At 38.6% G+C, this 72,089-nt stretch overlaps 1 protein-coding gene across 2 annotated transcripts; it reads right to left on the bottom strand.

Moving 5' to 3' along the window:
• Nucleotides 1-14,496: 14,496 nt before the first annotated feature.
• IL33 (interleukin 33) lies at nt 14,497-67,218 on the bottom strand. 2 transcript variants are annotated; one of them, XM_058565770.1, is made up of 10 exons: nt 67,104-67,218; nt 56,613-56,666; nt 29,507-29,615; nt 26,850-26,957; nt 21,283-21,408; nt 20,616-20,720; nt 19,155-19,262; nt 18,051-18,101; nt 17,076-17,173; nt 14,497-15,692 (listed from the first exon to the last, which is right to left on the bottom strand). In XM_058565770.1, the coding sequence occupies exons 4-10, from the start codon at nt 26,944-26,946 to the stop codon at nt 15,495-15,497; spliced, it is 783 nt and encodes a 260-aa protein (XP_058421753.1). In that variant the 5' UTR covers nt 26,947-26,957; nt 29,507-29,615; nt 56,613-56,666; nt 67,104-67,218; the 3' UTR covers nt 14,497-15,494. The 2 variants fall into 2 exon arrangements, with proteins under 2 accessions (XP_058421753.1, XP_058421754.1); XM_058565771.1 differs by lacking the exon at nt 56,613-56,666.
• Nucleotides 67,219-72,089: the final 4,871 nt, after the last annotated feature.

Genomic DNA, 72,089 nt, shown 5'->3' with positions numbered 1-72,089 from the left:
CAAAGCACCATTGCACGTTCATCTCTCTCTAAAAATACCAGAAGGTTTCACTCACAGGCTAGTAGACCAATTCCACACCACATGGCATCAGGCCAGACTGCTGTTTGACTTTATTTTTTAGTCAGCTTTATTGAGGGATAATTTTCATACACTAAATCTCACCCATATTGTGTATAGTTTGATGAGTTTTGACAAAGTATACAGATGTATAATCACCACCTCAATCAAGATATGAACATTTCCATCATTGCGAAAAGTTCCCCCATGCCCTTCTGTAATCTATCCCTGCCCTAGGCAACCACAAATCTGATTTCTGTCTATATAGTGGCTGACTTTTCAGAACGTCATATAAATAGAATCATACAGTATGTGCTCTTTTACGCATGGCTTCTTTCACTTAACATGATGTTGAGATTCATCCGTGTTGTTGCATGTATTGGTAGTTTGTTCCTTTTTATTGCAGAGTAGTATTCTGTTGTACAGATATGTCACATTTTGTTTATCCATTGACTAGTTGGTAGACTTTCGGGTGTTTCCAGTTTTTGGCTATTACCAGTAAAGCTACTATGAGCATTTACATGCCAGTCTCTATGTGAAAATATGTTTTATTTCTCTTAGGTAAATACTTAGGAGTGGAGTTTCTGGGTTGTAAAAGGGTATATTTAATTTTATAAGAAACCACCAAACTGTTTTCCAAAGTGGCTGAACAATTTTGCATTCCCTCTAGTGATGTGATAGAATTCTTGTCGCTCTTCATCCTTGACAGCACTTGATATTGCTAGTCTTTTAAATTTTATCTATTATAGGACGTGTATAGTAGTTGACATACCCCTGACTGGTATGTCAGTGTGGTTTTAATTTGCATTTCCCTGGTAACTAATGATATTGGGCATTTTTTCACGTGCTTGTTTGCCATTCATATATCTTCTTTGGTGTCTGTCTAAATCTTTTGTCCATTTTTATTGAGTTATTTGTATTGTGGTTGTGTTGTAAGAATTCTTTATATATTGTTCTGAATACAAGCCTTTTATTAGATAGATGTTTTAGAAATATTTTCTCTCAGTCTGAGGCTTATCTTTTCATTTTCTTAGTGTCGTTTGAAGAGCGAAGGTTTTTAATTTTTATAACATATAATAAGTTTTCTTTTATGGTTTGTGTTTTTTGTGCTCTATCTAAGTGATTTTTGTCTAACTCAAGGTCACAAAGATTTTTTTCCTATATTTTCTTAGAGAAGTTTTGTATTTTTTCTTTCTTTTTTTTTTTGTTGAGGAACATTAGTCCTGAGTTAACGCCTGTTGCCAATCCTCCTCTTTTCGATGAGGAAGATTGGCCCTGGGCTAACATCTGTGCCCATCTTCCTCTACTTTATATGGGATGCCACCACAGCATGGCTTGATAAGCGGTGCGTAGGTCCACGTCTGGGATCTGACCCTGTGAACCCTGGGCCACCAAAAGGGAGTGCGTGAACTTAACCACCACGCCACCAGGCCAGCCCCCAGAAGTTTTGTATTTTTAGCCCTTACATTTAGGTCTATGGTCTTTTCAAATTAATTTTTGTGTATGGTGTGAGATAGGGGCAGAGGTTCATTCTTCTTTCCTTCTTTTCTTCCGCATATGGATGTTCAATTATTCAAGCACCATTTGTTGAAAAACCATCCTTTTTCCATTGGCTTACACTTTTGTCGAAGGCAACTGACCATATATGGTTAAGGCTATTTCTAGACTGTCTATTCTGTTCCATTGATCTATTATGTCTATCTTTAAGCCAGTACTATATTGTCTTGATTACTACAGCTTTCTAGCTAGTCTTGAAATCAAGTAGTGTGAGACTTCCAATCCTTTTTTGAAATTTTTTTGGCTCTTCTAGGTCTTTGCAATTTTTTATAAATTTTAGAACTACCTTGTCAATTTTCAAACAAGCTTCTCAAAACTCTGCTATGGTCTTTTTTTTTTTTTTTAAGATTTTATTTATTTATTTATTTTCCCCCCAAAGCCCCAGTAGATAGTTGTATGTCATAGCTGCACATCCTTCTAGTTGCTGTATGTGGGACGCGGCCTCAGCATGGCCAGAGAAGCAGTGCGTCGGTGCGGGCCCGGGATCTGAACCCGGGTCGCGAGCAGTGGAGCACGCTCACTTAACCGCTAAGCCACAGGGCCGGCCCTGCTATGGTCTTGATAGAGATTGTAATAAACCTCTAGATAAATTTGGCAAGACTTGACATCTTAACAATATTGATTCTTCCTATGTAGAAACAAGGTATATCTCTTCATTTATTTAGGTCTTTTTTTAAAAACTGTTCTCAGCAATATTTTATAGTTTTCAGTGTATATGTCTTGAAATACATTGTTAAATGTATTCGTATTTCGTGTTTTTGATTCTATAGTACATATATACATTGTTTTTCACATTTCAATTTATAACTGTTTTTTTGCTGGTATATAAGAAATAATTTTTTTGATATTGGCCTTGTATCTTGTGACCTTGCTAAATTTACTTATAAGTTCTAATGGTTTTTTGGCTAATTCTTTGTAATTTTCTCTGTATAGGGTCATGTCATCTACAAACAAAGATAGTTTATATCTTATTTTCCAATCTGTATGCCCTTTATTTCTTTTTCTTACCTTTTTGCACTGGTTAGTATCTCCAGTACAATGTTAAATAGAGGCAGCAAGAACAAATGTCCTTGCTGATGTTATTCCTGTCTTAGAGGGAAAGCATTAAGTCTTTCAGAATTAGATATGAGGTTAGTGCAACTATGACATACAACTATCTACTAGGGCTTTGGGGAAAAAAAGGAGGAGGATTGGCAATAGATGTTAGAGCAGAGCCAGTCTTCCTCAGCAAAAAGAGGAGGATTAGCATGGATGTTATCTCAGGGCTGATCTTCCTGACACACACACACACAAAAAATTAGATATGAGGTTAAATCTATGTTTTGTGTAGATATTCTTTATTGGGTTGAGGAAGTTCTCTTCTATCTCTAGTTTGCTGAGAGTTTTCAATCCTGAATGGGTGTTGAATTTTGCTTTTCTGTATCCGTTGAGATTATGATATGATTTTCTTTTTTATTCTGTTTATATAGTAAGTTACATTGATGGATTTTTGAATATGGAACCAACATTGCATACCTGGAGTAAACCTCACTTCATGATATATTATCTTTTTATGTATTACTGATTTAAATTTACCAATATTTTATTAAAGATTTTTGAGTTGAGGATTAAGAGGGATATTTGTTGGTGTATGTATATATACACATATATATATATTTTAAATACGTCTTTGTCTGGTGTTGCTACCGGGGGTAGTTCTGTCATCGTAAAATGAGTTGGTAAGTGTTACCTCCTCTTCGATATTCTGGAAGAGTTTGTGTATAATTGGTATTGTTTCTTCCTTAACTGTTTGGTAGAATTTGCCAGTGCAGCCATCTGGGCCTCGAGGTTTTTTTTGTGGCAATGTTTTTGATTATGAATTTAATTTCTTTAATAGATATATGTCTATTCAGGTTATCTATTTTTCTTAAGTGAGCTTTCGTAATTAAGTTATTTCAAGGAATGTGTCCATTTCATCTAAGCTATCAAATGTATTGGCAAGGGGGCCGGCCCCGTGGCTTAGCGGTTAAGTGTGTGCACTCTGCTACTGGCGGCCTGGGTTCGGATTCCAGGCCCGCACCGACGCACCGCTTGTCTGGCCATGCTGAGGCGGTGTCCCACATACAGCAGCTAGCAGGATGTGCAACTATGACATACAACTATCTACTGGGGCTTTGGGGAGAAAAAGAGGGGAAAAAAAAGGAGGAGGATTGGCAATAGATGTTAGCTTAGGGCTGGTCTTCCTCAGCAAAAAGAGGAGGATTGGCATGGATGTTAGCTCAGGGCTGATCTTCCTCAAAAAAAAAAAAAAATGTATTGGCAAAAAGATGTTCAAAATATTATCTTATAGGCTGTATAACAATGTCCCTTCTTTCATTCCCAATATTAATAATTTGTGTCTTCTTTTTTTTCTTGATCAGTCTGGTGACAGCTTTATAAGTTTTACTGAGCTATTCAAAGAACCAGTTTTTAGTTTCTTTGATTTTTTTCTTTTCTTTTTTTCTATTTCACTGATTTCTCCCCTTTATTATATCTTTTCTCTACATGATTTGGGTTTAATTTGCTTTTGTTTTTCTAGTTTTTAAGACGGTGGCTGAGAGCATTGATTTGAGACTTTTCTAAATAAATATTTAATGTTGTAAATTTCCCTCTAAGCATTGCTTTGGCTGTGTCCCACTAATTTTGATATATTGTGTTTTTCTTTTCATTCAAATAAAATATTTTCTAATTTCCATTGTGATTTCTTATTTATTTAATTTCATATTTATTTAATAGTGTATAATTAATTTCCAAATATTTGGGATTTTCCAGATCTCTTTCTCTTATTGATTTCTAATTTAACTCCAATGTGGTCAGAGAACATACTTAGTTTGGTTTCAATCCTTTTGTATGTCCTTCTAAGTGAATGTACTATGTGCCTCAAAAATAATATATATTCTGCTGTTTGTGATGGAGTGTTTTGTAAATGTCAATTAGGTCAATTTGGTTGAGAGATTTGTCAAAGTTTTCTGTAACCTTAGTGATTTTTTTTGTCTGCTCACTCTGTCAAATACTGAGAGAGCAGTCTTAAAGTTTCCAACTATGATTGTGACCATCCTACATTCTTTCCCAAGTGTGCCTTCCCTGGCTCAGTAGTACCAAGGCAGGGCCTATAATAGAGCAGCCACCAGCCAGGCAATCAAATGTCAGTCTCCTTCTCTGGCTGGCTCCCAAAATTTATCAGTGATTTTATGGGAAATGTCCACTTTTGGTTTCCAAGAGAGGAAGGGAAGGGATTGTTTCTCTTCACAAGCTTAGGATTCCTCAAAAAGATGACATTTCCTCTTTTGCACCGAAGTGGAGAGGCGTGTCATGGGTGAGATGCTTTGCTCAAATAGCTGAATTTCAAACATTGGGTAATTGCTGCTTTTGTTTCCAGCAATGGGGCTTTGATGACAATTCCAGGAAAAATAGAAAAAATCCCGTTAAATAAGTTGTACTTGCATGGAAGGTGAATCACTAAATCAGTTCATACTGTTCTCTGTAAAATTCCTTACTATAATTACTTAAGACTTCTCATTGAGGAAAGACTGTTCAGGCCAAACAGGTGTTATGTCAGCTGAGGCTCATTCCAAAATTCCTAAGTGTTTGCTTAGATAATGTTGCAGAATCATCATTCTCTTAATAGACTCAAAAGCCAGCATTGTGCAAGGCAAATATATCTTGCTATCAGCAGGAAAAAGTAGAAATTGTGAGCTTTAGTTTTAGAAAACATTTAGTTTTCCTCTTGCCTGTGTTTAACTTTACAAAATGCTTCTGCTTGAGGATTCCATTCAACTGCAGTCTTCTGACCTGAGGGAGCATCTGCCAGTTCCTTTGAGTCTAAGCAACACTAAGCCATTTGTTTTCCTTTAGTGTGACTCTTTGAGAAGTAGACCACCCTTGAAGAAAAAACAAAAAGTCCTATTGGGTATTAAATTACAAATGCATGTGGACCAGGAGAAATGGGATTAACTTTGGTTGACCCTAATATGTGCTAGGCACTCTGCTAGGTGCTTCCAATCATTTCCTTATTCCACCTTCTCAAGAGCTCTATCTGGGAAATAGATTAGCCCCATTTTACAGGCAATGGAACTGAGGTGCAGAGCAGTATGAGGTCCCAAAGCCAGCAGAAATTAAGATTAGAACCAGGATCTCTTTAATATCCAAATTCATGCTCTTTGCTGTCCATTATGTTTCCATTAATATGGAGGTCTGACACAAAAGTAACCCACAATCCATGGCTGTTTTTATTGATTAGTTCTGTAGTTTATGGAGTGGTGTTGCCCAACTGTGGTTGGTAGTTGAGTCCATAAAATGCCAGCCTTGTCTTTAGATTCATTATGTTAGGGAAGCTTTGATCATACCATGTACTTTAAACAGAACCTGGATATTTTGGTCTTTGATAAATTTGGCATTATATAATATTGACATCTCTTTGGACTCCAGCCTTTGCATTAGGCTTGGCGTCAGGACTAAACAGAGGGCAGCTTAGGGCTTTGGTCTAGGCAATGAGGAAAGCTCACAATTGTAGCAAGGTTGATTGGCTGGTAGAAATGAGAAAGCTGGCAGGCAGGCAACTATGGTGTCAGAATTCAGGAAGGAATAGATATCAGCAACCCAAAAGGACTTGCTACAGGAGAGAATAACCAAGCAGAGAAGTAATCCAAAGTATAGGTGGTCAGTGGCCGTGCACTTCTATGAGCTGGAACATTGATTCTTAAAGTGTGATCCTCTGACCAGCAGCATTGCCATCACTTATTAGCTTGTTAGAAATATAAATTCATGTGTTCCGCCTTGATCTACTAAATCAGAATCTCTGTGGCTGGGGCCAAGGAAATTGTGTTTTAATAAACTTTCCGGATGATCCTCACGCATGTTAATGTCTCTGAACTAGAGGTAACAGAGCAGCAAGTAGCAGGAGGAAGCAAACCAGAGTCATGAAGCCTTGACTGATTGCTTCATCTATTTAATAAAAAATTACTAAAAGTACCAGGCACTGTGTTAGGTGCTGATAACACAGAGATGAAGAGACAGAGTGTTGGTGATGGGATAGAGGAAAAGAATGCATTTGATTGAGGTTGTGTTGAGTTTGAAGAATCTAAGGCACATCTAAATGGTGGTGTCCTACAGGCAACAGGAAGCACAGTTGGTCTGTAACTCAGGAAAGAGATCTAAAGAATTATTAGTCCACAGAGGAATAGCTAAATCCCTGGGACCTAATTGCCTTGGGTAGGGTGGGGTTGGCTTGGGGTTGGCAACGTGTAGTGAGGAATAAGAGGGTCAAGAGTCTGAGATTTCATGACGCCTTGTTAACCACTCCCTCTGCAATCAGCAGTAGGTTGCCAGCTGTTCTGACCACCTTCTATTTACTCTGTTAGTGAAGGAGGTGATCCCCTGCCCTACATAGTATGAGATGGCTGAACACACAACGCCTGACATGGTCAGATGAGATTGGCAGCAGTTCATTTGTCACAAATACTCACAGCCTGGGGTGGGGAGGACACCACATGCCATGCACCGCCACATGGAGGTTGCCCTTGGGAGCAGAGCAAAGCTACCAAACAGTTAAGGAAGAAATGATACCAATTTTACACAAACTCTTCCAGAATATCGAAGAGGAGTTAACACTTACCAATTCATTTTACGACAGAACTACCCCCAGTAGCAACACCAGACAAAGACATATTTAAAAAAAATATATATATATATATATATGTATATATACACACATCAACCAATATCCCTCTTAAACCTCAACTCAAAATCTTTAATAAAATATTGGTAAATTTAAATCAGTAATATATAAAAATATAATATATCACGAAGAGAGGTTTATTCCAGGTATGCAATGTTGGTTCCATATTCAAAAATCCATCAGTGTAACTTACTATATAAACAGAATAAAAAAGAAAATCATATCATAATCTCAATGGATACAGAAAAGCAAAATTCAACATCCATTCAGGATTGAAAACTTTTGATTATAGACATTCTAGTGGATGTGAAAGAGTTTCTCACTGTGGTTTAGCTTATGTTTCCTTAATGACTTATGATGGTGAGCATCTTTTCATGTGGTTATTTGCCATCTATATATCTTCTTTGGTGAGGTGTTTAATCAAATATTTTGTCCAATTTAAAATGTTGGGTTGTTTGTTTTCTTATTATTGAGTCTTGAGTGTTCTTTAGGTATTCTTGATAAAAGTCTTTTATTAAATATATGTTTTGCAAACATTTTCTCAGTCTGTGGCATGTCTTTTCACTCTCAACAGTGTCTTTCTAAAAGCAGAATTTAAAAATTTTGATGAATTCTAATTTATTGTTTTTTTTCTTTTATGGATCATGTTTTTAATATCATGTATAAGAAATCTTTGCCCAACCCAATGTCACAAAGATTTTCTCCCATGTTTTCTTCTAGAAGATTTATAGTTTTAGGTTTTACTTTTCAGGTGTGTGATCCATCTTGAATTAATTTTTATATATGGTGCGAGGTATGAGTTGAAGTTCAGTTGTTTTGTTTTGCTTTTGTTTTGTTGTTGTTGTTGTTGTTTTGTGAGGAAGATTAGCCCTGAGCTAACATCTGTTGTCAGTCTTCCTCTTTTTTGCTAAGGAAGATTGGCCTTGGGCTAACATCTGTGCACATCCTCCTCCACTTTACATGTGGGACACCTGCCACAGCATGGCTTGATGAGCGGTGTGTAGGTCTGTGTCCAGGACCCAAACCCACGAACCCCAGGCTGCCGAAGCAGGGCATGTGAACCCAACCACTACACCACTGGGCCAGCCCTTGTTTTGGTTTTTTTGCATGTGGATATCCAATTGTTCCAGCACCATTTGTTGAAAAGACTATCTATTTTTTTCCCACTGAATTTCCTTTGCACATTTGTGTATATATGATTAAGTCTATTTCTGAATTCTCTATGCTGTTCCACTGACGTATTTATCTATCTTTATGGAAATACCATACTGTCTATATAAATGTAGCTTTACAGTAAGTCTTGAGAGCAAGTAATAGAGACCTCTAGTATTGTTCTTTTTCAAAATTGTTTTGGCTCTTCTAAGTCCTCCACATTTCCATATAAATTGTAAAATCAGCTTGGGATTTTGATTGGGATTGCACCAAACCTATATATATCAACTTGGGGAGAATGGACATCTTAGGCATATTGGGTCTTGTAAGCCCTGAGCAAAGTATGTCTCTCCATTTAATTAGGTCTTAATTTCTCTCATTTGTGTTTGGTAGTTTTCAGTGTACAGGTCTTACACATCTTTGTCAGATTTATCCTAACTATTTTTAAATTTTTAATTGTTTTATAAATGATATTTTGAAAATTTTAATCTCCAATTATCTTTTGTTATTATACAGAAACACAATTGATTTTTGCATTGATCTTGTAGCATCCTGCATCCTTGCTAAACTCATTTATTAGTGCTATTGGCTTCTTTGTAGATTCCATCAGATTTTCTACATGGATGATCATGCTATTTATAAACAAAGGCAGTTTTACTGTTTCTTTTCCCATCTGGTCATATTTATTTCTTTGTCTTGCCTTATTGCAATGAACCTCCAGTAAAATGTTAAGAAGAGTGGTAAGAGTAGATATCCTTTTATTGTTGATCTTATTCTGTCTTTTTCTATTCAGTCTTTCATTATTAATTATGATGTTAGCTGTAAGTTTGCTTTGGTCTATGCCCTTTATCAGACTGAGGAAGTTCCTTTCTATTCCTAATTTATTGAGTGTTTCTGTTGGGAATGGATAGTAGATTTTGTCAACTGCTTTTTCTGCATCTATTAAGATGATCATATTGTTTTTCTATTTTAGTTTGTTAAAATGATAATTACATTGATTGATTTTTGAACACTAAACCAACCTTGTATTCCTAGGATAAACTCCACTTATTCATGATGTATTTTTATATCCTTTTACTATACATTTCCTTTATATATAGTATATATTCTTTTTCTATATTGTTGGGTTTGATTTGCTAAAATTTTATTTAGAATTTTTGTTTTTATGAAATATAGTGGTGTGTAGTTTTCTTTTCTTGTAATGTCTTTGGTTTTAATATCAGTGTAATGCTTGCCTCAAAGAATGAGTTCAATAGAATTCACTCCTCTTCAATTTTTTTTTTTTTTTTTTTTGGCGAGGAAAATCTGCTCTGAGCTAACATCTGCCAATCCTCCTGTTTTTGCTGAGGAAGACTGGCCCTGAGCTAACATCCATGTCCATCTTCCTCCACTTTATATGGGATGCCACCACAGCACGGCCTGACATGCGGTGTGTCGGTGCGCTCCTGGGATCCGAACCGGCGAACCTCGGGCCGCCACAGCAGAGCGCACGCACTTAACTGCTTGCAGCACTGGGCTGGCCCTCCTCTTCAATGTTTTGATAGAGTTTGTTTAGAATTGGTATTATTTCTTCCTTGAATGTTTGGAAGAATTGACCAGTAAAGACTGGAGTTTTTTTAATGAGATTTTAAACTATATATTCACTTTTTAAAAATGGATATAGGCTATTCATATTGTCTGTTTCTTCTTGAGTGAGCCTGGATAGTTTGTGCCTTTCAAGGAATTTGTCTATTTTTATTAAAATTGCCAAAGTATTTTCCATAATATTCCCTTTTTTATCCCTTTAATATCTTTAGAATCTATAATGATGCCAACTCTCTTATTAGTGACATTGGTAATTTGTATCATCTCTTTTCAACCTGATTAGTCTGGCTAAAGGTTTATTATTTTTATTGATTTTTCTCTAATATACAGCTTTTGTTTTCATTGATTTCTCTATTGTTTTTCTGACGTATTTAATATTAATGAATTATTACATAATTTTTTAGTTATCTCATTCCTATATCTTGGAGCATCTGTATTTTTATCCAATGATCTTTTGAAGGAATATGGGTCATTCTTTAATTTTTACTATATGTTTTTAGATTTATAACGTAATATTTGATACACATGAAAGACTATATGTAACTTATTTGTAGGTTAAGTATAATCAAATAAACATCTATGAACTTGGTGGATTACTTCTATACTTGTCAGATCTCATCCATTCTGATTTTATCTCCCACTTTATCTCTTACAGGATAACTTCCCTTAAAGTATTGGAGGGATTTGATTGTGTTTTTCTATGTTCTCATTGTACCTAAGAAAAACTGTTCTCAGTTAATATGGATCAGGTTTGCCTGTCTTCCTAAGCTAACATTCACTGAGTACTTGCAACGTGCAAGGTAAGTCTTATCAGTGTCCTAAGAAGCAGGTATTACCATCATCTCTTCTATGGATGAAGTTGCTTTAAGCCACATTCAACAGAAACCCAACACTAGCTTAAGCAGACAGGGGTTTATTTTTCTCAACAAGAAAGTCTGGAGTTAATACTACAAGACTAGTATGGTTGTGAAACAATGTCACACATGGCCTGGTCTCTTACAGTAGGTTCCCCAGAAGCAGACTCTGAGTTGGGGATTTATGAGCATCTTATTTACTAAGCAAATGTTCCCAAGAAAAACTGCTAAGGGAGTTGGGCAGGGCAGGAAAGGATAGAAATCTAAGCAAGAATGCAATGTCATGCTGAAGTCCAGCCAAGGGTAGTTTCAGCATGAACCCTGTAGGGGAATTTTGGAGTGAAGTTTAAGGCAGAGTTGTTCCACCCAAGACAAGGGAGCTGGGCTTTCAAAAGCCTTGTGAGGCTCTTGGGAGGAATGCAAACTCACAGAAACTTTCAACTCTGTGCAAGAGGGCAAAGCAGCATCAATATCATAAGGGCAATCCTTGTAAGAAGAGCTACAAGTGCTGGATGTTGAAAGCATACAGAAAAAGGTGGTGGTGGTGTGCGTATGTGGCACACACCAATGTTATCAAAGAATGTTATTAAAGGATCCAGTATAAAGGAATCCAAAGGGATTTGGGCAGAACACCAATATTTTCCACTACACCAGATTTCTTCCATCTTTCCCTCCTGTCATTTTTAATGTGTAGGCCTTTGTCCCCATGCTCATCGCCTCATGGTCAGACGTCGCTGCTCTACAGGCAGCCTCATATCTACGGTCCAGGTAGGAAGAAAGGCAGAGGGTGAAAGACTGAAAAAGGGCATCCCAGTTGAATATGTCCCCTTTAAAAAAGTTTTTGTCAAACCGTTATCCTGCTTATATTGTCCAGAACAATGTCAAATGGTAACCACATCTACTGCACAGAAGTCTGAGAAAGAGTGTATTTTTAGTTGGGCCTATTGATGCCCAGTAGAAAATGAGGTTCTTTTTTCAAGGAAGTAGGGGTGGTGGTGATGGATACTATATGGACAACTATAATATTTGGTACCTCCTCACTTTATAGAGGATAAACAGAGACTGGGAGAGGTTACATAATTTGCTGAAGTTTCACAGCCTGCAGGCAGTAAACCAAGCCTATGTTCTTAATATGATGGGCAGTAATTCATGCATTCTTTTTATAGGAGTGTCCTCTTGGCTAGGGGCTGTAATTGGCCTTGGATGAATGTTTCATCATCTTGGCATCTCAATAGGAAGTAGCTCATTGATTCTATCTCTATCAAATGGCTTTCACTTTGACCTCTTGCATCCATTCCTCAGATTCCTAAGCCCCCTAACCCCAACCCTGACTATCAAGGGGTTTGGAACAACTGAATTTACCCCATTTTACCCGAGAACTGCAGAAGGAACCCAATTAACATGACCTTGAGAATGGATATATGAATAGATCAGAGTGGGTACTAGGGAATGGTGATAGAGAATTCAGTTCTATTTCGTGCCCTAATGAGAAACTCACAATAATCTGTCTCACCTTTGTGCAACTGTGTACTGCAGAATTGGTGTTTTAATACATACTGTATATGTTTTAAGTTCTACAGGGACAAGGAGCATAGTGTAAGTTTGTTTTGTGCTTTCATGGCGCCTAGCAGCGTCCAGTATACACGGCATGTAATTAAGGAGTAACTGCTAGAAGATGAGATTTCTGGACTGTATAGATAATAGTATGAGGGGAGAATGAGTTTTGTCTCACCCCCCACTGGAGTACCCCAGCTTAATATTTCTCTATTCAGCAAGCAATTTCTTAGCATGAGGCACAAAGCTTGAAATTGTGTGTTTTTTTTTTTTTTTGGCTTGTTTTGTTCTGCAGATGTGTGAGTTATGAATCAATCTTTTTAGACTTAAATCAAGCAGTTGCATTCTAAATAATTAGCCATTTTCTTTCCAAATCCCTGGAATCTCAACTCTTACTTAGTTTTCTTTTCCAATTCTAAGTCACTTTACTCATTCGAATAAAATTTTCTTGACAATATTTCAAGGTATCCAATAAATACATAAAATCTAAAAAATATAAATAAAATGAGGGAAAAGTAAGTTTTGACATAATTGTCATTTCTGATACAATGAAAGGGTCAAATTCCTTCCAATAATGTGTGTTATGGACTATTAAAACACAAAACAAAATGCAAATAAGTGACAAAATGCCAGCACACCATTGTATATTTTAATCAAACAATACTGACCACTTCCACTGATGGTGGAAAGTATATTTTAAAAAAAGGAAAATTAAACACGGAAAATGAGATAGCTACGTTGAAAGATATCTAAATAGGGAGTCAGAAGTCTCTGACGTTAACGTTCTGATGAAGGTACACGTTGGCTGTTTGATCTTGGATAAAAGTCACGGAATACTTCCTTTGTGCTGGCCACTACGACGGGCACTGGGGGTACAAAGGTGAAAAAGACACAATCGTTTCTCTGGAAAATCTTACTAGTTTTTTACGGCCCTGGGCTAACGTCGGTGCCTATCTTCCTCCACTTTATATGGGACGCCGCCACAGCATGGCTTACCAAGCAGTGCGTCGGTGCGCGCCCGGGATCCGAACCAGCGAACCCCGGGCCGCCGCAGCGGAGCGCGCGCACTTAACCGCTTGCGCCACCGGGCCGGCCCCTCTTACTTAGTTTTGAATCATCAAAAGTACCAATACTCCAGATACCAACATTGGTGGATTGGGGTATGCTTACTCTCACTCAAGAGTGTCAGAATATTGAGTCCTTTTATAATAAAATCATTATTGCCCCAGAAACTTTTGAAAAATAGTGTTTATTCAAGAATATAAAAAATGTAATGGATATATTTGGTTACTTAATAATAATCATTTTAAGTATATAATACAAATGCACGTGGTCAACATTTAGTGTTTTTCAGAGGAGATGATATACATTCTGCTTTTATTTTTGTCTCTATAGTAAAATTATTGACAAGGTAATTAAACAAAGATATATTGTTCTACAATTGTTCACTTTTATACAGTAATTCTCAGCCTTTTTTATCTTATGTTCCACCAGCAATTATATCCAATAGATCTCAACAAATTAGAAATTTAAAAGCCTACACTTTCAGAAAAAGTCATAAGTATTCTGTTATTATGTTTATCATTTATTATCACTGTTAAGCTTATGAAAAATTGTAGTAGAAATTGTGAAGGCCTGAAAAGAAGCAAAAACTATTCATTTAGTAGTTGAAAAATGTTATTATATGGTTGAATAGAAATTTTACTACCTTAGTAACAGTAAAACACAAAAATGCTTAATAAAAAATATTGCCATCAATAGATTTATGTAAAAATTTTACAACGTCAGGAGACAAAGCAGAATAAAGGTGTTGGCATGCAGAGGTCAGAGGATATGGAAATGAAGCTCAGGGGGTGCAAAAGATATATCAAGGACATAGTTGGTCAAAAGAAATGAAGAAGGAATGGAAGTCAAACGAATATTCCATAGCAAGCAGAGTTGGTTATGGGGAAGCTGGACGACAAAAAGACTTGTGCACGTGGGAAGAAGGGATTAGAAGAAATTTTGTCCAAGGTGATGAGCATATCTCATCTTGATATGAGTATATCAAGTCATAGATCCCTGGAAGCCAGGGTCAGAAGAACATGAGGGATATGCTACAAACACGAGGGACAGCCAGTTATTGACATGTTAATCCTGTGTCCCATCTAGGCTCTAGCAGGTTAGAGGACTTCTGGCTCCACCGTGGGACTGGGATTCTATGGTACTTGGTTGCCCTAACTAATGTATGTTGTGGCTCAGTGCTTTTTACAATTAGTTTGTTAGATATTATTAATGATTTCAGTTATATGTCTTTACTAAAATTTATTTCACTTCCTAATGTAAGAATGCCTCGCTTCAATTTAACTCAGTCGATAAAAATCAGAATTTTAAAAATGAAACAATTAGAGGTGAAATTATTCACTTTATAAATACTGGATTTATTTTTCATAGTGTTTTGATAGTTTTTGCCTTTTCGCGTATTTATATCACCTGCCTAGCCATATAGGCATCTGAAGTTTCGGGCATCTACAAACAAACTTGGTGTTTAGTCCACTTGTGAAATGGGCAACCTATGTACCACCTGGGTGTCTTTTTACCAGCAGCTGTAGTGTTTGAGTCTATTGTTTGGAACCAGGGAAAACTGTGTCCCTATGTAGCACTTTAAAATGGATCCCTGTCTAGAGTGAGACTTGGGCTAAGGCCCTTGCTTCTTCCCACAGGTCTCAGCTCTAAATATGAAGTTCTTTCTGGACTGAAAGTGGAAAAAAGCAAAGATCAGGCTGCATCTCTTCAGAATATTGGCAGATCTCTTTACCAATACTCTTTAATATACCAATACTTGTATTGAATATGCGGTGATACAGAGGGAAATAAAAAACAGAACGGAAAGATTACAAAAAAATATTTTTACACATAACAAGGAAAACATTCCACAGCATGCTAAGCAGGCTCCATTACCCTCAATGTTATCTGCCTCTTTCTTTATCTCTCATCCCTTCTCCAATGGTAGCTATTTGGGCTACACAACCCAAGATCCACAGCTTCCCATCACATTAAGTTTAAGAGAGCTTAAATATGATATTCTCTCTACTTGAACCCTCAGTTTCGTCCTCTACTTTAATTAGAGCAAGGTGGTTGTCCTTTACTCCTATAAACACTCCAGGATCGTTCTTACATTCAAATGAAACACATTTGGAGGACTCCTCATGCAGGAGAAAGAAGGCCTGGTCTGGCAATGGGTTTGCACATTTTTGTAGCTGAGGAAACAAGAGAGAAAGCAACCATTATGTGTGTGGGAGGTCCAGAGTCAACTTCAGCTTCCTGTGTTAGAAACTAATAGGGAATAATCACTTACAACTTGGTATTTCTAGCAAGCCTGCTTACTGAGTAGGAGATGGGAGGGGGGTGAAGGGGAAGGAAGTGAGTAGAGGGCCAAAGCAGGGGGATTTGGTTTGGTTCACTGATAGTATACTTTGAGAGACAGTATGGCTTAGAATGACTGGATCTGGATGCAGCCGTTCCGGATTTGTACCCCTCTTTGGCATGTACTATCTCTGAGACCTGGGCATATTGTTTTACCTCTCAAGCCTCAATTTTTTAGTCTAGCCAGTTTTCTAGACGAGTCAACCCACAACTTACCCACAGACATGTGAGTGATATAAATGATCATTATTTTAAGCCACTGAGTGTTGAAGATGGTTTGTTACACAGCAATACCCGACCAACACAGTAACTCCATCACAGAGTTATTGTGAGAATTAAATGAGACAGTGCTTGTAAAACATTTAACACAGTGCTTGGTATATGATAGAGCTCAGTATGGGTCAGTTTTTATTATTGAGTAGTTATATATGCCAAACAGTTACATACACTTAGGAATGTTTTGTTAAGGGAGATGCTGGTTACCATCCAGTGTTTATTTTAATACCTTACATGGCTGTATTATTTAGCTTTATATTTTTGTGAATTTATATAATTTATCTTCTATATTATACTCTCATGTTTTCTTCCTTTGTCTCCACCTTTGGCTTGTTTGTTCTTTAAGACGTTTATAATTCTTCATCATGACCCATAAGACTGCCATTTACTAACTGAGGAAGACTATGTAGCAAGTCCTATGATTAGAATGTAGGTTGTGATGCTTTCTGTAAGTCTCAGCATATGGAAATGTCTGTGACCCTCCCTTTAGCAGGCTCGGAGTGTAAAACTATTTTTGCATTTGCCTAAGAAAGCAATAATTTACAAAGAAAGACTTCCTGGTAGAACAGTAGTTCCTAAAATCAAAGGGAAAGGATTTGAGATCATCCTGTATAGCAGTGCTTCTCAGACTTTAATGTGCATGTGAATCTCCTGGAGATTTGCTAAAATGATGATTCTGATTCAGTTGTGAGGGAGTCTGAAATTCTGCATCTAACAAGCTCCCAGGTGATGCTGTACTGCTGGCAGAGACTGGACTTTCAGTAGCAAGGCTGTACATGCCATTTCCCTCCATTTCCTACTCCAGAAGCAAGTTATTAGAGGTAACTGATTGTGTTTCGTATACAATAGCACAAACAAAACTCCTTCAAAATACACCAAACACCCAAATCTGCACAAATGAGTGTAGTCAATCATAACAGTTAAGCGCATATTTCTATTACCTCCACGGAGTACTCCTTGTTGTTGGCATGCAGCGAGAAGTCTTTGCATTTTGTAGGACGCAGGTTTACCATTAACTTCTGACCATCAACACTATCATCTTGTGATTTAAAAAATGTAAATTGTAAAGTTAGGAATTGTAACTCATTTTAATTTAAATAAATTTAACACCCAGGAAAAGAATCCAAGATGTCATGTAAAATAATGACTTCATTCACCAACATGTCTCTTAGAAATATTTGCACGCAAATGAAACTAAATAGTCATTAATTAAGTAGGGGATAATGCTAAGCCCCTTGAAGGAGAGGGGTTAGTTTTCTTATATGCTTTCTAATTGTAGAATTATGACTCTAATGGGTATTTCTCTGGGTGTCAGCTCCCTTATCTGTATATAAAGCCACTGATAGTTGTCCCACAAAATCCAACTCCTCTTCTTGTGAAATAATAGGACATTTCCCAGCCTGCCTTCTTGTAGCTAAGTGTAGCAATGTGATTAAATTCTGACGAATGTGAGGTGAGTAGAAGTGTCAGGTGCAACTTCCAGGTTGTCCTTAAAAGGAAAGAGAATTCATGCATCCATCTTCCTCTGTCGTGCTAACTGGACATGCCATGGTGGCAAGTAACCTTGAACAAAGTAAATGTTGGCAAAGCCACTAAAAGAGAAGGAGCTGGGTTCATGGACAAACTATTGAGCAGAACTGCCATTCCAGCCCTGGCTAAGACAGAAATAAAATTTTGTGTAGCTTAACTGCTATTATTCTGGATTTCTGTTAAATGTAGCCAAAGCTTTATCCTAAGTATTAAATTGCAAAATGGATGGGATGGAGTAAATCCTCTAAGAATCTAAGATTTTACGTGAGCTTGGGCTGGAGAGAACCTTCTGAGTCTGCCTTCCTTTCCCGTGGAGCATTTTTAGATTTGTCTTTACCCCAAATTTAAGAATTCAAGCACTACAGCTACCCAGCCCTCCAAATTACCTGTTTGACTTGAGGGGGATCCAGGGTCATAGTAACGGAATAGTACTTGGTCTGAAAGAGAATGCATAAAATCCCTTTGGTGAGACACAATTTTATCAAAAGGTTTCAGTTCCAACATATACATAACATCAGAAAATATCCTCCTCTGGGCCGGCCCCATGGCTTAGCAGTTAAGTGCGCGCACTCCACTACTGGCAGCCTGGGTTCGGATCCCCGGCGCGCACCGACGCACCGCTTCTCCTGCCATGCTGAGGCCGCGCCCCACATACAGCAACTAGAAGGATGTGCAACAATGACATACAACTATCTACTGGGGCTTTGGGGAAAAAAAGGAGGAGGATTGGCAGTGGATGTTAGCTCAGAGCAGGTCTTCCTCACACACATACAAAAAGAATATCCTCCTCTTTTATCACATATCAATAAAAGCAAAACTTTTGTGGTTTTGAGAAAGGTTTCAAAAATGTGTGAATATGTTCTGATGAATTCTCCAACACAGTTGTTATTAAAATATTTAAAATGTTGTACATAGCGCTGATATATTCTTTTACTAGAGGTTGAACTTTAGCAATAACAAATATGTGTGGTCCCTCTTTCCATTTTTCACAATAAAGACCACTTCTCAATATCAGCATTCTTCCCTGATGAACCCTGACTAAGCTTCTGAATCCTCCTCAACACAGTGATATTCAGGCATCCACTGCCAATGCACTGGAGTTAGCACACAGCATGAAATCTGTTTGCCATGTCTGAGTTAATACATTGTATATGGTTTGGTAAATTTATTTATTTATTTTATTCTTTTTTTTGTGAGGAGATTTCAGCCCTTTGCTAACATCTGCCAATCCTCCTCTTTTTTTGCTGAGGAAGACTGGCCGTGGGCTAACATCTGTGCCCATCTTCCTCCACTTTATATGGGACGCCGCCACAGCATGGTTTGCCAAGCAGTGCGTCGGTGCGCGCCCGGGATCCGAACCAGCGAACCCCGGGCCTCTGCAGCAGAGCGCGTGCACTTAACCACTTGCGCCACCAGGCTGGCCTCCTAAATTTATTTTTTTACTTTACTAGTCATCATTATATCATTAGAGACCAAAGGAAACATTCTACCTTTCTCTTGGTTTTTTCTCAGATCTTCAACATAGATCTCATAACTTCCATCCTCAAAAACAAAAGAAATGGATTGATCGTTGTATGTAGTCAGGAAAGCAGACTGTTCTGTAATAAGTGAAAATCTTGTGATTAAGAATTCAAAAAACTTGTTTCTATAAACAATCTTTTAGCAATTTTTTAAAAATGCCTTCTCAACGGTTGTTTTGTTTTGTTTGCAATTTGAGCTGTACTTTGTCCATGACCGTTGCTTAGATGAAAGCCTTTGGTGCACACTTAACATAGCTCAAAGGCTGAGGTGTGCCACCTGAATGGGATTAAAGATGCTTGTCTCCTGCATGAAGGCCATGGGAGCCATGTTAGTGTGCTTACGGGAGGGTTTGGTGGGGAGAAAGGAGCTGGAAGAGTGACAGACATGTCTGAGGAAACCTCCGCTTCCCAGCTCCCCTTGGTCTAGGGGACTGTGACAAAGAGGGGACTGTATTTGACAGACAGAGGTAAATGAATACCTATCTGTAAGGTGTGGGGTGACTCAGAGACTTCCAACAGTCCTGGAGAATGCAGGTATGAACCCCATTCTGTCTTCTGGCCAAATAACAGAGACACTTAGACTGTCAACTTTTTTTTAATGTCCCAGCACACATAGAAAATGATAATATTTCTACGGCTCGCTGGGGTAAACTGGAGCAGATTTAGAGACTCCCTATATGGATCCTGGAGAAAAAAAAATTATTATATTCTCTTTACATTATGGAATTATGCTAAGAAAAATAATATACAAAATATTAAGGAGAATGTTAAATATTGAATTTTTATATGAACTTCTAAAGTAAAATGGTTTAAAAATACTTAATAAATACTTAATGAGAAACTTCAGTCTGCTTCTGGCAACTTAAGACATTTATATCACCAATAATGCTTCAAATGGCAGCATGCAATTCCTGGTCAAGTTTTCTTAATGATCTCTTCATTTCTTGATAGTCAACATCAACTTGGACTTTATTTGCGTAAGTAGGTGATACAATTTAAAAGCATTTTAAAACCATTTAAAATGTTTAAAAGTTGAAATTATATTTAAAAAATATAATAGCTCTTCCTTTTCTTTCATGGTCAAAATGTTGTAATTTGGGGGGATAACGTGTTTTCTCTCCCAAAGGATAATGTATTTTCCTCAGGAATAATGTTTATGGGATTCCAATCCACAACGAGCATTTCAAAATAATGATGGAGTGCTAACTATAGAATGCACATGCATTGTTAGAGCGACTATCCTGCACCTAGTCTGGATACCACTAAATGGCCATGTCAGCAGCAAATGGACAGAAATTTCTGATATACTTGAAGACATAGACTTGGGGCTGCTTCCTGGAGCAGCACTTGCCAGGGTCCTGTGTCTTACCTCTCTCCTCACACCCACACCACCCCTATGCCCAGTCATACCTTGGAAAATTAGAATATTACCTGTTTTAAAATATCTCCGGCCCAGAGGTTTATCAAAGGCGAAGCCCTCCACAGACCGTTCAAGGTTTTCCTGACAGGCAGCGAATACCAGATGTTCCTTTCTATCTGCAGGTCAGGGTTGGGGGTAGGAATGGATTGTTGGTCCCCACTCTACCCAGAGCCCCCCAGCCCCCTGCTTTGAGGATTCCCAGTCAAGGATGCTTGCTGACAGAGGCAACTGATCCCAGGGCTTCAGCCACCCCATGATCTGAAGAGATTAATACCTCCTGGCACACTTGTACCCAGTAGGGCACATTCATTGGAGTCCAGGTGGAAGAAAACTAGTCACCTATGGTCTCAACACCCAAAAGGCAATGATTATTAACTTTTTAGTTTACATTCTTTAAATGAACAAATAATCATTAGAAAAATATTGTAAATATATTTATAATTTTATATCCTGTTTTCATTTAACCTTATAACATAACCATTTCCCCTATGCTATTAAAAACTCTTTATAAGCCCTTTTGAAAGTGGCTAAAAAATAGTTCATCATCCTTATTCTTTTCCAGAAGGAAAATTTGGGTGAGGGGAAAAAAAATTGTCTATCTAGATGTGGTAAGTAAAGGCCAAGAGATGCCCATCACTATATTGAAGAATTACCTGGAAATTTACAGTTTCCCCTTACCTGTTCTTGGTGAAAACCTTCCAGTGGCTCCTTTCCTATAGTCACAGGCCTTCTTTTCTATCAGAAGGCCCGAGCGTAGCTGCATAAAGTATGTCTGGCAAACTTCTGCAGCCTTCTCTTGGGATTCTAAACAATTGAAAAATTTGAAATACTGTTTCATTCCACCATCGTTATCCTTTTACAAACCCTGAGTGTAGCAGACCAAGAAAGCAACTACTTGGTCCACAGTATCTTATCAAAAGCCTTGGGGCCAGTTGTGCTTCAAAATTCAGAGTTTTTCAGACTTTAGAATTGTCACGTAGAGCATATACTGTATATATGTAGCACTCCCAGTAGGGACTAGGGCAGCACCCCATAATCAAAAGTTAATAATTTTATAGGGAAACATAGAAAATTTACATAAGGTGAAATAAATAAACACCTCATGTTGGTTCAGGCCAGGACTTAACTGTCAAATGAGTTTAGGTCATATTTTGCTACCAAATGAGTAATGAAAAACTTTAGGTCTTAAGAAAAAAATTTCGTTCTCAGAATTTCATATAAGAGAGTGTGGATCTGCATCCAATATACATCAATCTTTGCCTGCTGAGGGGGAACTCTTATGATCGTATGAAATCTGTAATCTTTTCTACTTATCTAGAATACACTTTTAATAATTTTGGAGGGATGGCTATAGTCTATAAATGTTATTGATATTAAAAATAGCTGACCCATGTCAAGGAGCTTTTTTCCTACACTTTTTTCCTAGGAGTTTCATGGTTCCAGGTCTTACATTTAAGTCTTTAATGCATTTCACGTTAATTTTTGTGAGTGGTGTAAGATAGGGGTCAGGTTTCATTCTTTTACATGTGAATATCCAATTTTCCCAGCACCATTTATTGTAGAGACTGTCTTTTCTCCATTGAGTATTCTTGGCTCCCCTGTCAAATATTAGCATTGTGCTAATAATTTTACATACTGTTTTGTTTAATCCTTCACAAATAATATTGAAAGGTAGGTATTAATCTCATTTTAAAGATGGTGATGAGGCTCTTAGTAGTCATGACACTTGCCCAAGGGTACAGGTCTGGTGAGAAGTTTTGACTCAAGTGTATCTAATATCAAAGCTACTCTTTCCATCTACCTCTACCTAAGAAAATGCTGCAATGCAATTTTAGGGACTAACAAAATGCAAATTCAAATTAGATCATTCAAAGTAAAAAATTTAATCAATTTTCAGTAATTCTTATTTCATTTTGCCAAAGAAAAATTACAATCTAAAATAAAAAATTAAATTTGTTACTTGGAAATCATAAAAAGCCTTTCAGAGTCAAATAGAAAAGAAAGTTGTAACACTTGAGTCATGGGATCTCAACTTTCAGCATTATAGTAAATGAATTATCAAGCAATTTGTACAATATAGCCAAATTTCAATTATTCACAGTAATTCAGAAAATGAAAATAATTACTTGTGACTCTGGAATCCATTCTATGATCTTTTTTTTATTCTCCAGAAGATTTGCCTTCCTAATATGCTTTTCAAAATCAAGTGGAATAAACTTTCGTTAGCTACTATTTTGAATTATCTATGTCTTGCCGCCAATTCAGTTGGACATCTACCTTTAAGTATCTTCAACTGTCTGAACAGGGCAAGACCACTTAATTATACTCACATCTACCTTGGAACTCCCTAACATTGCTTCACAATTCAGAAATATCAACTACAGTATCTCACATTTATATAGTTCTTTTACAGTTACAAAGATAATTTACAAATCTGTGCCAGAGCCAGCATTGAACTTGGTCTCCTGATGACCAATTTAATATAATACTTTATTAACTGTATCACATTATCTCTTCAGAGCTGAAAGGCATAAGGTGGTACTGTAAGCATGCTCATTCCTCATATGCTTATCTTTATGTTCTAGTCAGCATCCCATAGGGGCATGACAGGCATGTCTAATATTGAGAGTGGACTCTGTGTGGAGCAGGATATGGGTCTTGGGTAGTTGGAAGTGAGGGTCATGATACTGAGGAAGTATTGTAAATGTAGAAGAAGTGAGTTAGGGGCTAAAGATATGGATATAGGGGCTAGCATCTAGTGGGACAAACACTGGGTACAATTCATTGGTTGGGGGCCGACTACATTTGAAGTATTGAAGATACTTTACATTGGGAGAATTTGGAAGAAGGTATACTTTGGTGTTTGGGGCAGCTGAAAGTGGTGTAAGGGTTGTGTTCTTGGGAGGAAAGCACAAAGGTGGCATGGCCATGGGGACTCTGTAGGAGAGTGCTCCTCTGGGGTTGAAGGGCCAGCTCAAGCTTATGTAAGGGCTGGTGTCACTTCCTATGTCTCCATTTTGCCTGATGTCTGAGGGCAGTGTCTTAGTATGGCTTTTGAGGAAATTCTCATAACTAATTTCATCATAGGAACAGTATGATGAAATCCCTCGAGAATTTCTGGTAAGTAAATGGGAAGGGGCCTGGAAATCTTTCTTTAGTTCTGTCACTGAGAAAGCTAGACTAAGGTTGACAGGAACTACAGAAATGAATCACTTCATCTTTCTTTTCTTCCCCAAACGTCTATTTCACCAAGCTCTCTTCTTACTGCTTACTACCCTTGACCTGTCTGTGGCACTGGACTTCAAGGACCACATCCTTCTTTGACCCCTTCTTCCCTCATTGTCAAGTCACCAGTCTTTTTAGGTTCTCCTTGTTTCTTTCTGATCAGTCCATCTCTGTCTCTTTGTTAGTTCTTCCTCCTCTGCCTGCTCCTAAATTGTTGATGTTCCTCAGGATTTTGTCCTTTGCCTTTTCCTCTCACTTTAGACTTTCTAGGCAATCTTGCTTCCTCCAATGACTTCAATCATCTTTTTATATGCTGATGACTCCTCAGGCTGTAACTCTACCTTTGGTCTCTCTCCTGAGCTTTGGATCTTTTGCTCCTTCTCCTCAGGGCATTTTGACTTCAGCTACTTTAAAGCATCTCTATCTCTATAATCCTCCTGAATTATGGACATCTCTACCTGGATGACGTACACCTGTCCCAAATTCAAATATACTCATAAAAAATTTAAAAAAAAATCAACTTCTTTATCTTTCTCCACCCCCAATATGTTCCTCCTGAAGTCCCTTTCTTGAAAAACAGTACCACTATCTACTATTGTCTGCTCAATTCTTAAATCAAAAAGCTGGGATTCATCCATTTTTCCCCCTCTCTCCCTCCCTCAATTTATTCAATCTGTTATTAATTCTTATTGATTTTACCTTCTGAATGCATCTGAAACTCAGTCCTTCCTTTCCATTCTGTTGGCTTAGGTCAGGCCTTCATCATCAGTCCTCTAGATGAATGAAGTAGACCTCTGACCAGTTTCTGTTTCTACTCTTGATCCCTCTCTCTATCTTTACACCACGTTGGTGATCTCTCTAAAATAAAAATATCTTGTTATTCCCCAGTTAAACATTTTCAGTGGTTCCCTGCTGTCCACAGGATAAAGTTGAAGCTCCTTCACTGTAACAGAAGATCTTCCGTGGACAGACTCAAACTAAACGGGGTGATCTCTACTAAGTTCTATCCCCCACTAATGCCATGTAGGGATATGGGCCCAGTTGCTAGATCTTCAGAATTTTTGAGAGAAACGGTACATTCAGATTTTTATGCAAAATCTCCCAATTTTTGAATGTTGCCTCAATCAAAAAACAACAACTACACTGTTCATGCCAAATAAAACACTTCTGCTGGGTGGATCTGTCCCAAGGCTCCCATATTATGACCTCTGGCTGGATCCATAAGGAAGCTGGACTGTCAGGGCGGGGAAATTGTTGATGGATACAAGGAGAGAAAGCAGCAGAGGGGAATGGCCTGGCCTTGAGGAGTAGCTTCCTGGAAACTGGGACAGGGATTAATTTGGGGAGGGGCTTTTCTCTAGGTCATGAAGTCCTGTGCCCTTTTGGCACTAGAGGTGAAATGCCCTGGTGGTGACCATAACTCATATGGGACCTGACTGTATGGATACCTGTGGTGGTTAGATTCTGAGTTTTGTGGCTTTGTGACTATGTCAGATTCTGCTAGCCCAAGGGAGGAGAAGGAATTAAAATGAGCTTTCTTGCTTGGGGACTCAGAACAGTTTATTTAGAAGAATAAGATGTGACATTTCTTGCACCTTGAGTTTTGAGAAGAAGTTCATACCTGTCACACACCTCGTAGCTATCTGTTCAAATTTTGGCCGGGAACATTTAAATAATGACAATTTTAGTAGTAAACTGAGCCACTATTGTTGAAAAGGAAGATCTGCTAAGGGGCAATAGAAGTAATGTGATGCAATCCAAAGCCATATAAATGATTTGGGGAGTATCTTTATCGCTGTTTCTCTAAATGGTGTAACTAAGCTGTTAGGACCATTGCACCCTTAAAGGAGGGGTTACATTTTAATTTTTGCATCAATACCAGAAACTCTGGCATAAACTCCAGCCTGTTCCCTCATTCCAGCATCTATAAAGAGCCCACAACTCTTGGGGTAAAAAGAAAATGCATTTTTCATTAGGGAATTTGGGGACACAGAGTTCCTTCCACTGAGTCACTGTTTCTGCACAGAGTGTTTTGACTCAGACACAAATAAAAGGACTAATTGTGATTAGTCCTTAACTATGATTTCCTGGCCACTCAAAAACCGCAGTCAGATTAGTGTTTTCTGTGGTTACCAAAGAACAGTGTGGGTGGGTCAGAGCCGCAGCAAGGACAGAAATGATATTCTTTAACACTGCTTTCTTTTCTAGCCTTAAAGATGTTCAGGGAAATGGAGAGAAGCATAAAGGACAAAGATATGCCAGTCGTCACCATCATTCCTCATCCTCTATTTTCTCTCCAGTCCAACAGGGCTCTGTTAACTCTCTTTTGTGTTACTGCTCTCATATGAAAAACATGAGTATATATTTGCATAATTCTTTCCTAGGACCTATAATTTCAAGGAACGAGGATGTATCTAGCCCTTTCATCTTAAAGCTATGGCTACTACCTGACTTTATTAACCATTCAACTTATTCCAAACCCTTTGAGTTTGAAACTGGATAGACTTGAGCATCATTTGGTCAATTCTGCTTTATTTGGGGCCTGGATTATCCAAATATCTTTATTTGTTATTCTCTCCTTTATCAGATGTCACAAGTCAAGACCACAAGCTTGATACACCAAAGGTACGAATAAATGTTTGTTGAAGGAAAGTGGATCAGTTTACAATTTTGTTACTTAATCTGAGAAAAAGCTTTTGGGAGGTGGTGGTCCAAGATGTAGGCAGAGAGAAGGGATTGATATGAAATGCTATAATTATGTTTATCACTATTAGCAGGTATAAATTATCTGAGCCATTCCTGTCCTGTGATGTATTGAATAAGCAAAAGTTGGCTATATATAGTCTGTTTAAACCAAAGGCTGCTATATTACACACTTATGAGTTATTCCTTTCAATTTCAGCTCTTGTATTCTTAGTAGCTTTTGGTAAGGTTGCATGTATGAACATTGGACTCATAAAGATTCAATAACAGATAAAAAAATTAGTATGTAAAACAATCGGAAATGCTTAAGTCCTTACTTCTTAACTTGGGAGATTTTACCAAGGCTTTGCCTGATGAGCTGCTTATCTTTGCTGGGGAAATTTTGGTGGTTGAATACTTCACTTTAGGCTTCATTTTTCAGGCTTCTGTTGGATTAAAATATAATATTAGTTCAATTGTCTCAATTTGAAAACAAACAGAAACAACTGTGATTAACTCAGTATAAAGTTGATAACCTCATAGAGAAAATAATTATTTCAGTAAAATTTGAACATAATATTCTGAATATGTATCTATGCTGGAATACAGTCAGAGGACAAAAAGAAGTGCAAAGAAATCTTAAACTTTACTTAGTGGGTTTATTGTTAGCGGTAATATTGGAATTGGAATTCTGAGACTGTTTTGCTATAGTGTAGGATATAGCAAATGAGCAGATGTATTGATGTTACGGGACTTTCACTGCAAGGAAAGGAGATGCAAATATAAAATAAAATAAGTCAAGAGAAAGTCCCTGTAATGTTAACTTTGAGTCAGCAATATCAGTGTGCCCATATCTTAGTTTCTGAATACTTTCTCCACTAAAAGGAGCCAGGACTCTAGATCTAAGCTGGGAAAGTAGAAGTGAACATGGAACATCCTCTTGTGCCAGAAAGCAGTGAGTCATTCAAAAACAAGTGAGGTTGTGTCAAAAGGACACAGGAGCCTCCTTGAAGGGTCTCCAGCTGGCCACATTTGGCACAATATGAGCATCAAAAAGAATAATGATGGTAATTGATATAAAGCATTTAATGAAAAAAGAAACCCACAAGTCCATAGCATTTCTCAAGAATGAATGGATGAGAGATTTATTCATTACGGGAGGAATGATAGAATTAGGAAAATCAGCATCTTGCAGCCCCCCAGTGTAATACTTGATTCAGGCAAGGATCACCAATAGATGCTGTACCTTGATTATCAAGCTGGGTAAAGAATAGGGAGTTCTCTGTCATAAACTGCAGAAAGCTCCATGTTCTTTCAGTAGGGCACTGCACCTGGCTTCATCATCAAGGTAAGGCAGTGGTGCTGTGGTTTGAGGAGGAAACAGGACTTCTTCTCTAGTCTTAAATTCTCTCTGACATTGCCTGAAATTCTACTAATAGTTATTGCTTCTTTTATTAAGCATTGCCCTGTTTTTGCTAGATTTAAAAAAATAAAATCCAAATTATCCCAGGAGTGGTTACCATTTAAATCACTTATAAACTTCGTATGGATCAGCTCTTCCAGCAGTGTAAGAGGGAAGCACTGAGTTCCTGGGTTAGAGAACTCTTTGAAAGACAAACTTCATGCATCCTTATTTTTGTCCCTGGACAACCTCAAATAGGCTGAAATTCCAAATTATCTTGTCTCAATGGAACTTGAATCTTACACGCAGCCACTCTCATAAGCAAAATCCTTCAATGGTAGGGTAGTTGAGGACTCTGTATTCTGCCCCTGGGAGTGAATCTTATCTTTTCTTGGGGAGTGGACATTATCCTCACAGAGCTTGAGGACCTCACATCAATCCTTACCTTCTGCTGATTCTCTCACTTTTATCGGTCAAGAACACTTAGAAGCAGAGAACCTTAGACATCATTTTACTGAGCCCCCAACTGTATAGATGAGAAGGCTAATACTGAAAGATTAAAGGCCTTTCCCAGGATCACAAAAGCAGAACTGGGACCAGAATCTGGTCTCCTGACTTCCATCTTTATGCCAGAGCTTCCCCACCCTGTCTCCTTTCTCTCCTGTCCAAATGTAGGAAGAAGATCATCAGATCTAGGAATTTAACTTCAAATGCTCAGTCCAACTACTTTGAAATAATAAATTCCTGAATATGGTAGTTAATTGGTAATCATAACATGTTGAATAGTGCAGTTAGGTAACCTTATTGTAATTAAATTTGAAATTGTACAGAAAATAGTTCAAGTAGTACCCTACACACAGTAGGTGTTCAGGTAACACATTACTGATAACATGAAAATTGTACTGCTGGTTTTTTTTGTTTGTTTTGTCTTATATTCAATAGGATCCTTATGTCCTAGAAAAAAATTCTCCTGGATGAACATAAATTTGCATATTCAAATAAATCAAGGAAATGTTCCAATCTATATTCTACCTCTTGAGAAGTCAGAACTCACATTAGCATAGTAAAGGTTTGACAGTCCTTCATTGAAGAATTGTGGGTACCTTTGTTTAATTATTTTCAGTAATTATTTGACCTTGTAGCCTCCCCCATCCCCTCTGTTAACACCCCCGTGGACTAGTTTGAGAGAACACACTTGGAGGAACTCTGCTCTTAAATCAACATCAGCTTGCAGAGTTAAACAAGGAAGACAAGAAACTGAAATACCACATTTACTATGGAGTCATGGACACAGAGAATGTTAGCTGCTTTTTAAGAATCACATGATAAGTCAAAAGCATAGTCAGGAAATATTTTCAAATCCTATTCTAAAAAACGAAGCATTTTCTTTAAACATCCTACAAATCATTTACCTTAAAAAATACGATCACTGTTGTCACCATTTTTTCAGATTTAATATTTACTCTTTACTCTCCTATTTTTAAATCAGAAATATTTCAGAATATACGGCAATATAAACATTACCGGTTCTTTTGTGCTGCTTTTTCTAATACCATACGACAAATATTCTTGCACACTGGTGGTGATACTCACCCAAGTTATAAACGTGAAAGGCTGGTCTCAAATGATGAGGTTTCCTGTTGTGAACACTTGGTAGTAGCTGATGCAGTTATATTCCAACTCCACTTATATATACACAGACCTGGATTAAGCAACATTGAATGACAGCGTCTGATGAATGAAGCTATGCAAATAGAGCTAGTTGAACGCATTAGAATGAGTGAGAGCATATCTTATAGTCAGAGCCAAATCCTAAACAGAGCTTTTAGATTGTTTTAGCTATAGCACTTTCAATGAGTTATACTCAGTTAATTATTAATTTCTATAAAACTTCTATGACCTGGACTCTAGGTAGTGTTTATTGCTCAATATAGAGCATACAAGGGCACAGATTGTTTAATTGCCTTTCTCTTTTCCACAGAAAGTTGAAAACTTCTTAAGTAATTTTTTTCTGGTTACAAAAATGATGTATGTGCACTTAGAAAACATGTAAATGACAGGAAAGCACATATGCTGTAGATCCTGACACTCTTTTTTCAATGCAGAAACACTACACCTATCTATCTTTTCTTAAAAAAATAGAATCATACTGCAAATATTATTTTGTAAACTTATTTTTTCATTTTCCAATTAACACTACATTATGAACAATTCCACGTCAGAAACATTTTTTTACAGAAAGTATTATAAATAACATTCGGTCATATAAATATACCATAACCAATCTTTTATTGATTAACACGTTGGCTATTTCCAGTTTTTTCCTTTCTTTTCTTTTTTGCTAATATTAGCAGCATTGCAACTGAAAGCTGTATGTGTCATGATTCTTAGTAAACCTTTGTAAGTTCATTGGTAGCATAAATTCCTAGTAGCAGGATTGCTGGATCAAAGGGTACACGTTTCTTATATTTTGATAGATATTACCCAATTGATTTCCAAAAGTTTGTATTGATTTATAAGTTTTTCAACAATCCAGGTAAGCCCTTTTCTCCATTGCCTTAGCAGCAATGTGTGTCATCGCCTTTAAAATATTTGCCTTTCTAAAGGATGGAAAATATCTCATAGTTTTGAATTTTATTTCTTTAATTATTTAGTGAGATTGAGCATCTTTTTAAAAAACGTATTTGTTGTAAATTATTGATTTACATGAACTCTTTGTAAATTAAGAAATGAAACCCTTGACAATGATACGTGTTGAAAAATTTTCCCTAGTACTACCTATCTTTAGACTTTGTTAATGGCATTTTTTCTTCCGTACAAAAGTCTTCAAATATTATCTGGTAAAGTTAAATCCACGTTTTCTTTTTGAATGTCTGAGTTTTGTGTCCTGCTTCAAAAGATCTCCCCTCCTCTAAGATTATAAATAAATTTATTATGTCATTTTCTAAAACTTTTATTGTTTACTATTTAACATCCAAATCTTCGTTCCACTGTTACTTTTAGAATAAAGAATAAGTTAGCAAGTGTTTTCCCCCAGATGCTTGTCCCGACCACATGTGTAATCCAATTTAGACAAAGTGAAGTTTCATGTGCTCTGTTGGACTAGCATGCAGAGAGCTGTGTGCAACAGTAAGGAGTATGAATTTTATCTTATAGCCAACAGGAATCTTTTGAAAGTTTTTTAAGCCAGTGAGAAATATCATCAAAATTGTGCTTTATGAACGTAATTTTATGGCTGTATAAATGACCATCTGAAGGAAAGAAAGAAGAGAGAGAAAGGAAAGAAGGCCAGTTAGAATGCCAATTAAAATAGCCCAGGCAGAAAGCAGGACAGAGCTAGGGCAATGTTAGTGAGACTAGTAAGGAGGGAATGAAAGTGGTGAGTGCTATAGGCATTTCATAGAGCCCTTGACTAGCAGAGTGAGAAAGGGCCCCAGAGACCCCTGTTCCAGCTCCACAAAGTCACACAGCCCCTTAATGCTCGAGTCAGGATTAGAACCCAAGTTTCACTCCCAGTTCAAGATTGTGTCCACCACAGAGCCTCCACAGCTCCTTTTGGATGTGGGTGTATCAGCTGGAGGAGAAGGGAGATGAGGGAAATGAAGGTGGTGCCAGTGGTTCAGGGTAGGAAACTCAGGTGGGGAGTTCATTGGCAGGGACAGGTAATGAGTGTGATGTGGGGCAAGATGGAGTTTGAGATACTCGAGGAACAATTATACGGAAATTTCAGCAGGGAGCTAGAAACAGACTGTGGGTGGGGGAGGCCAGAATTAGCCACGTGGATTTGCTCTTCATTTGTGAAAGCATGAGAGGTGATGGTGCGGGAACAAATGAGATTGTCTCAGCTGAGTGTGAAGCAGGAAGAGAAAGCTGTGTCTAGATGGAACTATAGGGAATCTTACATTTAAGGGGTAAGAGAAGAAAAGGAGTTAGCAAAGAAGACCAGAAAGACAAGCAGTAAAAGGAAGAGGTCAGATTATGAAGGCTGAGAGAGAAGATCGTCTCAGAAAGGAACATTTGGAGATGAGCACTACAGAGACCCAGCTGGAGATTAGAGACTTTGGAGAGAGTCTTTTAAGCATGGCAGGAATCTCCAAGAAACTGCAATGAACTACACAGTGAGGAGAAGGAGGAAATGAGACTTTTTCAAGAAATATAGTAACGAACAGGAAACAAAGGGAGAATGGTATCTTGTGTGTGTGTGTGTGTGTGTGTGTGTGTGTGTGTGTGTGTGAGGAAAGCTAGCCCTTAGCTAGCATTCATTGCCAATCCTCCTCTTTTTGCTGAGGAAGATTGGCCCTGGGCTAACATCCATGCCCATCTTCCTCTACTTTATATGGGACGCTGCCACAGCATGGCTTGACAAGCAATGCATCAGTCTGTGCCAGGGATCTGAACCTGTCAACCCCAGGCCGCTGAAGCAGAGCTCTCAAACGTAACTGCTATGCCCCCTGCCAGCCCCTAGAATGGTATCTTGACAGAGTAGCATGAAAGTGGGAAGATGCTGCTTACTAGCTAGGTGATATTGGGCAAATTACTGGATGTCTCTAAAGCCTCAGTTTCCCCATTACAATTATTTTCCTAATAATAATTTGACCTCATTGAGTTGTTGTGAGAATTGTATGAGAAGGTATATTTTAAGCACTTAGTACGGTAGCTAGCACATCATAGAAACTTAATACGTGTATTTATTACTATTGCTGTTATTATTTATTTTTTTTTAATTGAGGTGTGGGACTCTTGGGCCAATGAAAGGAGAAAACTGATACAATCAAGTCCCAGAGAAGTCAGAAGTAGAAATGTTCTAATGATAATGGTGGTCAGGATGAGGTTTTGTGGGTGAACCGTGGAAGAGTATTAGAGTCATCAAAACGTCACTGAGGTCACTAAGGATGACAACAGCAGAGGCAACATCAAACAGAAGAGGACGTCGGGGTTCCTAGTGACAGGATGGACAGAAATTAACATAAGTAGTTGGGCCCAGGGTTGGGGTTACCAAGGACAGTGGAAAATGAGAAATTGCCCCTTTCTCTATGAGCCCTGGGAAATGGGCAAGGAAAGAGCGGGGTTTTGAGAATAGTGGTGTCACCAGGGGAAAGCCACATTTTAGGTAAGAAAAGGAAATTGAAGGAGTTTTCTAAGGAAAACGGAGGGAAAGAGTAAGGAGTGTGCATGTGTGTGGGAGGGGAATGTTTCAGAGGAAATGACATACATTTAAATTATGAACAAAAAACTTGAAAGAAGATTTTAATCTATCAAGAAATAGTATCTTAAATAGAAATTCATCAGTTGACAATTCACCTCTGAGTAACAAAAACAAAAATGTGTTATGTATAGTCATTTCCAAAGTTGCAACGTGTGTGGTTGCCTCTTTAGCTGGAGAAGGCTTCCAGAAACCTATATTCAACAGATATTGAGTGCCCATTATCTGCTGGGGACTATATACTCCACCAGCATTAACCCATGGGACACTGCATGAAAATTTGCATGTCACTTTGTCATATTATCTACATCTGATCAAGTGGAAAATCATTTATTTAATCACTAACCTCCTCTTACATGTCAGGCAACGCCTTTTGATTAGCTTTTTCTCTCTTAAAATACCGATAGCCTTAAGAACGTCAAGTTGGCTGTTGGTCCTTCTTTCTTTATTGTGAATTTTACTTTTAAAATAAATTCATTTAATTTTAAAATAAATTTGATTTCCTGTGAAGAGTCTTGTTGTTAAAATGCAGAGCTCACAAGAAATTTTTATTAAAAATACATGTTCACGATGGAAAATTTGGATGATAGAAAATAGAAAGTTCAACCTTTGATGTCCTAGAAAGTAGTTAAATGCTGTGGAAAGAAACATGACTAATAATCATTGTAAGGAAATCTTAACCTCCTTGAGCTCCCGAGGTCACAAACGATGCTGGATTTGTATCTCTTTGTACTACAGCACAGAGTGCTGCCTAATAATAACAATAGTAATAAATCAAACACTTGTCTAGTGCTGGGCTGGCTGCTGGGGATACATTAGTGAACAAGTCAAACTCTTGCCTGCCTTCCTAGAATTTACTCTCTTGTGGAGAGATAGATGTTGAGCAAAATTATCATACAAATAAATGATTTATGAACAGTGATAAATGAGAATTAGGCTAGCAAAGGAGATAAAGAAGTACAGTGGTACTAAGGTAGTGTGGTCAGAGAAAGTAGCATTTAAGCTGTACCCAAAGGGTATGAATTACATAAGGAGGGAGGGGACAGAGCATGCCTTCTGGGTAGAGGAAACCCCAGGAGCAAAGGCCCTGACAGAAACTGTAGGGTCCAGGGAACTGAGAGGGCCAGTGTGGCTAGACTAGAGTAGGCAATGGGGAGACTATAACGTAATGGGGTTGGGGATGGAAGAGAACAGAAGCCAGGTAGACCTGGGCCCTGGAGGCCAGGGGAAGGAGCTTGGATTTTATTCAAAGTGCGATGGGAAGCCAAGGGAAAGTTTTATGTAATATGAGACGTGACTTGGTTTTTGTGTTTAAAAGAGTGGTGTGGCTGCCATGTAAGGAACAGATAGAGGGCAGTAAGAGGGAAGGAATGAAACCCAGCAAGGAGTCTGCATTAGTTCAAGCACTTAATAATGGTGGTGGAGGTGATGGTGATGATAATGGTGATAGCAGTTACAGTGTTTTGGGCATCTTCCGTGGGCCAGGTGCTTTACATACATTATCTCTAATTGTCACTATGACCTGGGTATTTGAGTGTGATTGCCTCTATTTTACAAGTGAGGAAATAGAGGCTCAGAGAGAGTGTTTTGCAAAAGGCTACATAACTCATAAGGGTAGCAAAGCCAGAATCTAAAATCAAGTCCATTCGGTTCTTTCTCTTACTCCAGGGGAGCCATTGGTAGAATCAGGTGGAGGTGAATTCCTGGGCCTCAAATTCCGTTCACTGCCTTGTCAAGCTTGCATACTCTTGCATGGGCATAGAATCTATAAGGATATGGTGGGATCATACAAACCCATTGTGGGGCACTAGAAAATTACTGGAAGAAGACAGTGCCCCAAAACTAGTCCTGACGGGTAAGAGGGAGAGGAAATGGGGAGTATGACTAAGCTTGGCAACACTCTATGACTTTATTCTGAGAGATTTTGCAGAGGAACAGAAGGGGGATGGTGAGAGGGGAGGGTGCTCACACTGATTCTCTCCTCCCTTGCGTGTAGTGGTTTCACTTCTTTCTTGGAGGAGATTAGAATAAGTGGTGTGGGAGAGGAGAGGCTGCAATTTGGAGAACAGAGAGACAGCACTCTCCTCACCCAAGCTGAATCACTTCCTGTCCCCATCCCCCACCACTCTGAAACTTCCTATGAGCCACTTACCTGGACCCAGGAGAGAACGTCTCTCCTAGGGAGAGGAAACACTCTATGAAGAAATCTGGCAAATCAACCTATGACGCAAGCCAAACCCCTTGTGAGGGGAGGGGAGGGATGGTATGAGTTTTTAGGGAAATTTTCTTTCATGTCTTTTAGGTGAATAACACTTAGCATTTGTAAAGCATTTCTATGCTTTCCCACAGTTTTCTTGGATGCAGTCTTATCCAATCATTTTTATGCACTGACACTACCTGCCCCTTCAACCTCTCTGGCCTCACATAGCCCTTCTTTCTGCACCCTGTACATTTTAGACCCAGTGGACTACTTACTATTCCTCAATTCACCACGTGCTTTCACACCTCCATGCCTTTGCTCAAGCTGTTCCTCTTGCTAGAGATGCCTCTTTCCCTATGCCTGGGAAACGTCTACTTAACCCTTACAGCCCAGTTCAAATGCTTTGTCACCCTAACCACCCACAGTCAAGCAGAATTCATTGCTTCTTTTCTTACTTGCTTATCACATCCCAACTCTATTTGTTTCCTTATCTCCTCCACTGGACTGCTTGCTCCTTGGGAACAAAAGTTGTACCCTGGTTATCTTTGTTTCCCACGCAATTATCCACAGCACACACTCAGCAAATGTTGCATACTTTGGATCAGTCCTTGCAAAAACTCTACAAACTGGATAAGGCAGGCATCACCCACTGGACAGATGTGGAGACTCTGTCCAACTCTCAAAGATCAACAGAGTGTTGGAGCTGGAACTGTGGGTTGAGCAGTGTAAATTGGCACTAATACAATTTGACTTACAAAAATGACAGTTTTATATGACTCAGCCTATGACTTAGGAACCCAGGTCTGCTTATTCTTGGGTCACTACTCTTTCTAAAGCATTTAAAGAAGCTGACTTTCTGTTTGGCCTATGGCCCTCTGGTTCTAGTGTGACCAAACATTTTGAATTATTCAGTTTAACAGGTTGTTTTATTTCTTTCTGCTGCCCTTCCTTATGCCTCACATAATCTGGAGACCCAGCTGTGTGTTGGACCAAGTCTTTAGTGATTTTTGAAGAAGCAGAGGTAGAATGACCTTCCATTCCCAAGCTTAGACCCAGGAGTTGCTCCCTGCCTGCAGGGCTCTTCAGCTCTTCAGGTTTCAGTTTCCTCATCTCAGAAATGAAGAGAGTGTGTGAAAGCCAGGGTCTTCCTATCCCTTTGACTCTCTTTCCTGTGGTCCTGTACAGGCTCCCGGTCCAGTGCCTTCCTTCTCTCTCCCTGGCCCACTTTTATACCAGGAGCTACTCCAGCCCCTTGCCCACCCAAAAGATGCCATCCTCGGAAAGATACACAAGCTCTGCCTCAGCTGTGTGCCCTCCTCCTCTCCTTTCACTAGCCTTCCAGCACACAGGATGAGGTGGGCAGACAGGGGGAAATTAGGTAACCTGGAGTCATGTTTCAGGTAGAGGTGAATCTGAAATCCAGGTAAGCCATGAACTTGGCTACATTTGTCTTAGGGCAAAATCACAGTGAAAAGAAAAGTCTATAGAGTCCATAGTGTATTTCTGTTTTGTTTTCATGGATAGAGAATGCCCCAAGTGTTAGAAGAAAGCAATGTATGGGAAGGAAACAACATGGAACAAATAGGCCTTTGGTTTTAGTTTAACTCTGAAGTTTAAAGTTGAGGTCATTCTTTTTCTTTTACTTTTAAAACTCTTTTTAAGTAAAACTGGACAAGTAATATACAAATTATGAATTGTGTAAAAATTCAAAGGAGTATGAAAAATTCAATAGGATTATGCAGAGTTAAAATAAAAGTTCTCCTGTGGGTTTATTTATTTGTTTATTTTTGCTGAGGAAGATTCATCCTGAGCTAACATCCATTGCCAATCTTCCTCTTTTTTTGCTTGAGGAAGATTCACCCTGAGCTAACATCTGTCCCAGTCTTCCTCTATTTTGTATGTGGGTCACTGCCACAGCATGGCTGATGAGTGGTGTAAGTCTGCACCCGGGATCCAAACCTGCAAACTCGGGCTGCTGAAGTGGAGGGTGCAAACTTAACCATTAGGCCATGGGGCTGGCCCCTCTCCTGTGTTTTTTAAAATTAACTCTTATATAGCATTTGCTATGTGCCACGTACTGCACTAATTGCTTTATATATTTAACACATTCAATCATCGGAGCAATCTTGTCGGGGAGTACTATTATTTTCCCTATTTTACAGATGAGGAAACTGAGGCACAGGGAGATCAAGTCCCATAACTAAAACTTCAAGCAAACATTTTCAGAATTCATGAGGTGCTCCAGGAAAGGCGTAGAGGAATTCAAACCTGTTGGGTTTCAGATCTTCCTCCCTACTCCCCCACCCCCAGAGCAGAAAACCCTTACTGATATTGGGCTTCTTCTTAAAGTTTTCTAGGTCAAAAATATTTTGCTACTGAGAAAACTAAATTAAAAGTTTGAAAATACGGCATGGATCTGTGCCACCTGGGTTATTTGATCCTGTGAGACAGAGTGAGACTGAGGCCCGGTTCATACACCATCCGTGGTGGTCTAGCCAGTGAGTGGATTTAGCAGCATCATAAGGAGAAATCATTACAGTTTATGGTTGGAAGAGGGAATTCTCAAAACTTTTTAAGGACTAGAATCCTTTTCTGAAAAGAAACATTGCATAGAACCCTAAGACATAGAAAAGAGAAAATCAGTAATTTATTAATATAAATATGATTTGTATGCTTAAATTTATAATATTTGCTCATTATAAAGTTAATTAATCAGAGACTTCTATTTCCAGTATAATAGCGGATTAGTTACCATGACCAACCCTCCTGACAAAAACAACTAAAACGCTGAAAGAAATATTTTAAAAAATCTTTTCAAACTCATTGTTGAGCTGGCATGAAAGTAAAGAATGTATAGTGCCCAGAGCACTGGGAGGCAAGCAAGCGTGGCTTTTTCCGAAAGTTGTCTGCTGAATGCTAGAGACAGGGCATACAACTACATGATGTGCAGGGGCCAGGAGATAATGCCTAGGATATGACTAAGATGGGGCTTCTAATATGAAACTGCTGCATAAACCTGGATGCCCAAAGGGCTACACTCACAGTGTAAGGGTGATTGAGATAAATAAACACCACTGGCAGAAGTGGACAAATAGGAAGCTTGTTTTTCTCAACTCTGGCACTGCATGGAAGGAAAACCATTCCTCTGAGAATTTACCTCCTCATGAAAAGTCAGCCTCCACATGGGTTTGTAGTCTGAAATCACACTACCTGTGTGCTTCCAGAAGCCTGAAATAGAAAATTAAATATAAAATGGTTTTAGGTTTTAGTGTTGAAAGACAAATGGGAAAGGCAAACGCAAATCTTATCTTGAAGAACTCAGCTGCAGCCTAAGCCACAAAGCATTCACCCAGAGAAATTTTCAGGGCAAATAAGTGGTTTGCAGAAGTAGTTTGCAGTCAACATTTATAAAGCAAACAAGAATACTAGGTGCCATGGGGAGAGCATGGCATAGAAGGAATAGACAGCAGAAATAAACCTGCAAAGACTTCATGTACTAGAACATGACATATAAAATAACTGATTTTAACATGTTTAGATAGAATTCTAAAAAAGATCAAAGAGATAAACAGGGAGAAAATGGATTTGAAAAAGATCCAGAAAGAATATCTAGAAATGAAAAATATATTTAATTGAAATTAAATCTCCACGGATCATTTAAATAGCAGATTAGACACAGATGAAGAGAGTCAGTGAACTAGAAAATATATCTGAAGGTATTCTTTGGAATATAATCCAGAGACACACAGAGATGGAAAACATAAAAAGGGGTAAGAGACTTGGAGGACAGAGTGAGACAGTCTAGTGTGTATCTATTTGGAATTTTAGAAGGAGATGAGAATATAGGGAAGGAACAATATTTGAACATATTAAGGCTGAGAACTTTCTAGAATTATTGCAAGACCCCAATCTTCAGATCCAAGAATCCCACTGAATCCCAAGCAGGTTAAAATAAGAATAAAGAAAGAAATCCACATTTTGATATATTAATTATGAAACTGCAGACTATTTTTAAAAAGAGAGAAGATTGTAATGTTAATCACTGAGGACCATGAAACTACTTGGATGAGCAAACAGGAAACTTTGATTAGGCTTATGGATGGATGTTTAGTCTTAGAGTAGCCCCAGAATCTGTGAAATTAATATCAAATATTTGCAGAACCACAAAAGCACCTCTGCAGTCCACTGAGTACCATGAAAAGTGCAGAGCTGGCCTAAAACTCCTTAGTTTACAGATGGGGGAAGTGACACTCAGAGCAGGTCTTACTCAAAGTCACACGGCTAGTGAGTGGGTCTTGGTGGAGCCAGGATCAGAACTCAGGTCTCTCAACTAGCTGAGTGGTAGCTGTGACTGCTCTTTTCTCTATATCCTGCTGCTGTTTCCTTAAAATATTAAACAACAGCAAAGAAAAACAGAGTGAAGAAAGTACAGGGAAAAGTTCCAGTTTATCATGGAATTTTTGGTGCTGTTTTTATGTCTCATGTATGGAATTTAGTAACTGTTTGAATACATTCTTCCACAGTGCGATGTCCCATCTCTAGGAAACAATGAAACTGCTCACTTTTTTGGGCGGGGGTAAGGGGATGCAGCCTTGATTTATTTCCTTCTAGCTTGTAAGACAACATGAGAGTACAATGAGAAAGGTTTTAGAAGACGTGATTAAAACTGAGTCACAGAAAATAGTTCTGGCACGGCATTCTGTAGAAGAGGGCTGGGGAACAAGGGTTAGAGCAAAATCTCAGCCTGGACAAAGGCTTTGTTGAGAAATTCAGAAGGAAAAAGCGGATGCCAAGCCACACCATGCGTATATACCTGAGTCACTAGGTCATAAATCAACAAGCAAAACTTTATCTCAAATTGGAGATACAATCCAATCTGTTTCTGCTTCAGTTCACAGCTTTAGACATGGCTTGTTTTACACTCTAACAAGTTTATACCTAGATTCACAAAGGAAAACAACTTGCAAGGATAGACAATGCCAAGAGTATCAAAATACACTGTTTATTGACGAAAAGATGGTAATTGCATCTATGTGTATGTATGGATGGAAGAATTATTTCTGGATATTGCTTAATTCTTTGCAAATATATACCAACAGGTGTGTTAGCATCTAGAATTGGCAACAAGACAATCAAAACAGATTGCTTAACTGAGAATGAGAACTTGCCCATTAGTGTCATCTTTGACTCTGGGAATAGTGCCCAGATTCCAAAGCCTAAAGTTGTTTAATATTTGCACAATTGCAAAAGCCTAACAAGGACACAGTTCTTTGGGCTGTATCCTAAATTCTATCAGGTGACCTCCTGTTTTGTGTGTGTGTGTGAGGAAGTATAGCCCTGAGCTAACATCCATTGTCAATCCTCCTCTTTTTGCTGAGGAAGATCAGCCCTGGGCTAACATCTGTGCCCATCTTCCTCTACTTTATATGTGGGACACCTCCCACAGCATGGCTTGATAAGCGGTACGTAGGTCTGTGCCCCGTATCTGAACCTGTGAACCCCAGGCTGCCGAAGCAGAGCATGCGAGCTTAACCACTACGCCACTGGATTGTCACCCACCTGTTTGTTTTTTAAGAGAAGTGTGAGATTTTTAGACAGGCAAAGGTTTGGATTTTGAAGCTCATCTTCAAAGCAGAATGCAATATATACCTTTAAATTGGCTCATTTGTAAAGAAGCAGGCTGATTTGAGTATGGTACATTTCTTAAACACAAAAAACAGTGATAAGAAGAAATTTATTCCAGACACCACAGATACATATTTAAAGCCAGTGAAAGTGTGCCTAAGTTCCATTCCCAGTGTATAGGGACACCACTAGATAGTTCTGGAATTGTTCCTGGGAGCTAGTAGTCTTCATTTGAAGGCAGCTTTGGAAAATAAGAAGAAATAACAGGAGGTGTTTCTGAAAGGATGAGCCAGATGTTTATGGAAATGAGCAAAGAAGGACTCTAGTCTCTAAAATTTAGGACCAAGACAATGCAGTCCATGCAGCAGTTGAGGTAGCAAAACTTTGCATTAGTGGAAGATAAATGTAGCAGCCCTGCTTTAAAAATAAAAACATTAAAAAAAAAAAAGTTTTCTCTTTAAGAATGGAAGTCAACCACTGGTTGGTAAAGTGCTTGCTAGTTATATTATGAAAACTAAAGATAGGTTTCAAAATTGCACTTTGCTTTGCCTGAACTTTCTCTTTTCAAGCTCCTGACACCCAACCAGAAGATAAGAATTGCCCTAGTGCTAAAAAAAACAAGCTAACTAACCAATTGACAAATCAGCCTTTAGTACTTTGGTGTCACATGTAGAACCTCTATATGATCTGGTTTATCAAATACCTGTGATAAACTACACAAAGCAGATACTTTGTTAAGTTATATGTCATTTGAACAACGTTTTAATTAAGAAAGTTAATGAGGGTGGCTTATTATTAGCTCATACTGATTCAATAACTTGACTAAGTTTTCTTAAAGTACGTTGTATTCAAAGTCTATAAAAACTCAATTTGTGACCATGTGGTTAAAAGAATAGTCCTTTTTTAAAATTTCTACCATAGTATAACATTTTTTAAAAAGGGATTCCTATTTTTTTTCCGAAACGCAAATACGATATGATGGTTTGTTTTATTAATGTTTTCTTCCCCAATTAATGTTGCCTTGTAACTAGGACACAACAGAGGCATGCCTCAGCTCCAAAATTACAATCTTAGGGAAGATATATTTTTTTTCCTAAAGCGTGTTTGCTAGTTAACTGAAGTCTGGGGAGAAAGTACCAGATACCCCAGACTGACATAACATATTTCTAGAAAAGGTAAAGAAAATGCATGCATTATAGTTGAAGGAGAACCACAATGGCTACCCATCAGAATGGCTAAAATGAGGAGGACAGAAAATACCAGGTATTTGCAAGGATTGGCGACATCTGGAATTCTTATACATGGCTGATGAGAGCGTCAATTGCTACAATCACTTTGGAAAATAATTTGGTAGTATCCACTAAAACTCAAAATATGCATCCCTTTCCCCCAGCAGTTCTATTTGAAGGTATGTACCCAACAGAAAGGCATAAAAATGTTTCCAAAAGACATATCAGGGAAGACTCATAGCAGTCCTACTCATATAACTCCAAGCTGGAAACAACACAGATGTCCATTTACATTTAATAGATAAATTGTGGCACATTCATTTACAGGACTTCTAACAAGTGATGAGAATAAAGAAGCCACATTTATGTGCAACAACACAGATGCATCTCACAAACATAACGCGGAGTGAAAGAGGCCAGACACAAAAGGGTATATAATGTATGAATTCATTTATAAATAGTTCAAGCCCCACAAGCAAATCAAATGTATGCTATTAGAGAGCATAATGATGGCTATCCTTGAGATAGTAGTGACTAGAAGAGGGCATAGAGAGGCTTTTGGGGTTCTGTACTTTTCTGTTTCTTTATGAGGTCACATAGGTTTGTTCATTTTATGACAGTTCGTTAAGCTGTACCATCATGTTGATTTGTGCAGTGTTCTGTGTGTCTGTTATATGTTAATAAAATTTTTAAGTTAAAAGAGAGACTGTCAGTGAATTCTAAAATATACGGATTCCATATTTTTCAGCTTGTTTAAACTAGCAGCTTGTTTAAACATTTTAATATTTTAAAAATGTTATGTTTTAAGCAAAATTTTAGTGTAATAAAATGGATATATAACTTGATATTAATCAATAAAAATATTACATATGAGAGAAAAAGCATGATATATCAGAAATAGAAAGAATAAACTGAAAATTTTTTGTATCAGGACAAGATTTTGCAAACTTATAAGTAACTATTTGAGGTGCTCTTTTTAAATGCAGATTGCCAATATAGTACTATTATTACCATTTTATTCTTGTGGAAGAGTAAAATGCCAACTGGGTTTGTTTACCAAAAAATTTTGTGTATATAAATTTGTATATAAAATTGATTATGAAAATAATGTACATATATCCAGGCATTAAGTCACTGTGGCTGGACAAATAGTGACAAAATGAAATGACTTTGACTTGATAAATGTCAAGACTTTGAAGATCAAACTTCAGTTAACATCCTATTCATAAACTGAACTGTTAAGCAGGTTTCCATATCCTCCAGTAACAAAAATAGTTACCAAATAAAAAAGCTGTCAATTAGTAAGGCAGCAACACTTTCAAAGTTAAAAAGAACTTAATCAATTGGACCAAAATGTAAATCAAACAAATCTTTATATATTCGTAGCACAATAAAATATTAAAAATAATTGTAAAAAGCATTTTGACTTATCATTAGTAAAATAGATAAAAATAGGTATGTAATAATGTTAGAACTCCATTGAAATAGCCAACATTAACTCATGATTGTATATATATATTTCCTCGCCTATCTCTATAATGGCACTCCTTTCATGTCAATACTATGATGAAATAATCCAATATATATCCCAGGGCCCAGATCTCGTAATCTATAATGTTCTCCAGTGAAGAAATCAGCGCTCTTTGGAGAGAGGCAGATTTCATGTTTCGAGTAGAAGAAATGCAAGGTGAGCCTGAATAACTTGTTGCCTGAAAGCAGTGTTGCATTTTTAAAAGTTCTGAGGCAGTTAAAAAAAAAAGAGCAAGTGTGGGGCCAGCCTGGTGGCGCAGCTGTTAAGTGCGCATGCTCTCCTGCAGCGGCCCGGGGTTCTCAGGTTTGGATCCTGGGACGCACTGCTTGCTAAGTCATGCTGTGGCGGCATCCCCCATAAAGTAGAGGAGGATGGGCATGGATGTTAGCCCAGGGCCAGTCTTCCTCAAGAAAAAAGGGGAGGATTGGCATCGGATGTTAGCTCAGGGCTAGTCCTCCTCACACACACACACACACACACACACACACAAGAGCAAGTGAGCCAGCATAAAGGTGCTTCTATGTACCAAACTGTGGCAATTTGACTCAAAAAATAAAAAATTATAGCTAATCAAAGCAAGTTAAATCTGAAAACGACTTAGTTATAACAATATCAACAAAAATGAGTCCATAATGATGCTTAGAAAAGCACCAAAAACTGTTTTCTGATCAAAATATCATTTCAGATTACCTTTTTTCAGAAGTTAATTGTAAATATATCCTCAAAACGTGTAAGTTTTTCCTTGTACAAAGACTACAGTTAATGCTAGCACAACTGTTACAGGATTTTTCTTTTATGTTTGGAATATGCCTACTGAACAGTGACAGAAATACTCGCCAGGTTGTTAAAAGTTCTGTAATGCTTTAGGTATTTCACAACACCTTCACTGCTACATTATTCCAAATCGGCTGGCATGGTTTAGAGCCCGTATGAGAGTCCCTCCCAATGCTGATATTCAGCTGGCATGCTCCATGTGGCTGGTCCCTTTCTCATTTATCTCTGCTCATGCCATACCATAAGCTATTAAATGTTTTGAACATCACCCTTGATAGACCGTGAGACTTTCTTTCACAACCAAATGGCCACCAGGTAATACACAGCACTGTGTATTAGATGATATTAAATTTGATTATTAGAAGACATTTAAAAATTAAGAGTATGGAAGCTTTCCACTCACAGATGTGAGAGTTCCTGGCCGTTGACCTGAATAAACCGAGCCACAATCCACACCCTGGGTATTGAATTCCCATGAAAGTTTCAGTAGTTAAACTTGAACAGTTAAATTTTAAATGCCACGTACAATGATCAGGACATCAACTCAAAGGTCTGGAAACTTGTCCACGGTGGTATGACAAGCCTTTTTCTCCCGCCTTGCCTGCTCTGTGGGCTGCTCCACCTCTTCCCCAAGTTGCTGACTTGATCGTCTTTAAATGAGATTCTTAGTAGGCTCAGCTTGGTTACCTGGTAGCTGGGTTTGAGGTGAAAACTACTAAAGTGGAAAGACTGTGCTAAATACCTCTCTTCTTCTCCAAGATAAGACTTAATCATTTTCCTCTTCTGGACAGATATGACCTCTTCCTTAGTGTACCCAATGATGCAGAGTGAAAGAATGTAATACGTTGTCCCTTCCTTTGCCAAGAGGCCTTGTATATATTGGGTACAGAAGTTATCTGGACCTAGCAATGAACCACAACCCTAGAGGTACTAGAGCCCGCATGGTTCTGCCTAGATAATAGGAAGAGCCAGTGAGTCTAAACCCAGAGCTGTTTTAGGAGCATTTGCCACAAATAACTGGGAAAAAAAATTGGATGCTGACAAAATAATGGACTTTTACCTAATTTTTATACTTTTATGAATTAAGAAACACAAGGATTTATAAGCAATATCTTTTTCCCAACTGGCACATCACAATGCAGGTGACTCTAATGCTTCTAAACGCTGAGTCTGTTCTCATGGACCTCACATACTGAGGAGAAATCCTTCCACTTGACATAATGAAAGGTAATAATAATTGGAGAGCCAGATGTAAGCACTGTATGTCATGTCATAGGCATGGAACCTTCCAAACTGTCTTAGTAGAACAGCTTATACCCCTTTGAGTTAATAACATTCAATTTATTCTATTAAACGACCACCACATAGTGACAATTATGATTATGATTATGATTTCACAAAGCCTATGGCTCTTGAGTAAGTCAGTGAAGAAAAAAAATGCATATACATTCAGGTAGTATGGATCTTATACAAGTCATAGTGAAGAAACAAAAGCTGAAGACAGCCACCAAATTACATTAGAATGAGTACTGGCACTTATGTCTGTGGCTAAAACTTTTATAAAAAATTAGAAAGAAATATTATTCAAGCAACCTTACTACTGCTACTACTAATTTACCAATATGAAGTGGTTATGCTTACTACCAATAAAGTATTGTTTAGACAGGATAGTTAAAGAATGTGGATGATACATAATACATGTATACAAGATAAGGGAAAAATAAAACCTTGGGAACGAAAAATTTTGGAACTAATAAATTCAAGTTAGAAGAAAATTAACCTTTTTGGGTGTAATAAGCCCCCAAATGAAAGAACACAAAGGAAAAGGCATACAATTTCCGCTTTAAAAAGAAAATATAAACTGCTTAAATAGCATTTCTTTTTTATTTTTACTTTTATGTTTTTTATTTTATTTGATTGTAGTGAGAATACTTAACAAGAGATCTACTCCTAAAGTGTACAATACATTGCTGTTGACTATAGATATGTTTTACACAGATATTTAGATTTTTTAAAAATTATTTTATTGAAGTCACATTGGTTTATAACATTTAAATAGCATTTCTTAAACAACTGTCACTGATAGAGCCAGCAGACTAAGAAGTTGGAGTGGTTGAGATTTGAATCTTTGCTAGGAACTCCAAGAGAAGTAACGAGTAAAACATTCTTACAATTGCAAAAGGTGTCAGATGTCTTAGTTTTGCTGGGGAAAATTGTGATCACCATCAATTTATGTGGTGTTCAGAGTGAAGGGGAATTAGATATAGACTTTGCTCCAATTAAAAGCGAAGCACCCAGCCAAGTTTGTGGGTGGACACCTCTTGGTTCTGGGAATAGCAATGAGAATGGCAAAAGAGGGTTACATAAGAGAGTGGAGACTGGCAGGGACCATTTCCCTCAAATGGCAATGAACGTAGCCCTAAAGAAAATAGGTGCAAGGTTTTATTGTCATCCCACTAATAATTTGTTGTTTGAAAATGATGGAAACTTTGAAGAGAAGATGGCTTCACAAAGAGGATTGGAGATGTACTAAATGAAGTCATTTGGAATGCATCTTCCCTCTTGGTTCTTTTTCCTTCGTGGGACTTGACTCTGGGTTTTAATCTCTGGTCTGAAATTTACTGATTGTGTCATCTTGGCTTGGTACAATCTTCCCAACTTTCACTTGTTTAATTTTATAAATGGAGAAGATAATATTCATCTTACAGAGTTGCTGCAAGGATTAAGTGAGATAATGCACGAAAATATCTCACATTTAGTACCTGTTCAGGGATTAGTAACAGTCACCTTTAATGACAGCTTCTGACCTGCTTTACCTTCATAAGCATCACAACACCTCTCAAGGGAAGGGTGTTTTGTTGTTGTTGTTACTGTTTTTGCATTTTACACTAGAGAAAAAAATTCAGGCTTAGGAAAGTTAAGTAAGATCCAAAATGACACAGCTAGTCAATGACGGATGATGGATTTGAGGCTTGTCTGACTCTAAAAATCTGTGTTTTTCACTATTATGCCATATTGCATTCTTCACTTAACAACAAAAACCTTCACAGCCATAGCATGATCTACCAACAGTAACAAGGGCAGCATGTGAGCATGTGCCGGGAGTCTGCTACACAGAGGAAGGGCCCCAAACACCTTACCCTCCATTACCACCGCCCACAATGGACTTTGCCTGCGCTCTAAAGCTGTATCCCCTTAAAAGTTCCTTTTGCATGCAGATGTCAGCACCAGAGAACCCAGAGGGAAACTGTGAAGAGATCTACCATGATTTTCTGAAATCCTGGAACAAAGCATCATTTTTTTTTGCCAGAATTATAGTTTCCTTCTGCTGTTCAAGGAGATTATTTTTGGTCTTAATGTTTCTAAACGTATCTGCTGCAAACTGAAATATAAAGGAGAATTCTGACTGTCACTCTTGATTCCCACTGTGTTTGCCAAAATTTCAACTTGATTTTGGCACAATCATACTCAACTCTCCAAAAAAGACCTCAGGCTGTCAGATTTACTGGCATAAATATTCTCTGATATAAATATTTTCTTCCCCCAATGCTGCCTCCTCTGCAGTACTTCCCTGCAATGATTTAATTGTGCACACAGATCTCCAAAAAAGACGTCATGCTGTCAGATATACCAGCATAAATATTCCTTGGTGTCTATTTTTTTCTTCCCTTAATGTTGTAGCCCCCCACCCCCAACCCCTGCAGTATTTCCCTATAATGATTTAATTATTCCGTGAAGCAGAACTTTTTATAACTGAAGTTCAGGCACATTCCTTGAAGTCAGTTGCAAGCTCTGTTTCTTTAATCCTCTACAGACCCTGGCCGGGGTGGCAGCTCCCATTTCTCAATCTCTTCCCTTAATTTCAGCCCTATTTCAACCCCTAAGTGAAAGTTCCCTCAGAACTCTTCCCTCTATAAATGGGAAGGGGAAAGAGGTACATTCTGGCTGTAGAAATTGTAAGTTAAATTTCCCAGTGACGGGAAAGAGAAAAATATCTAGGTCAATACATTGCTGAGAAAATGAATTATGCAACCACCAAAGACTGGTAGGAAATTCCAGATCTTTTCAGAGAAGAATGGAGAAAATGTGAAATCTGAGCTGCAGACAGTGGTGCCTGTGCCAAGAATTCTTAACTGTTTAAGGACACTACCCATCTGTGTGATTCAGCTTCAGCACCCCCAACTTTGAAAATAGAGGATTCCGAAGTTTTCTGAACACAGAGCTGTGCCTTTTCAGGGATGAAATTAAAAGAGGAGCATCAAGTATTCAAAAGACAAATGTCAGAGCAATGGGTAGGGATGTTGCGAAGAGCACAGGACCACGGTGTGTAGAGGGATGATTCAAGCTGCAGAAGCACAGTGCTGAGGAGAGACTGAGAGTCCGGAAGATCCAGCCACACCTAGTCCTAGACACTTCACTCTCAAGTCTCCAAAGAACTTCTGGAATCGACTTGTGTGCAGCCACAATACTTTTGGATTTTATGCCATTTTCATTATTAAATAGTCTGCAGGCATATGTTCACGTGTGGAAAGATAAGGCAGAGAAAAGTGAGAGGAGAAAAATATTGCCACGAGGCTGATGGGAAGAAATAAAGAGAATAAAACAGTCTTTAAAGGAAAGTCTCCAAATGAAGAATAGTAGCAAAGCTGATGAGCTTTTGAATTGACCCATTTAGGATGTCAATTCCTTATTTTTTCACACGTGGTTTATTTTTGAGCAGATGATTCTGAGGGGATGGCACCTCTCAGTCCTTCTATTTGTCCCCCTTTTCTTGAAAACCACTTATTAACAATTGTGAGTAGGTTTACCTTCAATGAGCATTAGAAGTACGAAGCAGAATTACTCACTTGCTCTATGAAGTTTTGTGGTGGAGGAGGGGAACATTTACCATAAAGACTATTACAATGTATTTTAGCAATTTATTAATAATTTTCCAAGTCACCCAAAGGAAATCAAAATGGAATTGTAAGTTGGTAGCAACTATTATCATCAACTATTACTGCTATTGGCAACAATAATAACAAATCAGTCTAATCTTTTATGTTATAGAAATAAAAAACAGTTCTCCGTGGTTCCCAAGATCTTACTTTACAAAACCTGACAAAAAATCTACCAGAATATTGGTTTCATTCTTACCTTGTGACCTTGTTTTGATTTCTCCCCTGAAAAGCTGCAGCTCTGCGTTCAGAGAGCTTGCAGACTCTATTTATTACCCAAAGTTTGGCAGAGAATCAAATTGCCAGAAGAGGGAGATCTGAGTGGGTGAGATTTCGGCAGGTTTTTAATCTCATGTAAAGAGCCAGTAGAGTTACAATCCTTTCAACATCTAAGATTCTCTGCTTTCTGTCTTATCCCTGTCTCCATCTTAAAATTAATCAAGCAATTATGGATTTTATGTTCTGTGTTTTTTCTTTTTTTTTTAGTGCCACAGGCAGCATGTGTTTATTGCGTCCATTCTGTGCACCAGGCTCTGTGCTAAACACTTTTCATGGTTTATTTTTTTTTTAATTTTCTTTATTGATGTCATAATAGTTTATAACATTATGAGATTCCAGTTGTACATTATTATTTGTCAGTCACCATATAAATGCACCCCTTCACCCCTTGTGCCCATCTCCCAACTCCCTTCCCCTGGTAACCACCAAACTGTTCTCTCTGTCCGTGTATTAATTTATATTCCATATATTTGAGAGGTCATACAGTGTTTGTCTTTCTCTGTCTGGCTTATTTCATTTAACATAATACCCTCCAGGTCCATCCATGTTGTTGCAAATAGGGTGATTTTTTCTATTTTATGGTTGAGTATATTCCATTGTATAAATATACCATATCTTTATCCAATCATCTGTTGGTGGACACTTGGGTTGCTTCCAATTTTTGGCTCTATTGAATAATGCTGCACTAAACATAGCGGGGCATAAGCCTCTTTGGATTGTTGATTTCACGTTCTTTGGATAAATGCCCAGAAGTAGGATAGATGGATCATAAGGTATTTCTATTTTTAATTTTTTGAGGAATCTCCATACTGTTTTCCGTAGAGGCTGCATCAGTTTGCATTCCCACCAGCAGTGAATGAGGGTTCCTTTTTCTCTACATTCTCTCCAGCATTTGTTATTTTGTCCTGGTGATTATAGCCATTCTCATGGGTGTAAGGTGACATCTTAGCGCAGTTTTGATTTGCATTTCCCTGATGATTAGCGATGATGAACATCTTTTCATAAGCCTGTTGGCCATCTGTATATCTTCCTTGGAAAACGTCTGCTCACATCCTTTGCTCATTTTTTGATCCGGTTGTTTGTTTTTTCGTTGTTCAGTTGTGCGAGTTCTCTATATATTATGGAGATTAACCCCTTGTCTGATATATGGTTTGCAAATATTTTCTCCCATCTGGTGGGTTGTCTTTTCATTTTGATCCCAGTTTCTTTGCTTTGTAGAAGCTCTTTAGTCTGATGAAGTCCTACTTGTTTATTTTTTCTTTTGTTTCCCTTGACCGAGTAGACATGGAATTTGAGAAGATCCCTTCATGACCAATGACAAATAGTGTACTGCCTATGTTTTCTTCCAGGAGTTTTATAGTTTCAGGTCTCACCTTCAGGTCTTTGATCTATTTTGAGTTAATTTTTGTGAATAGCGAAAGAAGATGGTCTACTTTCATTCTTTTGCAAGTGGCTGTCCAGTTTTCCCAGCACCACTTATTGAAGAGACTTTCCTTTCTGCATTGTATGTTCTTTCCTCCTTTGTCGAAGATTAACTGCCTGTAGATGTGAGGTTTTATTTCTGGGGTTTCAATTCTGTTCCATTGATCTGTGTGTCTGTTTTCGTACCAGTACCATGCTGTTTTGATTACTATTGCTTTGTAGTATGTCTTGAAGTCAGGGATTGTGAGGCCTCCAGCTTTGTTCTTTTTTCTCAGGATTGCTTTAGCTATTTGGGGTCTTTTGTTCCCCATACGAATTTTAGTATTCTTTGCTCTATTTCCATGAAGAATGTCCTTGGGATTCTGATTTGGATTGCATTGAATCTGTAGATTGCTTTAGGTAGTATGGACATTTTAACTATGTTTAATCTTCCAATCCATGTGCATGGGATATCTTTCCATTTCTTTATGTCATCATCTATTTCTTTCAATAATGTCTTATAGTTTTCATTGTATAGGTCTTTCACTTCCTTGGTTAAATTTATTCCTAGATATTTTATTCTTTTTGTTGTGATTGTAAATGGGATTGTATTCTTGAGCTCTCTTTCTGCTAGTTCATCCTTAGAGTATAGAAATGTAACTGATTTTTGCAAGTTGATTTTGTACCCTGCAACTTGGCTGTAGTTGTTGATTATTTCTAATAGTTTTCTGATGGATTCTTTAGGGTTTTCTATATATAAAATCATGTCATCTACAAACAGCAAGAGTTTCACTAGTTCATTGCCTATTTGGATTCCTTTTATTCCTTTTTCTTGCCTAATTGCTCTGGCCAGAACTTCCAACACTATGTTGAGTAACAGCGTCAAGAGTGGGCACCCTTGCCTTGTTGCTGTTCTCAGAGGGATGGCTTTCAGTTTTTACCCATTGAGTATGATGTTGGCTGTGGGTTTGTCATATATGGCCTTTATCATGTTGAGGCACTTTCATTCGATACCCATTTTGTTGAGAGTTTTTATCATAAATGGATGTTGGATCTTGTCATATGCTCTCTCTATATCTGTTGAGATGATCATGCAGTTTTTATTCCTCATTTTGTTAATGTGGTATATCACATTTATTGATTTGTGGATGTTGAACCATCCCTGTGTCCCTGGTATAAATCCCACTTGATCATGGTGTTTGATCTTTCTAATGTATTGCTATATTCAGTTTGCCAATATTTTGTTGAGGACTTTTGTATCTATGTTCATCAGTGATATTGGCCTGTAATTTTCCTTCTTTGTATTGTCCTTGTCTGGCTTTGGTATCACGGTGATGTTGGCCTCATAGAATGTGCTAGAAAGTGTTCCATCTTCCTCTATTTTTTGGAATGGTTTGAGAAGGATAGGTATTAAATCTTCTTTGAATGTTTGGTAAAATTTTCCAGAGAAGCCCTCTGGTTCTGGACTTTTAGTTTTTGGGAGGTTTTTGATTATTGTTTCAAACTCTTTACTTGTGATTGGTCTATTCATGTTCTCTATTTCTTCTTGATTCCGTTTTGGGAGGTTGTATGAGTCTAAGAATTTATCCTTTTCTTTTAGATTGTCCAATTTGTTGGCATATTGTTTTTCATAGGATTCTCTTATAATCCTTTGTATTTCTGTGGTATCTGTTGTAATTTCTCCTCTTTCATTTCTAATTTTATTTATTTGAGCCTTCTCTCTTTTTTCTTGGTGAATCTGGCTAAGGGTTTGTAAATTTTATTTATCTTCTCAAAGAACTAGCTCTTTGTTTCATTGATCCTTTCTACTGTTTTTTTTTGGGGGGGGTTTCAATTTCATTTATTTCTGCTCTAATTTTTATTATTTCGCTCCTTCTGCTGACTTTGGGCTTTGTTCTTCTTTTTCTAATTCTGTTAGATGTAGTTTAAGTTGCTTATTTGGGATTTTTCTTGTTTGTTGATGTGGGCCTGTATTGCTATGAATTTCTCTCTCAGGACTGCTTTTGCTGCATCCCATATGAGTTGGCATGGTGTATTTTCATTTTCATTTGTCACCAGATATTCTTGATTTCTCCTTTAATTTCGTCAACGATCCACTGGTTATTCAGTAGCATGTTGTTTAGTCTCCACATCTTTGTCACTTTCCCAGCTTTTTTATTGTAGTTGCTTTCTAGTTTTGCAGCATTATGGTCAGAAAAGATGCTTGTTATGATTTCAATATTCTTAAATTTATAGAAGTTTGCCTTGTTTCCCAACATATGGTCTACCCTTGAGAATAGAAGAATGTGTAATCTGTTCTTTTTGGATAGAGTGCTCTATATACATCTATTAAGTCCATCTGGTCTAGTTTTTCATTTAAGTCCACTGTTTCCTTATTGACTTTCTGTCTAGATGATTTATCCATTGATGTAAGTGGGGTGTTAAGGTCTTCTACTATTATTGTGTTGTTGTTGATATCTCCTTTTAAGTTTGTTAATAGTTGGTTTATGTACTTTGGTGCTCCTGTGTTGGGTGCATATATATTTATAAGTGGTATGTCTTCTTGGTGGAGTGTCTCTTTTATCATTATATATTGCCCCTCTTTGTCTCTCATTACTTTTTTTATCTTGAAGTCTACTTTGTCTGATATAAATATGGCAACACCTGCTTTCTTTTGTTTGCCATTAGCTTGGAGTATTGTCTTCCATCCCTTCACTCTGAGCCTATGTTTGTCTTTAGAAATGAGATGTGTTTCCTGGAGGCAGAAAATTGTTGGGTCTTGTTTTTTAATCCATCCAGCCACTCTGTGTCTTTTGATTGGGGAATTCAATCCATTTACATTTAGAGTGAATATTGATATATGAGGGCTTAATGCTGCCATTTTATCTCTTGTTTCTCAGTTGTTATGTATTTCCCTTGTTTCTCGTCCCATGTATTTTGGACTGCTAATTCAGTTTGGTGGCTCTCTATGACGGTTTTCTCAGTTTTCTCTTTATTTATCGTGTGTGTCTTTGTTCTATTTTTTTGTTTAGTGCTTACTGTGCGGTTTGTATAAAAGATCTCATAGATGAGATAGTCCATTCTCTGATAGCCTCTTGTTCCCTTAGTCTAAGCAGGTTTCATCCCTTTCCTCTTTCCCTTCTAAGTTGTTGTTATCACCACTTATTCTGTTATGTGTTGTGAATTTGTGTTTAAAGTGAAATGATAATATTTATTTTTGATGTTTTCTTCTCCTTTGTCTTTAGAGTTATAATTAAGTGTTTGCTAATCTCTTCTGATAGAGATTTGCAATTTCTGATTTTTTCTAGCTATTTGTCTGCTTGCTCAAGGCTTTGTAAACCCTTTCTTTCTCTTTTTTCAGGTATGAGGGCTTTCTTGATCAAATCTTGTGGTAGGGGTCTTGTGGCAATGAACTCCCTCAGCTTTTGTTTATCTGGGAAAGTTTTTATTTCTCCATCATATCTGAAGGATATTTTCACTGGATATAGTATTCTTGGCTGAAAGTTTTTGTCTTTCAAAATTTTTAATATATCATTCCACTCCTAGCCTGTAAAGTTTCTGCTGAAAAATCCGCTGAAAGCCTGATAGGACTTCCTTTATAGGTTATTCTCTTCTGCCTTGCTCGCCCTTAATGTTTTTTCTTTATCATTGACTTTTGCCAGCTTTACTAATATATGCCTTGGAGAAGGTCTTTTTACATTGATGTAATTAGGAGTCCTATTGGCTTCTTTTACATGTAATTCCAGCTCCGTCTCCAGGTTTGGGAAGTTCTCAGTTGTTATTTCTTTGAACAAGCTCTCTTCTCCTTTTCCCCTCTCTTGTCCCTCTGGAATATCTGTAATCCTTATGTTGCATTTCCTAATTGAGTCAGGTATTTCTTGGAGAATTCCCTCATTTCTTTTTAGTCTAAGTTCTCTCTCCTCCTCCATTTGAAGCATTTCTGTGTTCCTATCCTCCAGATTGCTAATTCTATCCTGCATATTATCAGCCCTGTTGTTTAAGGACTCCAGATTTTTCTTTATCTCATCCACTGTGTTTTTCATCTCTAACAATTCTCATTGGTTTTTCTTTATAGTTTCAATCTCTTTTGTGAAGAATTCCTTCTGTTCAGTAATTTGGTTCCAATTTCATTGAACTGTCTTTCAGAATTCTCTTGTAGCTCATTGAGTTTTCTTATGATGGCTGTCTCCAATTCTTTGTCACTTAGATAGTAGAGTTCTGTGCCTTCAGGATTGATTTATGGGTGTTTGTCTTTTTCCTTCTGGTCTGGAGTATGAATATATTTCTTTATACCGTTTGATGGAGTGGATTTGTGTCAGTGCATAGCGATAGTTTCTGGACTCAGGTTCCACCTGCTGCCACTTGGGGCAGGGGCAGCAGGAGCTGTGTAATTTGAGCCCACTGCCATGATCCCTGTCAGCTGTGCCTGTACAAGCCTGGGTCACTCCTTGGGATTACAGTGGCCCTGTGGGGTCTCCCACTGAATGGGAAAGTAGTCACCTGGGGGGCTTAGGGCTACTGCTGCTGAGACAGCTTCTCCCCTTTGGGACCATGGCACTACTATGGGTGTTCACGGCAGCCAGGAGCTTGTTCCCCTGAGTGGCATCTCAGTTGCCCTCTGCTCCTAGGTAGCACCAGCCTTTGTGCTTGGTGGGTGGGGCTTCCCCACTGGGTCCAAGCCTGTGCTGCTCTCTGTGGGCTGTGTGGCCCTGAGGGCTCCCCCACTAGATGGGGAAGTGATCACACGAGGCCTCAGGGCTGCCATCACCTGTTTCCACAGTTGTGCTGAGGCACGCTCCCACCCTCAGGGCCACAGCAGTGCTATGATCGCTCCAGCAAGGAAAGTAGTCACACACGTGCGCTGGGCTGCCTGGGGTCCAGAGGGTGCTCACCTATCTCCACCACCTCCTCAGGAGGGCGGCAGGTAGTCCCATCCATCTTCAGATATACAGCTGCTCAGGTCTCTCAGGCATCCTGGTGTGCTGTGTGGGTATCCTCCACTGATCAATGATTGTCCTTTTAGTTGTAGATTGAAGGGGGAGAGACACAGAGAACAGCTCACTCTGCCATGTTGCTGACGTCACTCTCACGTTCTGTGTTTTTTTACTTCCAACTCACATCAGAATTATCTCAAATGTAACCCGCACCCCATCTTCAACTCACAACCCTTCCTCTGCCCCCACATATTACAACTTGGCTTCCTTCAGAGTTGAACTTCACAATTTCACCTTCAGTGCTGTTTATATTGAAATTCTTTTGCCATTTATACTTTCACTTTTGGCCATTGCCTTCTTCATTTACAACCTTCACTGAGAGGTCAAAACTCTTTTATATATAGGGTCACCCACTATTGTATATCTGTTATATGCAGCTCATTTGCAAATAAAAGCTCTCAGGTACTCTATGCATCTCAACATACCTGACCTGCCTCTCTGCTCCCCATTGTTCATCTTTCCTTCCATATACCCCACAGGTCTTACAGAAGATATCTCTTTTTGTTGCAAAAGCAAATCCTGCGCTGTAGATCCCAGCTCTTCTTACCTCATGAGAAATGTTGTTTCTACATGCTCTCTCTCTCTTCCTCTCTTTTGGCATCTGTAACATAACCAGAGCAGGAAATAAAGGGATGAAGGGGATGCTTTTTAAAACTCAGGCTGTTTCTGCATCTTAAGATCATACATCAGAAGGAAGATGGCTGTTGTATTTAGAAGGATATTGTGATGGGACTGTTTGTTACATACATACAGGACTAGCAAGCTCCTACAACTGACATGGTCACCACTCAGTCTCACATGCCCCTACTTAATTGCCTCTGGTTGGGAGTGAAGGAATTTACCTCAGGAGGTAATCAATGACTTTAATCTCCTGCCTACATGTTCCTTGAGGCATACTTTACCTTGAAATGCAAGGACACATCTCATTCAACCATCCCCATGCCCTAATCTTTGAGGCTAACCAGACCACCTAATATTTTCTCTTTTGACATTTCTATGTAATAGTAAAATAGCTAAAAATCATATATAACAGCTCCGGACAGACACTTCCATGCAGCAGCTTTTTACTGCCCATGGGTCCTATCCCCATGCAGCTCTTTACTGCCCGTGGGTCCTGTTCCCATGCTAAACACAAAATAAAGGTGCGTGAACAAATAAGTGGCTCGTGTCTGAAAATTCTTTTTCAACTCGCAACCCAGCGGCCGCACTTCACAACCATCCAACTCACAAGTTTAGAAAGGTGAACTTGAAACAAAGGGGCAGAAAAAATGTTCTGTGAAATTAAATAACAGGAATCTTTTAGTTTTCCTTTTGGCATACTGAGGAATAGAACGTTAGGGTTCTGGAATCCAGGGGAAAGTGAAGATTAGATTGTAACTGGTGGCTGACAGGGCTTGGAAAAGATATGACTGTGATAAAGTCTGCTTTGGAAAAAACAATCAAGGAACTGAGAAATACTGAGATCTGTTATCCAGTTTAAAGCTGTTTCCTGTTCTGTGTAGTAATGCCCTTTCATCATCCCTAAACCTGAGCAGTTATCTGCTACAAGCCATAGTGTTGTGTTTGTGGGGAATGAAGGAAGAGGGCTGTGTCCACTCTCGGGACAAAGCAATAAAGAAAGAAGGGAAGCAGGCAGGAGGCCGAGATGACCACTGCTGATTGGTAATTGAGCTATGTGCAGTAAATGGGAGGGAGAGTGACAAGCAACAACCAAGATAATGTCAGCATGCTCTACCCTGGGAATTCTTGCAAGTACTGAGATTACAAGGGATAAATAATGTGGCTTTATGATGTATATTGAACTCTTCATTATTACAAAATTTCCCTCTTTATTAAAGAAGTATCTCTTATAAGCAGTATATAATTGGTTTTCATTTTGTTTCATTTTTAACCAGTTTGACTATCATTTGTCTTTGAACTGGAATGTTTAGTGTATTTACATTTATTGTAATTACTGACATATTTGCATTTATTTATATCTTGCTTTATTTTTCTCTATTTTGTTCACCTGGTTTATGCCTCATTTTCTTTCCTTTGAATTAATTTTTAAAATTATTAAATCTCCCCCTAGCAGCCATACTATAACTTTTGTCTCCTCAGTAGAGTAAGACTGCAAAAAACAACAAACAAACAAAACTACCAAAACTTCAGCTCTGCTTTTAAAAGGCTTCCTGATTTTTTTTTTTTTTTTTGGCCTCTGCCTCAGGCAGCTGCATAAATTGGCAAATGTTTTGAAGAGAAAACTCTTTGTATGTCAGGCTTAGTTGTCCAGCCCTCTTTTTTCACTGAGTTCTTGGCCCTTCATGCCTCTAATTTTTTCTCTCCAGCCCCACAAGACAGCCAAATGCTTTGCTGATTTCTCTATCTCCTGGCAGCAGCCTTCTGCCTAGAAAAAATCAAGATTCCCTGCCTCCTGCTGCACTCAGAGAACTGGAAAATACCACTGGAGGAAAAGCAGCTGTAACTGTCAACTCATCTCTCCTTGGAATCTTGGTTCCTCATCCTGAATGCTTCAGCAGCCTCCTCCCACCTTTAAAACTTCTTTTGGTTATTCTCAGTGGTGACACTGGACTGCCACAAGCTACTAATTCCATCAGAAGTAAAAGTCTCTAGCTATTTGAGTTGAACACAAATGAAAGCCTGGCTCCAGAAGCCAGGAGGATTACACATCAGTTGGGCTTTCTTCAAGTGGCCATAGAATTTGATAAATAATTGGCAAGCAATAGGACATATTGGAGCATATGAAGAAATAATTTGGTGTAAAACTAATTCGGCCTGAGCTTGTTTTTCCAAAAAGGCCTGTGGCCTTTGAACATGCATTGTATATCTGCTTTAAGCAATTAACATGTCCCAAAGAAAAAAAATGCTCTTAAGATAAGGATGCAACTTCCCCTACACTGGCATTTCCTTAAGGATAAGCATTTCTCCCTAGGCTAAGATTTGATTGCTGCACTCATCCTGTGACCACCCAACTTGAGACAACAGACCTGCTACCTGCCACGCCCATGGAGACAGCAGACCTGCTACCTGCTGTGTCCATCAATCGCTGTGCTGACAGGGCAATCTGACAAGGTGACCTCATGACTATTGTAAAAGGGACATTGCAATCATATGTGATATATGCTCTTTGATAGTATATAACCACTCTGTACATCCCACTTCTTTGGTGCAGGGAAGGAAGGCCCTGGGCTATATGGTCCTCAAATTTGGCTCATAATAAACTCACTCTAATTTTGATTTATAGATAGATTATGGATTATTTGCATTGAAAAATTTATTATCCAAACCATAAAACTTTTGAGAATGAAAAGAATGTTATTAACAATTAGGCTGGAATAAAAGGTGAACACTGAGATATGGTTACCCCAGGTTTTATGACTTTTATATAGTACTTCCTCTTTTCCTGTTCCTTCTCAAATACCCAAATCTGCCCTACCAACTCTCTCCTTTCAGGGTAGATGCAAGGTATACAAGTGACTGTCTGAAATTTTGCAGACCCACAGATACATACTAGATGTGGTAATGTTATTTTGTTCCTAAAAAGAGAAAGAAAGCTAAAACTGAGGGTTTGCTACTAACAGACTTTTAAAAAATGAAATTGTAAAGGGTATACTTCAGACAGAGGAAGTTGACCCCAAATGTAGGTCTCAGATTCAATGGAATTGAAGAGGAAAGAGTATTATAAATATGGAGGTAATCCTAAACAAATATTAACTGCAAATGATGATAATAATATCTTGCAATGTTAAGAAAGAATAAAACATAGGAAAGGCAAGACAGAGAGAAAAGACAAAATATAGTAAATTTAACCCAATTTCATTATTATTAATTAAATGCTCCAAAGAACTAATTATTAGACCTGAAAAGAAACGATCCGTCTATATGCTGTTTTAAAGAGACATATACAAAATCTATAAATTGAAATTAAAGAGTAGAAAAATATATGCTGGCAAACTCAAATCAATAGAAAGCTGACATTGCTTCGTTCATGTTATGCTTTATGGTAAAAAGTATACCTGAAGATAAAGAAGGTTACTGAATAATGATAAAACATTCAATTCACTGGGAAGAAATATATCTAAACTAACAAACACCTATCAACACAGTCTAAAGTACATAAAACAAAAATGAACAGAATTACAGGGGGAAATATACGTATCATTCTAGTGAGACATCGAATACACATATCTTAGCAATTATCGTTAAGCAGAAAAAACATAAAATGGATATATAAATTGCACTTCATCTAAGAGTGAAGAATACGTACTCTTTTCAAGCACACATAGAACATTACAAAATTAAACATATTCTTGTCCAAAAAGAAAGTTGCAGAACTATTTCAACTGATGTCACTGAACAAGGCAGAGTAGAGAATTCCAAGGTTCCATCCTTCCACAAAAGCATCTAATAAGCTAGCAAAAACTGATAGAATCAAATTTCACATAACCCTGCAATCTAGTAAAACCTTACAATAACCATGGAAAGCTTAATGAAGAAAGAAGCTAATGCATTACAGTAAGAGAGTACTGTGGCATTTTAAATTGCCCATTTGCCATCTCTCATCCCTCAAATCAATGGTAGCCATGAAGATGGCAGCCTGCACTCCTGGTGTAGATGCTAATGCCAGAGGGAGCAAATGGACCTTTTTCTTAAAGAATTGTGGTCATGTGATTTGACCTGTCTAGGGGCTCCCTAAAGGACTGGTGCAAGTGCTTGTCTTTGTTTTATCTGATTTGAAGCATTCCCAGGGCTGCGATGGCTTTCTGGCAGTGTTTGCTGAAAGCATTTAAAGGCAAAAGTATTGGCTGCAGCAGCTTGTGGCAAGGGATAAAACAGTCAGAATAAGCAATAGACAGATCAAAAGTCCTGGGAAAGAAGAGGCTGAGAAAGGAGAAACATGGAAGAGTAAGGGCTTTTAAAAGTTCCCATGTATACTGGGGAATCAAGAAGGCAACGCTTATACCCAAGGCTGGACACATGTTCAGAATAGGCTGAGAAGGCCCTACACTTTCACGTCTGGCTGATGGAACTGTAAAGGAGAAGAGTTTTTGTATACTATTGAAAATAAGTTGGTATTAATTAAAACTTGATTATTATAAAGTTGAGATTTTATTGTAATCCCCAGGGAAACTACTAAGAAGAAAACAAAAACACATAAAAAGAAATAAGAGGGGAATGACTATGGTACACTAGAAAAAAAATCAATTAATCAAAAAAGAAGGCAGTAATGGAGGAAATGAGGAACAAAAATGATACAAGACATATAGAAAACAAACAGCAGAATGGCAGAACTAAGTCCTTCCTTATGAGTAGTTACTTTATGTAAATGGATTAAATTTTCCAACACAAAGGCAGAGATTGGCAGAATGGATAGAAAATATGATCCAACTATATGCTGTCTACAGGAGACTCACTTTAGATCCAAAGACAGAAATAGATTGAAAGTAAAAAGATGGTAAAAGTTATTCCATGTGAATAATAACCAAAAGAGAGCTAGTGTGGCTATGCTAATATCAGACAAAATAGACAATAAGACAAAAATTGTTACAAGAGACAAAGGACATTATATATTGATTAAAAGGTCAATCCATCAAGAATATTAACAGTTATAAATATATACACACCATACAACAGAGCCCCAAAATATATGAAGCTAAAACTGACAGAATTGAAGAGAGACATAGACAATTCAACAATAATAGTTGGAGACTTCAATACCTCATTTTCAATAATGGGTATAACAATCAAACAGAAGATCAATAAGGTCTTGAACAACACTATAAACCAACTAGACCAAACAGACATCTGTAGAACATTTCACCCAACAACAGCAGAATAAATATATTTTTCTCAAGTTACATGGAACATTCTCCAGGAGAGACACATACTAGGCCACAAAACAAGTCTTAATGTATTTAAAAACAATGAAATCATCCAAAGTTTCTTCTCTGAGCACAGTGGAATAAAACTAGATTATAACAGATCAAAAACTAGAGCAGTAACAGAAGGAAAACTAGGAAATTCACAAATATGGGGAAATTAAACAACATACTCTTAAGTAACTAATGAATCAAAGAAGAAATTATAAGTGAAATTGGAAATGAATAAAAATGAAAATGCAACATATCAAAACTTATGGGATGCAGCGAAAACCATGTTCAGAGAAAGATTTATAACTATATATGCCGACATGAAAAGGGAAGAAAGATTCCAAACAAATAATCTAACTTTAAACCTTAAGGAACTAGAAAAAGAAGGGCAAACTAAAGTCAAAGCTAGCAGAAGGAAGAAAATAATGAGGATCAGAACTGAGATAAATGAAATAGAGAATAGGAAAACCATATAGAGAATCACTGGAACCAAAAGTTGATTCTTTGAAAGGATCAACAAAATTGGCAAAACTTTAGCTTGACTGACAAAGACAAAAAAGAGAGAAGACTCAAATTACTAAAACCAGAAGCGAAAGTGGGTATATTACTGTAGACCTTATAGAAGTAAAGAGGATTACAAGACAATGCTATGAATGATTATATATCAACAAATTAAGTAACCTAGATGAGGAGGGGCAGTTCAAGATGGTGGCATAGGAAGATCCTGTGCTCACTTCATCCCACAGACACACTAAAACTATAACTACATATAGAACAACTCTCTCCAAAATGACCTGAAGACTAGTAGAATGGCTCTTCCACAGCTAAGGATAAAATGAAAAAGACAGGGCCGGCCCTGTGGCTTGGTGGTTAAGTGTGCGCGCTGCGATGCTGGTGGCCCGGGTTCAGATCCCGGGTGCGCATCGAGGCACCACTTCTCCGTTCATCCTGGGGCCGGGTCCCACATACAGCAACTGGAAGGATGTGCAGCTGCGACATACAACTATCCACTGGGGCTTTGGGGGGAAAAATAAAATAAATAAAATCTTTAAAAAAAAAAATGAAAAAGACAGGTAGAAGGGGCAGAGATGTGGTTTTGTCAGGACCCACACCCCCAGTGCAGTAAGCCATAAGGCAGCCCAGCCTTTGGGACATGAACCAGAAAGAGGAGCCCCTATAATGTTAGTCTTCAAAAAACAATGGGCTTATGTCCAGGAGAGCCAAAGGGCTGTAGAAAACTGAGACTCTGCTCTTAAAAGGCTCACACACAGACTCACTTCAAGTCCCAGCACAGTGGCAGCAGTTTGAAAAGCACCTGGGCCATAGGTGAAGGAGATCCATTGACTAATCTCAGGGCACGTGTCAGAAGGGCAGGAGTCTGTTGGAACTTTCTCTGGGAATGGAAGCACTGGTGTGTACCACTTTTTTTCACTCTCCTACCTTGCTAGCCAAGTGCTGGCCAGCACCACTTTTGGCATTCTCCATCTACCTTGCTAGCACCATTTGCTCTGCCCCAGAATTTCCCTGTGGCCCATTGCACTTCCACCATGGCAGGCAGCCGGGAGTTCCTCCAAAGCAGCCCCTGCCCAGCCACACCTGGTGGGTGAGAATTTCCTAGCTCAGTACTCCTCTACCATGGCTCCCACCCCACCAGAACTGAAGGGTGTGTGCACTCCACACAGGTGATATCACTTGAGTGCCTGGCACTGGTGGCCAGGGGGGCTTGTGTTTCAGGGTCCCATGGGACTGAAACAATTGGAGACATAGTTCTTGGCAGGCTACCACCCCCAGGGCATTACACAGACAACAGACTGAAACACATTCCTAGTCCTCCAGTGACCACTCCTTCAAGACTGGGAGAGATGGTTGTTTCACCTAATACATAGAAACAAACATAGAAAGTTAAGCAAAATGAGAAAATAGAGGAATATGTTCCAAATGAAAAAGCAAGATGAAACACCAGGAAAAAAGCCACTAATGAAACAGAGATAAGCAATCTACCTGATAAAGAGTTCAAAGTAATAGTCATAAAGATGTTCACCAATCTCAGGAAAAGAATGGATGAACATGTAGAGAACTTCAACAAAGAGATCAAAAATATAAGAAGTTACCCACAGAGCTGAAGAATACACTGAACTGAAAAATATACTAGAGGAGTTCAACAGCAGACCAGATGAAGCAGAAGAAAGGATCGGTGACGTGGAAGACAACGCATGGAACTCACCCAAATAGAGCAGCAAAAAGAAAAAAGAATTTAAACAGTGATTATAGCTTAAGAGATCTATGGGACAACATCAAGTGGAACAACATTTACATTACAGGGATCCCTGAAAGAGAAGAGAGAGATAAAAGGGACAGAAAACTTATTTGAATGAATAATGGCTGAAAACTTCCCTAACCTGGGGAAGGAAACAGACATCCAGATCCAAGAAGTCAGAGAGTTCCAAATAAGATGAACCCAAAGAGATCCACACCAAGACCATTATAATCAAAATGTCAAAATTTAAAGATAAAGAGTGACTTTTAAAAGCAGCAAGAGAGATACAACATGTTATGTACAAGGGAACTCCCATAAAACTATCAGCAGATTTCTCAGCAGAAATCTTGCAGGCCAGGAGAGAGTGACATGATATATTCAAAGTGTCAAAAGCAAAAAATTTCCAACCGAGAATGCTCTACCTAGCAAGCTTATCAATCAGAATCAAAGGAGGAATAAAGAGTTTTTCAGATAAGCAAAAACTAAGGAAGTTCAACAATACTAAATTAGCCTTACAAGAAATATTAAAGGGACTTCTTTAAGCTGAAAAGAAAAGGTACTAGTTAGTAACAAGAAAACACAAGAAAGTAAAAATCTCACTGTTAAAGGTAAATATACAGTAAAGATAGTGAACTAATCAATTATAAAGCTAATATGAAGGTTAAAAGATAAAAGTAGTAAAAATAACTATAACTACAAAAATTAGTAAAGGGATACACAAAATAAAAAGATATAAAATGTGACATCAAAAACATAAAACATGGGAGGTGGGAGTAAAAATGTAGAGTCCTAGAATGTGTTAAAACTTAACTTGATATCAACTTAAAATAGACCAGAATGTATATAGGCTGATATATGTGACCCTCATGGTAGCCAAAAAAGCAAAAACCTACAGTAGAATGAGATGAGAATGGAATGAGAATGGAATCTAAACACAACACAAAAGAGTCATCAAACCACAAGGAAAAAGAATAAGAAAAGAAGAAAGGAACAGATAGGAACTACAAAACAGCCAGAAAAAAAAAAATAACAAAATGGCAATAGGTACATACCTATCTATAATTACATTAAATGTAAATGGACTAAATATTCCAATCAAAAGACATACAGTGGGGGCCGGCCCGGTGGCGCAAGCGGTTAAGTGCGCGCGCTCCGCTGCGGCGGCCCGGGGTTCGCTGGTTCGGATCCCGGGCGTGCACCGACACACTGCTTGGCAAGCCATGCTGTGGCGGCATCCCATATAAAGTGGAGGAAGATGGGCACGGATGTTAGCCCAGGGCCGTCTTCCTCAGCAAAAAAAGAGGAGGATTGGCGGATGTTAGCACAGGGCTGATCTCCTCACAAAAAAAAAAAAAAAAAAAAAAAAAAAGACATACAGTGGCTGAACAAATAAAAATAAAAGACCTTATTATATGTTCCCTCAAGACACTTACTTCAGATATAAGGGCACACAAAGACTGAAAGTGAAGGGGTGGAAAAAGATGTCTCATGAAAATGGAAACCAAAAGAAAGCTGGAGTAGCTATACTTACATCAGACAAAATAGACTTAAAACAAAGAATGTAATAAAAGACAAAGATGGGCATTACATAATGATAAAGGGGTTAATCCAACAAGAAGATATAGCATTTGTAAATATATATGCACCCAATGTAGGAGCACCAAAATATATAAAGAAAACATTAACAGACCTAAAGGGAGAAACCAACAGCAATACAACAATAATAGGGGTCTTCTGTATACCCAACTTACATCAATGGATAGATCATTCTGACAGAGACTCAATAAGGAAACATTGGCCTTAAATGACACATTAGACCACATGGACTTAACATATATATATATATACACATATACACATATATATATATATAGAACATTTCATCTAAAAGCAACAGAATACACATTTTTCTCAAGTGCACATGGAACATTCTCTAGGATAGATCATCTCTTAGGCCGCAAAACAAGTCTCAATAAATTTAAGATTGAAACCATATCAAGTATCTGCTCAGATCACAATGGTATGACACTGGAAATGAATCACAAAAAGAAAACTGGAAAAATCACAAATATGTGGGGATTAAACAGCATGTTACTAAACAACCAGTGGGTCAATGAAGAAATCAAAGTGGAAATCAAGAAATATCTTAAGTGATAAGAAAATGGAAATACAATATTCCAAAATCTATAGGATGCAGCAGAAGCAGTTATAAGAGGGAAATTCATAGTGATACAGGCCTACCTCAAGAAATAAGAAAAATCTCAAATAAACAATCTAACATTACAGCTAAAGGAAACTAGCAAAAGAAGAGCAAACAAACCCAAAGTTAGTAGAAGGAAGGAAATAATAAAGATCAGAGTGAAAATAAATGAATTAGAGACTAAAAAGACAATAGGGGGGGCGGAGTCAAGATGGCGGCATAAGCAGACTCAGAACTCACCTCCTCCCGTGGACACAGCCAATTTACAACTACTCATGGAAAAATTACCCCTGAGACAGAACTGAAAACTGGATAAGAGGAACTCCTGCAACAACTGACAATCCTAACTGAGGTAGAAGAGGCAGATACTCCCTTCTGGAGAGGTAAAACGCTGCCTTCACAAGCCGCCAGCTTCACGGCCGCTGGGAGCAGCACACAGGTGTGCAGCCTCCCTGGAGTCACGGGGGGGGGCCTGAGCCAGGGAGCGCCCCCGCTGTGGGCATTTTGTGGACCCAGCACAATCGAGACCAGCGGCATAATATCTGACTTTGCCTGCTACTAAAGCATTGGGGAGTACCCCCAGAAAACCCGGTTCACAAAGAAACTAAAACCGGCTCTTAAAGGGCCCGCGCGCAAACTCACCCGTTTCAGAAAGCATCCTAAAATCACCACAAAGAAAGGTGCACAGTGCTTTGGTGACAAGAGACTCACCTAATAGGCCCTGAGTGCATCTCTGTGAGGGGTGAGACCTCTCAAGGGACTGGGACATTGGCAGCGGCCATTGTTGTGGCCTGGTGTGGGCATGCTGACACAGACGCCATAGGAATTCTCCCTGAGGCCTGCTAGCCCAGGTCTGCCCCACCCGCTAGAGCACCGATTTAATCCAGCTCAGCCAGGGCAGGCAGCCCACACTAGAGACTGGCCCCACCCAACAACAAGCCCTCAGGCAACTTGTGGGCCTGCATAGATTGGTGACTGGATTCTCTGCAGCCTGGCAACTGAGCTGACTTGAGCAGGGCAGGGTGTGCACAAGGAGCGGGTGGAGAGTGTGGGGCAGTGGCGGAGTGTGTGGGGCTCCCGCCGTGGAGAGACTGGGTCCGCTTGGGGAGGTCGGGGCGCGCACACGGGGCAGGACTGTGTCGACTGTGTGTGTGGACCTGTGGGCGGCAGGGCTTGTCAGCTGCAGAAGACTTGTGCTTCTCAAAGACCCACATAGGAGGTTTGCCCCACCTTCCAAAGCCTGAAACAATTGGGTGCTCCTGCGCCTGAGGCCAGCCCCCCCCAGCTGCAATCCTCAGAGAGCTGACAAGAGATCTAATAGGCTAGAGGCTTACAGCAATTGTAAGGCCCTGAGCCTAACAACCTGTCACGCTGGGGGCATACTCACTTAAAAGAAATACTGCAACACAAATGTGGTATTAGAACTTGCAGCCAACTGTGCTGGGGCTCCCCACACCTGATAAAGAGACTGAAGGGCCCACAACAACTACAAGCAGTTGAGCATTACAACAGCTGGCCAGGAGCATAACTCAGCCTCCCTGGGCGCCTATAGGGAGAGCAAACAGGCCACAACAGAAGGACACACGTAGCCCGAATAGGGGTCACCCCTGGAACATTGAGAACTGAGGGAAGCACGCTGGAAGCCTCCTAAGTCATCACTTACATAAGGTCACCTATCCAAGAGCAGGAGACGTAGCTGACCTACCTAATATGTAGACACAAGCACAGGGAAAGAGGCAAAATGAGGAGGCAAAAGAATACATTCCAAGTAAGGGAACAGGACAAAACCCCAGAAAAGGAACTAAGTGAAACAGAAATGAGCAACCTACCCAACAGAGAGTTCAAATTAAGAGTGTTAAGGATACTCACTGATCTGGGGAGAAGAATAGATGAACTCAGTGAGAATGTCAACAAAGAAATGGAAGATATAAAAAAGAACCAATCAGAAATGAAGAATACAATACTGGAAATGAAAAATTCATTAGAGGGACTCAAAAGCAGAGTAGAGGATACAGAAGAACGGATCTGTGAGCTGGACGAAAGACTAGAAGAAATTACCCAAGCTGAACAGGTAAAAGAGAAAAGAATTAAAAAGAGTGAAGACAGTCTAAGGGACCTCTGGGACAACATCAAGCGCACTAACATCTGTGTTATAGGTGTCCTGGAAGGAGAAGAGCGAGACAAGGGGGCAGAGAATCTATTTCAAGACATAATAGATGAAAACTTCCCTAACCTAAGGAAGGAAACAGACATCCAGGTACAGGAAGCACAGAGAGCCCCAAACAAGATAAACCCAAAGAGGCCCACACCAAGACACATCATAATCAAAATGTCCAGAATTAAAGGTAAAGAGAGAATCCTAAAAGCCGCAAGAGAATGTCAAGTTACATACAAAGGAAACCCCATATGGCTATCAGCTGACTTCTCAGCAGAAACCTTACAGGCTAGAAGAGAATGGCACGATATATTTAAAGTGCTAAGAGGAAAAAAGCCAAGAATACTTTACCCAGCAAGGTTATCATTCAAAATGGAAGGAGAGATCAAAATTTTCCCAGACAAGCAAAAATTAAAGGAGTTTGTCACCAAGAAACCAGTGCTACAAGAAATGTTAAAGGGACTGATTTAAGGGGAAAAGAGAAGACCAAAAATAGGAAAAATTATCTATTTCCATGATTAGAACGTAATGGACACAAATGCACAAAAAAGAGGTTAGATATGATATCAAAAACATAAAAGGAGGGAGGAGGGGAGTTAAAGAGTATGGCTTTCAGACAGAGGTCAAACTAAAGTGACCATCAATTCTGTATAGAAGAAGAAAGGAACAGAGAAGGACTATTAAAACACTGAGAAAAAAAAAAAGTTAAAAAATGGCAGTAAGTACATACTTATCAATAGCTACTTTAAACGTCAATGGACTAAATGCTCCAATTAAAAGGCATAGGGTGGGGGCCGGCCCGGTGGCGCAAGCGGTTAAGTGCGCGCGCTCCGCTGCGGCGGCCCGGGGTTGGCTGGTTCGGATCCCGGGCGCGCACCGACGCACCGACGCACTGCTTGGTAAGCCATGCTGTGGCGGTGTCCCATATAAAGTGGAGGAAGATGGGCACCGATGTTAGCCCAGGGCCGTCTTCCTCAGCAAAAAAAAAAAGGAGGAGGATTGGCGGATGTTAGCTGAGGGCTGATCTCCTCACAAAAAAAAAAAAAAAAAAAAAAAAAAAAAAAAAGGCATAGGGTGGCTGACTGGATAAAAAAACAAGACCCATATATATTCTGCATACAAGAGACACACTTCAGACCTAAAGACACTCACAAACTGAAAGTGAAAGGATGGAAAAAGATACTCCATGCAAATGGCAATGAAAAGAAAGCTGGGGTAGCAGTACTCATATCAGACAAAATAGACTTTGAAACAAAAACTGTAAAAAGAGACAAAGAAGGGCATTACATAATGATCAAGGGAACAATCCAACAAGAGGATATAACACTTGTAAATATCTATGCACCTAATGTAGGTGCACCTAAATATATAAAGCAATTATTAACAGACATAAAAACAGAAATAGACAGTAACACAATAATAGTAGGCGACTTTAACACCCCACTTACACCAACGGATAGAGCATCCAAACAGAAGATCAATAAGGAAACATTGGCCTTAAACGACACACTAGAACAGATGGACCTAGTAGATATATACAGAGCATTCCATCCACAAACCGAAGAATACACGTTCTTTTCAAATGCACATGGAACATTCTCCAGGATTGATCACATATTAGGCCACAAAATAAGTCTCCTTAAATTTGAGATTGAAATAATACCAAGCATCTTTTCTGACCACAACGGTATGAAACTAGAAATCAACTATAGAAAGAAAATCAGAAAAGCCACAAATATGTGGAGATTAAACAAAATGCTACTGAACAACGACTGGGTTAACGAAGAAATCAAAGAAGAAATCAAAAAATACCTGGAGACAAATGAAAATGAAAATACGACATGCCAGAATTTATGGGATACAGCAAAAGCGGTTCTAAGAGGCAAGTTTATAGCGATACAGGCCTATCTCAACAAACAAGAAAAATCTCAAATAAACAATCTAACAATGCACCTAAAGGAACTGGAAAAAGAAGAACAAACAAAGCCCAAAATCAGTAGAAGAAGGGAAATAATAAAAATCAGAGCAGAAATAAATGAAATAGAGACCAAAAAAACAATAGAAAAAATTAATAAAACCAAGAGCTGGTTCTTTGAAAAGATCAACAAAATTGACAAATCTTTAGCTAGACTCACCAAGAAAAAAAGAGAGAAGGCACAAATAAGTAAAATCAGAAATGAAAGAGGAGAGGTTACAACAGACACCTCAGAAATACAAAAGATTATAAGAGAATACTGTGAAAAGCTATATGCCAACCAATTCGACAATCTGGAAGAAATGGATAAATTCTTAGAATCATACAACCTTCCAAAACTGGATCAAGAAGAAGTAGAGAATTTAAATAGACCAATCACCAGTAAGGAGATCGAAACAGTAATCACAAACCTCCCCAAAAATAAAAGTCCAGGACCAGACGGCTTCCCTGGTGAATTCTACCAAACATTCAAAGAAGACTTAATACCTATCCTTCTCAAACTCTTCCAAAAAATTGAGGAGGAGGGGAAGCTCCCTAACTCATTCTACGAAGCTGACATTACCCTGTGTTATGAGAGGTTCGGGGATTCGATCGGAGACGTAAAAGACATCCAAACAAATGGACTGAAGGTATATTTTATTATATAGAGGATAGTAAAGGTGACAGTCTGCAAACAGATCCAAATAGGTCAAATATTAAGAGGGAAAAAACATCAGCCCGACTGGAAAGGGAAAACACCCACATCGGCTGAAGAGAAATGACACAAATCAACCAGAAAGAGAAACACCAGGTTGACCGAAAAGAGAACACATCAAATCAATTACTTCATATCAAATCAATTACTTCACATCAAATCAGTTACTCACAACATCCACGCCCCACTGCCGGGAGAGCCCTGTCAATCGACGCGGCTGGGCAAGGATCACACGTCCTGGGCAAGGTGTCCCTTCTACAGGTGGAACTCTCTCCGGGGCTCAGTTTCCAGCAGTTTTTATACCATCAGTAATTTTCAGAGTAAGCAATTACAGAGTTTGCAGAGCAAGAGAGCAAGCATTTAGTGTTTCCATGCACAAATGGTTATCAGTGGCGTACGTGCACTGAACCCCCTGGCTAACGTCCCAGCCCAGTAGTTGTGTATGTGCATTGTTCTCTTTGGTTATCGTCTTAGCCCGGCACAGATGGCCAGTCCATTCCGGGCTACGACGCTCCAAGAGCCTTGAAATGTTACAACTTGCAACTCTCTCCGTGGGAGAAAGGCCAGTTCCCGGGAAAAGGCCAGTTCCCACCACACAGAAAGCAGCTTTGTATTTCTTTTTGTGCTGGTGGCTGTAGGTCAATGGAGTGGCCAAACATGGCTGTACTCATGTCAAGACACCCTGATACCAAAACCAGACAAGGACAACACAAAAAAAGAAAATTACAGGCCAATATCACTGATGAACATCGATGCAAAAATCCTCAACAAAATACTGGCAAATCGCATACAACAATACGTTAAAAAGATTATACACCATGATCAAGTGGGATTTATTCCAGGGATGCAGGGATGGTTTAACATTCGCAAATC

This window comes from Diceros bicornis, chromosome 22 (genome assembly GCF_020826845.1).
Source record: "Diceros bicornis minor isolate mBicDic1 chromosome 22, mDicBic1.mat.cur, whole genome shotgun sequence".
Lineage (NCBI taxonomy): Eukaryota > Metazoa > Chordata > Mammalia > Perissodactyla > Rhinocerotidae > Diceros > Diceros bicornis.
The sequence above is the reverse complement of the archived record's forward strand: the minus strand, read 5'-3'. Positions and strand labels throughout refer to the sequence as shown.

Excerpts from the sequence above, each read along its gene's own strand:
- IL33 (XM_058565770.1), bottom strand. The coding sequence starts at position 26,946 with ATGAAGCCTAAAGTGAAGTATTCAACCACCAAAATTTCCCCAGCAAAG. Across the intron at positions 20,721-21,282 it reads AAGGTTTTCACCAAGAACAG|ATAGAAAGGAACATCTGGTA; the intron begins GTAAGGGGAAAC and ends CCTGACCTGCAG. Across the intron at positions 17,174-18,050 it reads ATCCCCCTCAAGTCAAACAG|ATGATAGTGTTGATGGTCAG; the intron begins GTAATTTGGAGG and ends TTAAATCACAAG.